The sequence below is a fragment of the Apium graveolens genome, chromosome 4, assembly GCF_009905375.1.
Source record: "Apium graveolens cultivar Ventura chromosome 4, ASM990537v1, whole genome shotgun sequence".
NCBI lineage: Eukaryota > Viridiplantae > Streptophyta > Magnoliopsida > Apiales > Apiaceae > Apium > Apium graveolens.
Genome location: NC_133650.1, coordinates 298470008 through 298542096, shown reverse-complemented (window position 1 = coordinate 298542096; position 72089 = coordinate 298470008). Strand labels below are relative to the sequence as shown.

The 72089-nt window shown below is 37.9% G+C and overlaps 6 protein-coding genes across 6 annotated transcripts; 4 read left to right on the top strand and 2 right to left on the bottom strand.

Annotated features, from left to right (window-relative positions):
- Window positions 1–20077: 20077 nt before the first annotated feature.
- Window positions 20078–20590, top strand: LOC141719893 (uncharacterized). Its single transcript, XM_074522257.1, has one exon. The coding sequence runs from the start codon at window positions 20078–20080 to the stop codon at window positions 20588–20590; it is 513 nt and encodes a 170-aa protein (XP_074378358.1).
- A 627-nt stretch (window positions 20591–21217) lies between these two features.
- LOC141719892 (uncharacterized) lies at window positions 21218–21901 on the top strand. The gene has a single exon (XM_074522256.1). It carries the CDS (start codon window positions 21218–21220, stop codon window positions 21899–21901), a length of 684 nt encoding a protein of 227 aa, XP_074378357.1.
- Window positions 21902–25221: 3320 nt separating this feature from the next.
- Window positions 25222–26782, bottom strand: LOC141717242 (uncharacterized). Its single transcript, XM_074519335.1, has 2 exons — window positions 26625–26782; window positions 25222–25650 (listed from the first exon to the last, which is right to left on the bottom strand). The coding sequence occupies exon 2, from the start codon at window positions 25645–25647 to the stop codon at window positions 25438–25440; it is 210 nt and encodes a 69-aa protein (XP_074375436.1). The 5' UTR covers window positions 25648–25650; window positions 26625–26782; the 3' UTR covers window positions 25222–25437.
- A 4636-nt stretch (window positions 26783–31418) lies between these two features.
- On the top strand, window positions 31419–32300 carry LOC141719891 (uncharacterized). Its single transcript, XM_074522255.1, has one exon. The coding sequence runs from the start codon at window positions 31419–31421 to the stop codon at window positions 32298–32300; it is 882 nt and encodes a 293-aa protein (XP_074378356.1).
- A 12436-nt stretch (window positions 32301–44736) lies between these two features.
- On the top strand, window positions 44737–46798 carry LOC141719890 (uncharacterized). The gene is made up of 4 exons (XM_074522254.1): window positions 44737–45387; window positions 45582–45730; window positions 45883–46419; window positions 46531–46798. The coding sequence occupies exons 1-4, from the start codon at window positions 44737–44739 to the stop codon at window positions 46796–46798; spliced, it is 1605 nt and encodes a 534-aa protein (XP_074378355.1).
- A 19986-nt stretch (window positions 46799–66784) lies between these two features.
- LOC141721328 (GDP-L-galactose phosphorylase 1) lies at window positions 66785–69624 on the bottom strand. The gene is made up of 7 exons (XM_074524225.1): window positions 68988–69624; window positions 68764–68891; window positions 68619–68678; window positions 68218–68460; window positions 67948–68133; window positions 67598–67843; window positions 66785–67467 (listed from the first exon to the last, which is right to left on the bottom strand). The coding sequence occupies exons 1-7, from the start codon at window positions 69109–69111 to the stop codon at window positions 67126–67128; spliced, it is 1329 nt and encodes a 442-aa protein (XP_074380326.1). The 5' UTR covers window positions 69112–69624; the 3' UTR covers window positions 66785–67125.
- Between the last annotated feature and the right edge of the window lie 2465 nt (window positions 69625–72089).

Below are 72089 nucleotides of genomic sequence, written 5' to 3'. Positions count from 1 at the left end.
ATGACATAGCATCAATTGCTAAGGATGCTAAGGTACGACACTTACTGCATAGTGCCATTGATAATGTAATGTCAAACAAGGTAATCAACTGTAAGACTGCTAAGGAGATATGGGATGCTCTGGAAACAAGGTGTCAGGGAACTGACACAATTAAGAAGAACAGGAAGACAATACTCACTCAAGAGTATGAACACTTTGACTCAAAGACTAATGAGTCATTGAATGATTTATATGATAGATTTGTCAAACTTTTGAATGATTTGTCATTGGTTGATAAAGAGTATGATCTTGAAGATTCAAACCTTAAGTTCCTGTTAGCTCTTCCTGAATGCTGGGATTTGAAGGCAACGACAATAAGAGACAACTACAATCTTGATGAAACAACTCTTGACGAAATCTATGGAATGCTCAAGACTCATGAGCTGGAGATGGAACAAAGAAGCAAGAGGAAAGGAGGAAAGTCAAGGACAGTTGCTCTTAAGGCTGAATAAGAATTCCCCAAAGCAGCTTCCTCAAAGAAAGACAAGGGTAAAGCTCTTTTCATAAAGTCTAATACTGAGTCATTAAGTTCTGAGAGTGATGATGATTCAGATTCTGAAAGCTTGCCTGAGACTGATGCTGATGAGGAGATGATGAAGCTGTGTGCTCTTATGGTGAAAGGAATCACCAAGATTGCATACAGGAAGTTCAGGAAGGGAAATAAGTTTTCCAGAAAAAGCATAAGTTCTGATAAGAAGAATTTCAGAAGATCTGAAGGCAGAGGAGGAAAGTCTGACAGAGGAGATTACACCAATGTTAAATGCTATAACTGTGGTGAGAAAGGCCACATATCTCCTGACTGCAAGAAGGTAAAGGGTGACAGAGGCAAGGCTCTTGTCACAAAGCAGAAAAGCTGGACAGACACTTCAGACTCTGAAAGTGAGGAGAACTATACATTGATGGCAAATGCTGATAAAGAAAGTGCTGAGAGCAGTTCTGAAGCTGCTGAAACAAAGGTACCTCAGACTACTTATGCTTTTCATACTGATGATATTAATGAGTTGAGAAGATATCTTAAAACCATGTTTGTCAGCTATAGAGACCAAACTTTAACATGTGAAAGATTAACTTCTGAAAATCTTGCATTTAAGAAAATGAATGATTTCTTAGAAAAAGAGTTAGTCATGTTCCATCAAACTCAGAAGGATAGAGATGATGCTTTTTATGTTAGGGATGAAGTGCTAAAAATGAATGAATCTCTAAAAACTGAGTTAGAAAAGGAAAGAGAGATAATCAGGACTTGGACTAACTCCGGCAGAACAACTCAAAATTTGCTAAGTAGTGAAAATTGGAAAGAGGGCTTAGGTTATGGAGAGAATAAGAATGATAAAGGAACTGAAGAAATTAAGCCTGTTGTTAAGCAAAAGCCAAAGTTAAAACCTGTTAAGTTTGTAACTGTAAAGTCTGATAATGAGAAATCAGAAGTTAAAGAGGAATTAACTTCTGACAAACTAAAACAGGAAAAGACAGCTGAAGTAAACATAAGCTTAATGACAAAGAAGCAGCTTAAGCATAAGCTGAAAGATGTCAAGAATGCAAATAAGGTAAAATCACCTAGGAAAAATAGGAATGTAAAGGAAGGTGTGAATAAAAGCAATGATTATAAACCTGTTCCTGATGCTCCTAGGAAAACATGTCATAAATGTGGAAGTTCTAACCATCTGGCTTCTTTTTGCAGGAAAAATAAGAATATTAACTCCTTACCTTCAAAATCAGGAGTTAAGAGTCAGTCTGTTAGATACAAACCACAAAATCCTTGTTTTCATTGTGGTAGTTTATGGCATTCCATTTATACTTGTAAGGAATATCATAGTTTGTACTATGATTATTATCAAATAAAACCTTCTTTGAAGAAAGTTTCCATTGTTCCTTCTAGTGTAAATTCTGATTCAAAGTCTGATAATGTAAATTCTGATAAGAAAAATGTTAACATAAACTCTGATGCTAAATCCGCTGCAAATGTTAACAAACTTAATAAGGCCAAAGGATCCAAGCAAGTCTGGGTCCTTAAAACTAATAATTAGTGGTCTTTGTGATTGCAGGGCAACAGGAAAAATATTCTAGTTCTGGACAGTGGATGTTCAGGACATATGACTGGAAATAAGGCCCTGCTATCAGACTTTGTGGAGAAAGCTGGCCCAAGTGTTTCTTATGGAGATGGCAACATTGGAAAAACATTGGGATATGGCAATATCAATCTTGGAAATGTCATAATTAAACAAGTAGCTCTGGTCTCAGGACTTAAACACAACCTACTGAGTATAAGTCAAATCTGTGACAGAGGTTATCATGTTGATTTCTTTGAAGAACACTGTGAAGTTGTGAGTAAATCTAAAGGCAAAGTTGTTCTGAAAGGATACAGATGTGGTAACATTTATAAAGCTAAGCTTTCAACAAGTACTGATGGCTCTGCAATCTGTCTGTTAAGTAGAGCATCAATTGAAGAAAGCTGGAATTGGCATAAGAAACTCTCTCATTTAAAGTACAGAGATCACAATGGTGATATTGTTGATATGAAGCCTAATACTGCACAGATCAGAACGTATCTTGGTATTAAAGGACTTGAATTCAATCTTGAGTCAGAAAAAGCTTATGTCATAAGACTAGATCAGGAGTTAAGAAAAGCAAAGATTAATGATCTCAGAGCTGCAATCTTTCAAACTGGTGAAGATACTGCAGAGCTTAAAGGTGTTAAAAGGAGAATGATTGATGAACTAAGATATGCTGAGAAATGTTTGTTGAAGAACTATCTCAGAACAACTCCTGACATCTGAGAGATCAGAAAATGAAGAAGCCAAGTCGAAGATCTACAACTGCTTAAATTCTGATATTTATACAGATTGAAGTTGTTATCAGAAGTTGAAATTGGTAAAAACTTTAAGGACTGTAAGTTGTAGTTATCTAGTCTATTTCTCATGCATTTGTACTTAATGTTTTTGACATCATCAAATATCTGTTAAACTTGTATATTTTGTTAATTTACAAGTTGGGGGAGATTGTTAGATATATTTGATAATGTCATGGCTAATATGTTTTATGTTTAGCTTTCAGATCTTACGTGAACAGGATAAATCAGTACTTAACTGTTGATCAGTACTTATACTGGAAGTCAGGACTTAAGGATATCAGTACTTATATTATCAGGAGATAATCATCAGAAGATAGATATCAGAACTTAAGTGCTGAAGGACAATCAGATAAGGACAGTAGCTGATTAAAGGAAAGAAGATTGAGATAAACATAAGAAGAGATATGCATGAAGAAGGAATTCCGTGAAGAATGGAATACTTGGAAGAAAAGATATCTGATTGATATATTTTAGGAAGCAGAATTATATTCCATATCAATTAGCGATTATCTTGTAACTGTGTAGTATATAAACACAGACATAGGGTTTACACTATAAGTGTTATCATTATTAGAAAAAATTATTCATTGTAACCCTAGAAGCTCTCGTGATATTTGTTCATCACTGAGAGGTAACAGTTCCATACTGTAACAGAGTTTATTGTTTCAATAAAGTTTGTTTTCTGTTACTTAAGTTCTTAAAGTTCGATTTGAGTGTACTATACACTGTATTCACCCCCTCTACAGTGTGTGTGTGTGTGATCTAACAATCTAAATGTATATGGTGGAAGTACTACCAATTCATCCTTACAACTTGTTATTACCACATTGAATACACTTCGAGGGATCTCCTCTCAGGTGTATTGGGTTCCCGCTGTTGATGAATTATGATGGGTTACCAGTCTCATCCCCAACCTCGACTTAAGGACTATAGCATGCTCAATCCCTTTAGTCAGCGGATCAGCTATATTATCCTGAGTTCCTATGAACTCTATAGCAATAATCCTATCAGACACAAGACCCCTTATAGACTTTAGTCGTTAACCATCTTGCTAATTAATATATAACACAGATAATCTCTTCAAGATTGTTGGGTATAATTATAACTACACAATAACAATGGGCAGTTATATATATAATAACAAGAACATGGCAAATAACCCAACTAACGAAACAAAACACGAAGGCAATAACAAATTATAAAGACTGTAATTGACAAAGAAAGTAAAGAAAACTTATCTCTTATCGCTTTCCAAATTCTAATAAGAAGAAGAACACAACAGCTGAGTCGCCAAACCCTTCAAGAGGACTTGACTGTTCTTGAAGAGATTATTGCCCCCCACTTAAACTGTGATGGAATGCAGCAATATCGCTTCCAGGATAAAACAACAACAGATCAATCTGGCCACAGAACCAACAATGATCAACGGCGACTCGCACCTCAGTTTGCCCAAAAAACCTATGCAACTCATATATGTTTGCGAGGTAGGCACCGAGACTTGTGTCATTTTTATCTCAAGTGTACCTCTCAATATATAGGTATCTCAAGTTACTCTTCTTCTATTTTACTCGATGTGGTACACCAAGTAACAAAATAGAAAAAGTAAACAAAATGGGTTTTCCTTATTATTTATATTATATCCAGATTACTTAATATTAATATTATAAAATATATTCAGAGTATGATTAAAATAATCCTTACTCAATATATTTTATATTAATAATTAAATAATCAATATAAATAATTAAACTTGTAATAGAAAAGAAAAATATAAGAGTTGCCACTAGCACTAGGCCACACAAGCATTCCACTTATGCTAGTAGTTGTAAACAACACTAACACAAGATGCTATATAAACTCAATATCTTTCTTTTACAATACCAATGTGGGACAAAATCCCCATAACCCATTTCAAACAAGCAACTTTGTCTCAATATATTCATGGATTCCACTAAGAAAATATCTTAGATCCAAATATGAAAGTTTAAGTCCTCATATCAATGAACAACCTCCAAGTGTTAGTTTCCAGAAATCATATCAAGAACATATATAAAATATGCCTCAAACTTTCCATTTTCTAACAATCCCCCATAAATACATAATTAAATTGCATACCAGATTTTATCATGACTTGCTTTTCAGAGTCAGTACCTTCCCTGGTTTGAACCCTCCTAAGTCCTCTACTTCGATGGCTACCGGATACAGATGGAATGTTTCACCTTAAATCTTTATCCGTTGGGTGTAACCACACTCCATAGACGACGACAAGTCAAAGGCTATGGTGCCAATCTACGACTTTGAGATGTTAATGGTCATGTCTCGATCCTGTTCGTCGAATGTTTCGAGGAATAACCCTTGTTAGGTCACACTTTCACTGTAGAGGGGGTGAATACAGTGTTTATTACAATCAAATCAAACTTCAAGAACTTATGTAACAGAAAACAAACTTTATTGAAACAATAAACTCTGTTACAATCTGGAACTGTTATCTCTCAGTGATGAACAAAATATCACGAGAGCTGCTAGGGTTACAGTAAATAATATTCTCGATAATGATAACACTTATAGTATAAACCCTATGTCTGTGTTTATATACTACACAGTTACAAGATAATCGCTAATTGATATGGAATATAATTCTGCTTCCTAATATATATCAATCAGATATCTTCTATTCCAAGTATTCCATTCTTCACAGAATTCCTTCTTCATGCATATCTCTTCTTATGTTTATCTTGATCTTCTTAACTTCAATCAGCTACTGTCCTTATCTGATCATCCTTCAGCACTTAAGTTCCGATATCTATCTCCTGATGCTTATCTCCTGATAACATAAGTACTGATATCCCTTAAGTTCTGACGTCCAGTATAAGTACTGATCAGTTAAGCACTGATTTGTTCTGTTCAAATAAGATCTGAAATCTAAACATAAAACATATTAGCCATGACATTATCAAATATATCTAACAATCTCCCCCAACTTGTAAATTAGCAAAATATACAAGTTCAACAGATATTTGATGATGTCAAAAACATTAAGTACAAATGCATGAGAAATAGAAAAGATAACTACAACTTACAGTCCTTAAAGCTTTTACCAATTCAACTTCTGATAACAACTTTGGTCTGTATACACATCAGAATTTAAGTAGTTGTAGATCTTTGACTTGGCTTCATCATTTTCTGATCTCTCTGATGTCAGGAGTTGTTCTGAGATAATTCTTCAACAAACATTTCTCAGCATATCTGAGTTCATCAATCATTCTCCGTTTGACATCTTTAAGCTCTGCAGTATCTTCACCAGTTTGAAATATTGCAGCTCTGAGATCATTAATCTTTGCTTTTCTCAACTCCCGATCTAGTCTTATGACATAAGCTTTGTTAGACTCTAGATTGAATTCAAGCCCCTTAATACCAAGATATGTTCTGATCTGTGCAGTATTAGGCTTCATATCAACAATATCACCATTGTGATTTCTGTACTTTGGAACATATCTGCTGTCAGACTTAACAGAATAAAGCCTTTTCTGTCTCTGAATCTGTTCTTTTAAGTAGTTTGCAGCAGTCTCTGTTATTCTGTCATCCACTTGAAGTAAGAAAAGTACATGCTCCAATTCTTCAAAATACTTCAAAGGAATGGCATTTTGTCTTATATGATAAACCCTACCATCTGTCATGAAATACAACATGATGTATTCTTTCAAGTAGGTATGGTAAACCATCTGTACAGATTCTAGTTGATTCAATCTCTCAGGAGTTGCTCCAATACCTGGTTCACTCAAGGAAGTTTGATCATCGGTAGTGTTGTGTACTCTTCTTTCATCAGCACTTCCCAATCCAGTTTTATCTCTAGCTTCCTTTCCAGTAACTACTCTTGCTTCAAAACCACTTGGAGTAGTCTTCAAAGATTGAGTCTGTTTTGCTTTAGTGAATCCTGGTAAAAGTGTTTTAGATTTATTTTCTGATATCAAGTTAACTTGAGCACTGTCAGAGGTTACTTGCTTCTTCTGAATATCAGAACTTACAATTTCTTGACTCTGAACAACTTGAGCCATGTCAGAGGTTGTTTTAAGAACTTTTCTTGAAGTCAGAGCAAGATCATCTTTTCCATCAATAATTTCTTCTTTCTCAGGAGGTACATAAGGCTTGATAGGTTCACCAACCTTTTCTTTACCCTTGGATCTTGGATCTATCTGTGGTTGTGATCTAGCCAAAGTTTCTTCAGTATGTATCCTTTCTTTGATCACAATGCCTTTAGGTTTTGGAAGTAACTTTTTACCAGAAGCTTCAGATTTAGATGCGACTTTCTCTGATTTAAGTCTGGCTTCTTCTTCCTTTAAACTTTCCAAGTCCATCCCTGGATTTTCTTGAAGAAATAACTGTCTTGACATTTCCTCATCAAGATCTAGAAGTTCATCAGAACTTATCCTTTTACCAGCAGCAGAACTTATTCTTTTCCCAGTATCAGAACTTGTTCTGTGACTAGCTTGTCTTGATGTAAACCTTCTACCTTGACTATGACCACTACCCATTCCAGAGTTTCCTTGGTCATCTTTTCCATCATCCTTTCCTTGCAGTGTCTTATTGGTTTTGCATTTGGACTTAATTACCTTCTCCCCCTTTTTGGCATCAGCAGGTAATAAAAGAGAGATAAGTAGTTCCACTGAGGTCTGGATTTCAGTAAGTTGCGATTGCTGAGAAGCTTGATTTGTCAGAATTTGATCAATCTGAGCTTGTTGATTCTCTTGAGTTTTCTCAATATAAGCAACCCTGTCAATGGTAGGTTGGAAGAACTTTTTCTTATCAATTTTCCAAACTTGTTCCTGTTTGATAAAGTTCTCCTGAATCTTGTGTAGCTCTGCATGAGTGTTGGAATGAAGACCTTGTAGATGTTTAGTACTCAATGCAGTGACTCTAAGCTGGGTTTTAAAATCATTAGAATGTAACATTTCATCAGCTTTAGTCAAGTGCTCAGCAAGATGTAAAGCATTTGGAACACATGAAACTGAGTTCCATTCCTTAGTCCACTCCTGACCTGCAGGAGTTTCACTCCAAGGTACTGGTGCATCCCTGATAACAAACTCCTTTACCAGTTCAGACTTAGGAAAAGTCAGTGGAGGAGTATGTCCTGAAGGACCTGCTTCATCAGCATCTACAGTTGTAGCAGCCTCACCAGTATCTCCAACATTTGCAGCATCAGAACTTAGAGAATCAGTATCTTCTGATAAGACAACTGTGTGAGTAGCAATGGAGGCTTCAACATCCTCTAATTGCTGATCTGATACTAAGTTCTGATCAACAGCCATATCCTGATGCTCACTCAAAATCTGATCATCAGCATCTTGATGCAGAGAAGGTGTTAGTGATAACTCAGGAGTTTGAACAGCATCAGTAACAGGTGTTGTGGAAGGATTATTTGCTGTTGGAGCTTCTAAGAAAAGTATTTCAGGCACAACCAGGTTCTGAATATCAATTTCAGCACTTGTGCCTGGATCAACAAGAGACATAGAAGGTGAATTAGCCTTGTCAGATACAGGTTCCTGAGATGGAGTTGATGGAGAAGAAGTGACTGGAGCAAATTCCTTGTCTTGTGAGATCAGAGATTCCTGATCCCCTTCCTTAGCTGCTTCCTCCTCATCATCTGAAACTGGCCTTTGTGCCCTCTGTTTCTTGTACTTCCTTGTTGATTTGGATTCCTTGGGAGTTTCAGGAACCGTCATACGTCTAAGCCTCTTGAGAAGCCTAGAACCCCCAATTGCAGAATCCTTCTGAGAAGTTGCCTTCTCAGCTTCATTTACCACAGGTTCTGAAGAAGGAATCGGTTCCTCAGAATCTGATTCATCTCTCAAAGTAATGCTTCTCCTCTTTTGAGGTGTTTGAGGAACAATCTTTGTTCTCTTTGGCTTAGAGGATGTAGGCTTCACAGTAGGTGCTGAAGAAGAAGGTTGAGCAGTCTGTGAAGTGGAGAGATAGGATTTGAGATAAGTTCTGAGGGTAGGTTGAGTAGAATGAGAGGTAGGTACTGAGGTTGATGGATTTTGGTTATGGTGAGTTGGTTGAACATTTGAGTAAACAGATTTGTAAGTAGCAGGATCAGCATTTACCAGAATCTGTTTCACAGACTGAGGAATCTGTAATTGTCTCACCATTGATTTCTTTGTGTCAGCATTTATCAGGTCGTTAAAGTACCTTTTTGCAACCTTAAAAGGTGGGGTTTGAGTGCTGACTAACTGGGGTTCAGCAGTACAATACGTATAAATAAGTTGACAGAATCTAGCAAAATAAACAACATCTCGATCCTCTGTCATCCTATCCCCAATAAAACCAATTATTCTAGTTGCAAAATCAAAATGAGTTTGATGGATAATAGCATACCCGATGTGCTGACTCAGAATTGGGATGACATCAAAATTTGAACACTTGTTGCCAAAAGCCTTGGTGATGCAATCGAAGAAGAAACTCCATTCTCTTCTGATATTGGCCCGTTTCAACTGTCCAAGTTTCGTCAGACTCTTTTCATATCCCAAATCAGTCATTAACCCCCGAAGTTCTGATTCCTCTGGTATAGAGAAGGTACAATCTTCTGGAAGATGTAATGCTCTTCGTACTGTACCAGGAGTGACTACATAGGAAGAATCACCCACTTGGAAGATAATACTGGGAGTTCCTCGTTTACCACCATCATCAAAAACTCCAGTCCTCCAGAACCGCAGAACTTGTTGACTTGAAAATAATTCAGGCTGAGTTAAGGCATACCCAACCTCACTATGTGCAAGAAGATCTTGCACAAAATGCAATTCAGATGGAGCTTCAGCATGATCAAAAATTGCAGCATAGTTATTTGGAACAAACTTTGCTCCATCAATGATTAAATCCTTTGGTGCCATGTGAAAAAATATTGAAATTGAAGTATGCCTGTTAGGTGTTTGAGATAATGTCTGTATGAAAAACCAACGTGAGAAAGAATGAGAAAGAGAGTAAAAGTAAGGAGAGAGATAAAGGATAAAGAAAATAAAAGATTAAAGAAATCTTCTCTCTGTTGTTCTTATACTCTGAAAAAAAATGTTACCGTTGGACACCTGTCAGACATGCAGTAATAACGGATAGTTACTGGGCTCGAGAATACAAGAATGATTACTTACCCAGTTGCCTTGTTTCAAGGAAAAACCATTTCATTTATCAAGAGACACAGTTTTAATTCAAAATTTAAACCGTTAGCACTGATTGAATTATTTTTCACTGCAACATTAATATTCTAAAAATGAATCATTTTAAAAATGACCGAGATAATTTCGATGAATAAGTGCTGACAAAGAATCAGAACTTAAATAAAGACAAAATTTAAATGGTCATCAGAATATCAAGCAGGATTTAACAACACAAGATAAAATAACTCAGAGACAAAATCTTGAAGTAAAACAGTTTTCATTAATATATCAAGTCAATACATATATGAAATAGAAATTACATCAATACAAGATTTTCCCTAAGCTTCTAATCCTAACGTCAACAGCTTTAGTCCTAGCTAAGAAGCCTGACAACGTTGAGGATGAAGAAGAACAGGAAGAAGACGAGATTAAGTCATCTTCCTCTTCCTATCTTCGAAAAACAAGATAGCGAGTCGAATGATTCGCTCTTGCTGACGGATACGACGAAGGTGAAGGTCTCTTCGAACGGCCACCAGATCACGTTTGATAACCTCTGGAAATTGAATCCAGAGATTGTGAGGGATGTTGGTGATAGGGTAGGGAGTTGGAATTCCATTCAAAAAGACATGCACAGTCTCATCACCGTAATTGTAGAACCAGCCAAATTCAGCCATTTGTGATAGTAAATGAAAAACAAGACTGAATTTGTGATACAAGTGTGATGAGAAGACTAATGTGAAGTGGCTGTGTATATAGGCAAGAGAATGCCAAGAGACGCAAAGATATTTAATGCTGACAGGTAGAATTAATTCTACCTCGTCTCCCTAGACTTTGAAAAAGAATAACAGTCATTGGAAAGAGGAATCATGGTCTAGACCGCACAAGACACAAGAAACAGTGGACTGTTCAAGTACAAAACCATTAATCCTAATCATAGTGACTATTAAGCTTCCACTTCAACATATGCGAGTACAAACTGAGACTGTTATTAAATTTCATTCAAAGATAAGCCAAGTAAAGGATTAGACTGAGAAATCAGAACTTAGACCTATACCAGAACTTAACAGTCATCAGAACATAATTTCTTAACTCGAAAAAGGAATGCTCATCTTAGTAAATACTCATACAAGTTCTTAGTTATGAACGTCAGAACTTAATCATCAGAACGTGTAACTAGAACTTGTCCTCAGAATTTGTGCAAAAATGACACAATGACTGTTTATCTAAAATAACATAGACCACCACAGAAATTTTCATCATTCAGATGGAGTGATTAGTGTGTGCATTAAGCTAAATAACAGACAAAGAGTAAAGTCTGATCTACTTCAGTACATCTTAGAAATAAGTCATAATTAAAATTTTGCTAAAGAGCTGTCATTATCCTGAAACCTACTGATAAATGAGTTCATGCATGAGTCCACCTCAACTGTTTTTGTGCTAATTTTATGCATCTTTAAAATTCTCTTTTACAGTGGCTTCTCAGTGTAAGTGAGTCACGACTGCTTATCAGAATTTATGCTATTATCAGAGTATTTCTCCAGTAATCATAGAGTGTGAAAAGTCACCAAGAAAATATTTTGCTTTTCTAATGCATATTTACTTAATACCAGCAATGCACTTGGGTCGTCCCTTTCACATTTTTACTCTAGATCTCAAAGGAGTACCTGATTTTTTTTTTTTTTTAATAAGAGAGGTCTATCAGCACTTAGTACATTCAGCAGTTTACTAGTATCAGAACTTAACAGATGAGTAGCATTATTCTAATTTGTGACTTAGTAATAAGATATACAAAGTAAACTTAACTAAGCTCAGTTATCAGAATTTGCTAGTGTCATAAGATTTCCACTGAAACAATTACTTCTTCCATGGAATCATTTGTTTATTGAAGATTACTAGATCAGTATCTAGCACAGCTATCCTCATAGGATTGAATAGTTACTGAAACAGACATATCACTTATCAGAGTTTAGAAACATATATCAGACAACAGTCAGTACTTAAAGACATTTATCAATTAATGCACAGAATATACAAAGAGATTAATTCTGTAAATACTGATCATAAAGTCTGATAACATAGAACAAGTTTAAGCAGATTTAGAGAAAGAACCTGAAATCATTCCAAGTTCATTTACCAATTTTGAAAAGGTAGCTTCACACAGTGGTTTTGTGAAGATATCTGCTACTTGTTGATCTGTGGGAACAAAATGCAATTCCACTGTACCTTCATCCATATGTTCCCTGATGAAATGGTACCTGATGCTGATGTGCTTTTTCATAGAGTGTTGAACTGGATTACCTGTCATAGCAATAGCACTTTGATTATCACAGTAAATAGGGATTTTGAAATATGTTAACCCATAATCCAGTAACTGATTCTTCATTCAGAGAATCTGTGCACAGCAGCTTCCTGCAGCAATATACTCTGCTTCTGCAGTTGATGTGGAAATTGACTTTTGTTTCTTGCTATACCAAGAAACCAACCTGCCTCCAAGAAATTGGCAGCTACCACTTGTGCTTTTCCTGTCAATTTTGCAACCTGCAAAATCTGCATCTGAGTAACCTATTAATTTAAAATCTGATTCTCTAGGATACCATAATCCTAGATCAGCTGTTCCTTTAAGATACTTAAAGATTCTTTTTACAGCTGTTAAGTGAGGTTCTCTTGGATCTGCTTGAAATCTTGCACAAAGACAGGTAGCAAACATGATATCTGGTCTACTAGCAGTTAGATAGAGAAGTGAGCCAATCATACCTCTATAATCAGTAATATCTACTGAATTACCAGTATCCTTATCCAGTTTTGTTGCAGTGGCCATGGGAGTGGATGCACTTGAACAGTCTTGCATTCCAAATTTCTTCAGCAAGTTTCTGGTGTACTTAGATTGACAAATAAAAGTTCCTTCTTCACTCTTCTTGACTTGAAGGCCCAGAAAATAACTAAGTTCTCCCATCATACTCATCTGATATCTTGACTGCATTAGGTTGGCAAACTTTTTGCAAAGTTTGTCATTTGGAGACCCAAAAATAATATCATCAACATAAATCTGGATCAAAAGTAAGTCCTTTCCATGGTTGAGATAGAACAGTGTTTTGTCAATAGTTCCTCTGTTGAATCCACTTTCCAGAAGAAACTGAGCTAAAGTCTCATACCATGCTCTAGGAGCTTGCTTAAGTCCATAAAGTGCTTTATCAAGCCTGTAGACATAATCTGGATGTTTGGAATCTACAAAGCCTGGAGGTTGTTCAACATATACTTCCTCTTCCAATTCTCCATTGAGAAAAGCACTTTTCACATCCATTTGAAAGACAGTAAACTTTTTGTGAGCAGCATAAGCCATGAATATCCTTATGGCTTCTAACCTAGCAACTGGCGCAAATGTTTCATCATAGTCAATTCCCTCCTGTTGAGAATATCCTTTTGCAACCAGCCTTGCCTTGTTCCTTACAATTATGCCATCACTGTCAGTTTTGTTTCTGAATACCCACTTTGTACCAACAACCGATCTATTCTTAGGTCTTGGCACTAAGGTCCAGACTTTGTTTCTTTCAAATTCATTCAACTCTTCCTGCATTGCTTGCACCCAATCAGCATCTTGAAGAGCTTCTTCCACTTTTTTTGGCTCAGACTGAGAGAGAAAAGAATTGTAAAGACATTCATTCGAAGTACCTGTTCTAGTTCTGACACCTGCCTCAGGATTTCCAATTATCAAATCAGGTGTATGTGATTTTGTCCACTTCCTTGCAGATGGAAGATTTTCTCTAGAACTGGATGCTCCCCCATGATTCATGCTGTCTTCGGTTTCATTTTCTGATACTCCCCCTGAAACTATGCTCTCTGAGTTGGATCCTTCAGTATTTAGATTTTCAGTACTGTCAGTACTTGGCTTATCAGAACTTGACGAATCAGAATTTGAAGAGCCAGATGTATGTTCTGATGCTTCTTGAGATGTGATAATATCTTGAGTATGCTCCCCCTGCATTGGTGCATCTTCCTTTGACGTAGTCACCACAGTTTCAATAACATCAGAGTTTAATCCATCAGAATTTACAGTATCAGGACTTAGACTGTCAGGACTTGAGGTATCAGAATATGAATCTTCATTTTCAAATCTCAGCTGATCATGATCAATGCAATCTTCAAGTCCAGTGATCTTCTTGTCATCAAAAGAGACATTGATAGATTCCATGACCACTTTTGTTCTCAAATTATAGACTTTGAAGGCTTTTGTAGAAAGTGGATATCCAACAAAGATTCCCTCATCGGCTTTTAGATCAAACTTGGATAACTGTTCAGGATGAGTCTTGAGAACAAAACACTTACATCCAAATACATGAAAGTATTTGAGATTTGGCTTCTTGTTCTTCACCATCTCATATGGTGTTTTTCCATGCTTGTTAATGAGTGTTGCATTTTGAGTAAAACAAGCAGTCTGCACAGCTTCAGCCCAGAAATAGGTTGGAAGCTTTGCTTCTTCAAGCATTGTTCGTGCAGCTTCAATGAGAGTTCTATTCTTCCTTTCAACAACTCCATTTTGCTGTGGAGTTCCAGGAGCAGAAAATTCCTGCTTTATTCCATGATTTTTGCAGAACTCTTCCATTATCAGATTCTTGAATTCAGTGCCATTATCACTCCTCAAAATTTTCACAGAATCTTTGATCAATTTATCCAGATGTTTGACATGATCAATCAGGATAGATGAAGTTTCACTTTTTGTGTGCAAGAAATACACCCATGTGTATCTGGTGAACTCATCTACTATGACCAACGCATATTTCTTCTTTGCAATAGACATGACATTCACTGGACCAAATAGATCAACATGAAGCAGATAATAAGGCTCAAGAATTGATGATTCAGTCTTGCTCTTGAACGAAGATTTTCTTTGTTTAGCCTTCTGACATGAGTCACAAAGACCATCAGGAACAAACACTGATTTTGGCAGTCCTCTTACAAGATCTTTCTTGATCAGTTCATTTATCTTGTTGAAGTTTAAATGAGAGAGTTTCTTGTGCCAATTCCAGCTTTCTTCAGTTGAGGCTCTACTTACTAAACAGATTGCAGAACCATCAGAACTTGTTGAAAGCTTAGCTTCATAAATGTTACCACGCCTGAATCCCTTCAGAACAATTTTTTCTTTAGATTTACTAACTATTTCACAATGTTCTGCAAAGAAATCAACATGATAACCTCTGTCACAGATTTGACTTATACTCAGTAAGTTGTGTTTAAGTCCTGAGACCAGAGCTACATCTTTAATGATGACATTCCCAAGATTGATATTGCCATATCCCAAAGTTTTTCCAATGTTGCCATCTCCATAAGAAACACTTGGGCCAGCTTTCTCCACAAAGTCTGATAGCAGGGCCTTATTTCCAGTCATATGTCCTGAACATCCACTGTCCAGAACTAAAATATTTTTCCTGTTGCCCTGCAATCAAAAAGACCACTAATTATTAGTTTTAAGGACCCAGACTTGCTTGGATCCTTTGGCCTTTTTAGGTTTGTTAACATTTGCAGCGGATTTAGCATCAGATTTTATGTTAACAGTTTTCTTATCAGAACTTATACTACCAGACTTTGAATCAGAACCTATACTAGAAGGAACAACAGAAACTTTCTTTAAAGAAGGTTTTATTTGATAATAATCATAGTACAAACTATGATATTCCTTACAAGTATAAATGGAATGCCATAAACTACCACAATGAAAACAAGGATTTTGTGGTTTGTATCTAACAGACTGACTCTTAACTCCTGATTTTGAAGATAAGGAGTTAATATTCTTATTTTTCCTGCAAAAAGAAGCCAGATGGTTAGAACTTCCACAGTTATAACACGCTTTCCTAGGAGCATCAGGAACAGATTTATAGTTATTGCTTTTATTCACACCTTCCTTTCCATTCCTGTTTTTCCTAGGTGATTTTACCTTGTTTGCATTCTTAACATCTTTCAGCTTATGCTTAAGCTGCTTCTTTGTCATTAAGCCTATGTTAACTTCAGCTGTCTTTTCCTGTTTTAGTTTGTCAGAAGCTAATTTCTTTTTAACTTCTGATTTCTCATTTTCAGATTTTTCAGTTACAAACTTAACAGGTTTTAACTTCAGCTTTTGCTTATCAACATGCTTAATTTCTACAGTTCCTTTTTCATTTTTATTTTCTCCATAACCTAAGCCCTCTTTCCAATTTCCACTGCTTAGCAAATTTTGAGTTGTTTTGCCAGAGTTAGTCCAAGTTCTGATAATCTCTCTCTCATTTTCTAACTCAGTTTTTAGAGATTCATTCATTTTTAGCACTTCATCCCTAACATAAAAAGCATCATCTCTATCCTGTTGAGTTTGATGGAACATGACTAACTCTTTTTCTAAGAAATCATTTCTTTTCCTAAAAGCAAGATTTTCAGAAGTTAATCTTTCACATGTTAAAGTTTGATCTCTATAACTAACAAACATGGTTTTAAGATATCTTCTCAACTCATTAATATCATCAGTATGAAAAGCATAAGTAGTCTGAGGTACCTTTGTTTCAGCAGCTTCAGAACTGCTCTCAGAACTGCTCTCAGAACTTGATTTATCAGCATTTGCCATCAATGCATAGTTCTCCTCACTTTCAGAGTCTGAGGTGTCTGTCCAGCTTTTCTGCTTTGTGACAAGAGCTTTGCCTTTGTCACTCTTGGTCTTCTTGCAATCAGGAGATATGTGGCCTTTCTCACCACAATTATAACATTTAACATTAGCGTAATCTCCTCTGTCATACTTTCCTCCTCTTCCTTCAGATTTTCTGAAATTCTTCTTATCAGAACTTATGCCTTTTCTGGAAAACTTCTTTCCCTTCCTGAACTTCCTGTATGCAATCTTTGTGATTCCTTTAACCATAAGAGCACACAGCTTCATTATCTCCTCATCAGCATCAGTTTCAGGCAAGCTTTCAGAATCTGAGTCATCATCACTCTCAGAACTTGATGACTCAGTATCAGACTTTATGATAAGAGCTTTACCCTTGTCTTTCTTTGAGGAAGGTGGTTTGGGGGATTCCTCTTCAGCCTTGAGAGCAACTGTCCTTGACTTTCCTCCTTTCCTCTTGCTTCTTTGTTCCATCTCAAGTTCATGAGTCTTGAGCATTCCATAGATTTCATCAAGAGTTGTTTCATCAAGATTGTAGTTGTCTCTTATTGTTGTTGCCTTCAAATCCCAACATTCAGGAAGAGCTAACAGGAATTTAAGGTTTGTATCTTCAAGATCATACTCCTTATTAACCAATGACAAGTCATTCAAGAGTTTGACAAATCTATCATATACATCAGTCAATGACTCATTAGTCCTAGAGTCAAAGTGTTCATACTCTTGAGTGAGTATTGTCTTCCTGTTCTTCTTAACTGTTTCAGTTCCTTGACACCTTGTCTCCAGTGCATCCCATATCTCCTTAGTAGTCTTGCAGTTGATTACCCTGTTTGACATTACATTATCAATGGCACTATGCAATAAGTGTCGTACCTTGGCATCCTTAGCAATAGATGCTATATCTTCAGCAGTGTAATCACTCTTTTCCTTTGGTACGGTCTTTGCTGCTTCACCTGCAACTACAACAGCGAGCTTGGTAGGTTTGTGAGGCCCTTCCTTGATTCTATCAAGGTATTCTGGATCTGTTGCTTCCAGAAACATGGTCATCCTTACCTTCCATATGGGATATTCAGATGGTCTCAATATGGGAACTCTGATAGTCTCATATCGACTCTGAGTTGATGTCTTTGATGATTCCTCAGTTTTGGTAGGCTTAGTTGGAGTTTCTGTGTCAGACATGATTGTGTTTGGATCTTTAACTATATGTGTGTTAACAGAAGGCTCTGATACCACTTGTTAGGTCACACTTTCACTGTAGAGGGGGTGAATACAGTATTTATTACAATCAAATCAAACTTCAAGAACTTATGTAACAGAAAACAAACTTTATTGAAACAATAAACTCTGTTACAATCTGGAACTGTTATCTCTCAGTGATGAACAAAATATCACGAGAGCTGCTAGGGTTACAGTAAATAATATTCTCGATAATGATAACACTTATAGTGTAAACCCTATGTCTGTGTTTATATACTACACAGTTACAAGATAATCGCTAATTGATATGGAATATAATTCTGCTTCCTAATATATATCAATCAGATATCTTCTATTCCAAGTATTCCATTCTTCACGGAATTCCTTCTTCATGCATATCTCTTCTTATGTTTATCTTGATCTTCTTAACTTCAATCAGCTACTGTCCTTATCTGATCATCCTTCAGCACTTAAGTTCCGATATCTATCTCCTGATGCTTATCTCCTGATAACATAAGTACTGATATCCCTTAAGTTCTGACGTCCAGTATAAGTACTGATCAGTTAAGCACTGATTTATTCTGTTCAAATAAGATCTGAAATCTAAACATAAAACATATTAGCCATGACATTATCAAATATATCTAACAACCCTTTCCTCTAATTGCGACCACACAATTACATTCGCTTAGCTGGGCATCTCCAGAGATGCACTGCTATCATCTCGTCAAATGACTTGACCCCATTCAGAGTTCAAATAACTCTTGCTAACTAGCAGTTCAAGTACCTCTTAAGGTTTATAGGGAATAGACTCAGATACATAAGTATCTAAATGTATATGGTAGAGGTACTACCAATTCATCCTTACAACTTGTTATTACCACATTGAATACACTTCGAGGGATCTCCTCTCAGGTGTATTGGGTTCCCGTTGTTGATGAATTATGATGGGTTACCAGTCTCATCCCCAACCTCGACTTAAGGACTATAGCATGCTCAATCCCTTTAGTCAGCGGATCAGCTATAATATCCTGAGTTCCTATGAACTCTATAGCAATAATCCTATCAGACACAAGACCCCTTATAGACTTTAGTCGTTAACCATCTTGCTAATTAATATATAACACAGATAATCTCTTCAAGATTGTTGGGTATAATTCTAACTACACAGCAACAATGGGCAGTTATATATATAATAACAAGAACATGGCAAATAACCCAACTAACGAAACAAAACACGAAGGCAATAACAAACTATAAAGACTGTAATTGACAAAGAAAGTAAAGAAAACTTATCTCTTATCGCTTTCCAAATTCTGATAAGAAGAAGAACACAATAGCTGAGTCGCCAAACCCTTCAAGAGGACTTGACTGTTCTTGAAGAGATTATTTCCCCCCACTTAAACAGTGATGGAATGCAACAATATCGCTTCCAGGATAAAACAACAACAGATCAATCTGGCCACAGAACCAACAATGATCAACGGCGACTCGCACCTCAGTTTGCCTAAAAAACCTATGCAACTCATATATGTTTGCGAGGTAGGCACCGAGACTTGTGTCATTTTTATCTCAAGTGTACCTCTTAATATATAGGCATCTCAAGTTACTCTTCTTCTATTTTACTCGATGTAGTACACCAAGTAACAAAATAGAAAAAGTAAACAAAATGGGTTTTCCTTATTATTTATATTATATCCAGATTACTTAATATTATAAAATATATTCAGAGTATGATTAAAATAATCCTTACTCAATATATTTTATATTAATAATTAAATAATCAATATAAATAATTAAACTTGTAATAGAAAAGAAAAATATAAGAGTTCCCACTAGCACTAGGCCACACAAGCATTCCACTTATGCTAGTAGTTGCAAACAACACTAACACAAGATGCTATATAAACTCAATATCTTTCTTTTACAATACCAATGTGGGACAAAATCTCCATAATCCATTTCAAACAAGCAACTTTGTCTCAATATATTCATGGATTCCACTAAGAAAATATCTTGGATCCAAATATGAAAGTTTAAGTCCTCATATCAAGGAACAACCTCCAATTGTTAGTTTTCGGAAATCATATCAAGAACATATATAAAATATGCCTCAAACTTTCCATTTTCTAACAAATCCTAGATGGAGGGATCGATACTCGTTGGTGCCTGATAGGGAGGTTTCTAACTGAGAGAGCCATTGATTTCAAGAAGATGCAACATTGTATGGCTACATTATGGAAGCCAGGAAAAGGCGTTTACATTAAAAGTCTGGAGCCAAACCGATTTCTCTTTCAGTTTTATCATGAGGTGGATATCTCCAGGGTAATTGAAGGCAGTCCCTGGACATTTGACAGGATGCAATTTATATTTGAACGACTGAAGGAGGGGGACAACCCACGCTTGGTTCGACTAAACAAATTGGATTTTTGGGTTCAACTCCATGACATTCAACCAGGATTTATGTCTGAAAGAGTTTGTAAGGATGTTGGCAATTACATTGGGCAATTCATTGAATCTGATAGGAATAATTTTGTAGGAGTGTGGCGCGAGTATTTGCGTATTCGGGTAAGAATAGATCTGGATGTTCCGTTGAAAAGGCGAATGAAGATTAAGAAAGCAGGTGGCGAGTGGTTCTGGATAAATTTTAAATATGAACATGTTCCCACATTTTGTTTTATTTGCAGTATTCTTGGTCATGCTGAAAATTCTGTTCAAAGGTGTTTGACATACCGATGAAAGAGTTTGTAAGGAGATTGTGAAGCTATGCCAAGAAGACAGTCATTTCTTACTGGGTCTAAATGGTTGCGAACGGGAGTTTCAAGTCAGCCTATGGTGGCCGACGGCGATCGGAACAGAAATGTCGCAGAGATGGACAGAAACGGATTTTCAAGAAGAGATGGATACGATCCTATAATCAAGGAACGGGTTAACGCAAATGAAGGAAGGAATGCTGAAAATCAGGAACCTGATGATATGGAGGAAGATAAGAGGAGGGAAACTCGAAATTCAAAAAGCGTGAATAATGCTAACTCATCGAACATCGAACGAGGAAACTGTGTATGTGTTTAATGATCCAAAAAGGAAGCGGCCCAATGATTGTTCTAGGGTCAACCCAATTAGTGCTACTGGACTTCCAAAAAACGTATAAGAGGCAGGCCTGAAAGCTGGGGTCTGCCTAGACCAATGAGTACTTTATCTTGGAACTGCCGTGGGCTTGGGAACCCACGGGCTGTTCAGTTCCTTATGGATGCCGTTGTCCAAAAGCAACCCAGATTAATTTTTCTTTGAGAAACTCTTTGCAACAAAGATACGGTAGATAGATGCAGAAGAATGATTGGTTTCGAAGGTTCAATTACAGTCGAGATGGAAGGGAGAAGTGGTGGTCTAGCATTACTTTGGAAAAATGTAGGTGATTTTAATCTCAGTAGCCTCTCGAAAAATCATATCGATGGTGTAGTTAGTATTGAAGGGAGGGAGGATTGGAGGTTGACGGGGTTTTATGGGGAGCCAAACAGAAGACTTAGGTGGAATACTTGGAATTTGTTGAGGCTTCTTAATCATCAGTCTAGCTTACCCTGGTGCATAATCGGGGATATGAATAATATTACGTCTCAGGAAGACAAGAAAGGAGGGAGGAGATATCCGGAATGGCTGATCAAAGGCTTTTGTGAGGTAATCTCAGAGTGTAATCTCATCGATCTTGATTTGTTGGGTAACCCTTTTACTTGGGAAAAATCCAGGGGAACGAGTTCTTGGGTTGAGATTAGACTAGATCGTGCTCTAGTCACTCAGAGATGGCTGGGTTGCTACAGTGAAGCAACTCTATCTAATATAGAGATCTCAACGTTGGATCATTCACCAATATATTTAGATATTGACAAAAACAAAGAGAACTCAGGTTGCAGGAGGTTCCGGTTTGAGAACACATGGTTCAGGGAGCCCATGTGCAGGGACATCGTGTTGGACTGCGGGGAATCAAATTCAGATTTGGGGTACAAGCAGAAAATAATGAGGTGTCAAGCTAAGTTGGGCGTGTGGCGAAAATAAGTGACTGGGAATTTTTCTAGCAGAATCCGTGAATGCAAGTATCGTCTGAAACAGCTTAAAAATCGTAGGGATAGCACTTCTGTTCGTCTATATGCGGATGAACAAAATAAGCTAAACGAAGTTTTGACTCAAAAAGAAATTTTCTAGCGCCAACGTTCAAAACAATTGTGGTTGCAGTATGGAGATCAAAATAATAAGTTTTTTCATGCTTCGGCAAGTGAACGAAAGAAAAATAATCAAGTCCATAGGCTGCATAATGATTATGGGGTGTGGTGTGACTGGTCCAACGGGTTAAATAATTTGATTATTGATTATTTTACCCAAATTTTCTTAGCGTCTAGTAACCAGTGGGATGAAATTTTGATGCATATTCAACCTTCAATCACTACAGAGTTAAATGAGGAGCTGCTCAGACCAGTGAATGAAGAGGAAAAGAAGCATGCACTCTTTCAAATGAATCCGGATAAGGCTCCAGGGCCTGACGGAATGACTCCGGGTTTCTTTCAAAAGTATTAGAGTATAGTAGGTACATATGTGATTAAAATTGTTTGAGATTTCATTGATACTGGCCAGATGGCAGAAGAGTTAAATGAGACAAATATTGTTTTAATTCCAAAAAAGAAGTCGCCAGTGAATATGGGAGATCTGAGACCAATTGCTCTATGTAATGTCGCCTACAAAATAGTTTCAAAGGTCTTGGCAAACAGGATGAAACCTCTTTTTGATAAGGTAATTTCCCCGAACCAGAGTGCTTTTATTCCAGGTTGTCTCATCTCGGATAATATTATGGTGTCTTTTGAAATGATTCATTATTTAAAACGAAAGCGCGTTGGAAAGGAAGGGTATATGGCAGTAAAGCTTGATATGAGTAAGGCCTATGATCGTGTAGAATGGAATTTTGTGGAAGCTATGATGAGGAAGATGGGTTTTGACTCAAGATGGACTAGGTTGCTCTTCTTATGTCTCTCTACAGTTAAGTATAATGTGATTCACGAAGGGAGGGAGATGGGTCCAATTATCCCGACGAGGGGGATTCGCCAGGAAGATCCGATTTCCCCTTACTTATTTATCATTTGTCATGAGGGATTCACAGCTCTTATAAATGGTTATATTCAAAAAGGGTGGATTCATGGATGTAGGGTAGCTAATGGTGCTCCTTCAATTTCTCACATGCTTTTTGCTGATGACAGCTATTTGTATTGTAAAACAACGACTAGTGAAGCATCTAAAGTCAGTCAACTGCTTCAAGTGTATGAGTCTGCTTCAGGACAGAAGGTCAACTATCAGAAGTCCTCTATATTTTTTAGCAGAAACACAAATGACAGGACTCGAGGGGAGGTCTGTAGTCTGATGAGAATGTCGGAAGCAACGGATAATTGCTTGTACTTGGGCCTTCCAAATACGATGGGACGAAACAAGAATGTTATTCTGGGCTTTCTAAAGGAAAGAGTACGGAAAAAGCTGGCTTCTTGGTATGGGCAGATCATTTCAAAACCTGGAAAAGAGATTTTGTTAAAAACAGTTGTTCAACCATTGTCTACCGATGAACGTGTTTCTCTTACCAATGGATATGTGCAGAGAAATAGAACAGCTCATGTGTAACTTCTGGTGGCAGACAAGCAATAAGGCAGACAAAGGCATTCATTGGGCTAGTTGGGACAATTTGTGTAAGCCAAAATGTTTGGGAGGTATGGGGTTCAGGAAGCTGCATGATTTCAATTTGGCTTTGTTGGGTAAACAAGCTTGGAGGTTTCTTAATAATGAGACGTCCCTGGTTGTAAGGGTATTTAAGGCTCGCTACCATCCTTCAAGCAATTTTCTAGAAGCAGGCTTGGGAAGCAATCAGAGTTTTATATGGCGAAGCATATGGGCTACGCAAAGTTTACTCAAAGCGGGTCTAAGGTGGAGAATAGGGTCTAGGGAGAAAGTTAGAATTTTAGGAGATCCTTGACTTAATGATGATGTTCATCCGTATGTCGTTAGTAATCATCCAGCCCTTGATAATCAATATGTTAGTAGTCTGATGAAAGTGGAAGTTAAAGAATGGGACACTGAAGTGTTAGAGGATATATTTTCGGAGAGAGATCAATTTCTCATTCTTGGTATTCCTCTTAGTTGCAGATGGGAAGAGGATAGAAGATATTGGGCTAAGGAGGAGTCTGGAGCTTATTCAGTCAAAAGTGTGTTCAAGTTAGTTCAAGAATTGAAAGGAGGTTGGAATTTGAATGCAAATTCAGGTTTTTGGAGAAACTTGTGGAATTTGAAAATTCCATCGAAGGTGAAAAACTTTCTATGGAGGGCCTGCAATGGTTTTTTACCAACGAAAATCGCATTACAACTGAAGTATGTTCCTATTTCAAGTGAGTGTCCAATGTGTAATATTAAAGAGGAAACTGCGGTGCATTGTTTGGTTTCATGTGATTTTGCTAAAGCCTGCTATCAGGTAATAGGTGATGTAACCGATGCAGATGATGATCAACTTCTTAGTGACTGGTTGATTTCCGTTATGGACAGGTATGGCAAATCAAAAGTAGTAGAGGTGGGAATGATTATGTGGTCCATATGGAAAGCTCGGAATTTGGTAGTCTGGCAAAACACCTATACTCATGTCGACGAGGTAGACGAGGTAGCTCGTGTAGCACATCTTACTCTTGATCAATGGCTTGTTGCTCAATCAAAGAATTTTACTCCGTCTACGGCAGAAATGCACTCGATAGATGGCAAAGAGTAATGGAAGATACCAGATCGGGATACAATCAAGATAAATGTGGACGCAACTATTTTCAAGAATGAGAACAAGTTTGGTCATGGTTTTGCTGCTAGAGATTATACAGGGAAGTTGATTGAAGCTAGGTCCGTGTCGATTCGGGAGGGTAAAAGCTGATCTTGCAGAAGCTTTGGCGTTTAAGGAGGTTTTAAGTTGGGTCAAAACAAAGCAGTGGAATAAAGTTATTATAGAGACAGACTGCATCAAAGTAGTCCAAGCTCTAAGATCCTCAGTGTCTCTAGTTTCTACATCTGGTTTGGTCATATCTGATTGTAAACAGCTATTGCATGATATTGCAGATGCTGAGTTTTGTTTTATTAAACGGTCAGCAAATAGGGTGGCTCATTGTTTAGCAAGGCAATCCTGTTTATTTCCTGATCGTAGCTTTACTGAGATGGATGCCTCGTCTGAGGTAGTGTCTTTGTGTAGCATTGATTTATTAATGGAATGAAAGATCTCTTTTCCAGTGTCCAAAAAAAAGTAATGGGAAGGCGAGCAGAAGGAAAAACTAAAGAAAAACTAAAAAAAAAGAGATTAGTTTCTTAAATAGATATGATATGTAAGATACTGACAAGCTACATATATTTAAAACATCAGAATCCCTTTTAATCTGACCAAATGAAGATACAGTTCTGGCAATACAACAGTGTTTTTCTGTCAAGTGAAATTTGAAAACACAATAGTTGAAACATAATAAAGACATAAAATGGAGTCTACTTGAACTTATTGTGTAGTCTCAGAAAATCAACTTAAAGAGAAATTTGGACGTTTACTTTGACGATTTCTTTTCCTCTTCCACTATCCCATAGCGACGCTTAAACCTGGCAATCTGACCCACACTTTCCGCCATCTGACGCCTTGCCCTAATGTGGTACACTTTACCAACATGGGAAATCCTAGTCATCATTACTGGAATCAGTCGGCCAGTCTGTGTTACGTAAGATATCCATTGCATCTGGGGGTGAATTCCTTTCTTCATCTCCTACAAAAATCATAAGCTTAAGTATCAAGCCTACAAAAAAATTGAAATATCGGAACAAGAACATGATCTGATTCCAGAGAGAGATAGAATAACATGTAATGTTATGTATCACATTAAATATATCCTAGAGATTCAAAAAACTTAAAAAACATTAATTTACCTAAACACTACATAGAGTATCAATTGCAAAACAAAAGGTAATCATTAACCTCAATTTTTTTAAAAAAATCAGACTTTATGATGAGAAAATGAAACGTAGATCCATCATGTACTTGATACATAGACCTCAACTAACGAATCACAAATTCATAAAAGGAAGTGAACTGAAGAATAATGTCATCATGTACTTGATACGTTGACCTCAACTAAAGAACCACCCGAATGTAACCTCCTGAAAAGTACAAGAGTTTAATTTATACTTACGACAAAACATACCTAGTACACTAATAGTGGTTCTTAAAAATGTAGCTTCCGTAGCCAGGAAAATCTTTACAGGTGATAGATGGGTTGGTACAACAGGGGTACACATCTAAGCAACTAAACCCCCATACGATACATTCCCTTCGTGTTCCTCGGAACCACTAGTAAAATGACTAGTAAAAAAGAAGAAGCAAAAACTAGTAAACAAGTCGAACAAACAAGAAAAAAGGAACCGCATCAATGCGTATTATGAACAAGATTGACAATACATAGGTGCCACACAACCTTACGGGCAGCCAGCCTCTATGAGGAAAATAATCAAACAGTTTGGAGGCACAAGTGAGTAGCACTAAAATTTAAGAAAACAAATTAGAATACAAGCTTAAAAATCATGAATTTGTGCACAGTAAGTATTTTTCTCAAACTAATCATCAAAGGATCACAAGAGGTTTTAAAAATTTACAGGACAAAATGAATCAAAAATTGGTATGATAAAAGAGTAAATATATGAAAAATGAAAATAAAAAATAAAAAATGTAAATGAGAAGACTGACTTGTCGTAGAGTAGAAGCAGAATTAAGACAAGCTTGATCTGAAGTAGTAGCTGAAACTGAGCTTGCAGTTGGAGGACCAAATAAACTGTTGGTTTGTTTCTCTGCTTTTAAGTTCTAAACCCTAACCTCAGAATTCTTTTACAAAACACAGCATTTATTTAGTTAAAATTTGACTAAACTAACCTGAAATTTGTTTCATTTGAATTAAAATTTTTTACATTATATTTTTAATTTTAGTTGAATTGATAGGGTATTTTATTTAAAAAGCTAAATAAGTTGGTTATTAATAATTATAACTATTTACTTTATTAAATAGAATTTCTCATATTATGTTAAGAAAATAAGGTGGTTTCGTTAAAAATAAAAATAATAATATGTTTTAGTCGAAAATATAAATAGCTGATATTAATAATTATAGTATATTTTATTTTATTAAGGGACTGTTGGGTAAAATTGAGAAAGAGAAAGAAGGATAAAAAAAGGAATGATCTAGATTGTTTATATTTAAATTTGATTTTGATAATATTATGCAATTTCATAAAAGTCAAATATATTTATATTTAAAATAATATAATATATTTGTATTATAATAAACTAATTTATTTAATTATTTTGATTGTATCACTAATTTTATAATAAATTATGATAAAAATAATGTCAAAATAACAAATTTAATTTATAAAAACTAAATAATCAATTATTTAATATGAGACATAATTTTCAGCAACGCAATAGTAACAAAGATCAGCAAAGAGCATTTTCAAAGTCTTGTTTTCCGAGTTAGTCATTTATTTTCTCTCGTTTAGACTATCAATCTATTATACAATCATTGGAATCATGGATCAAGCAAACGGTATAACAGCAGCGATGAACAATATATCATTGGATGATGAGGAAGATGGAGATATTGAAATAGAAGCAGGGAGTTAGAATCAGGAACTTTGCAAGACCAAGGGTTTGATATAAAATTATGCATAGTTGGACGTTTCATTCAAGAAGGAAAATTCGACTTTGTAACTATGCAACAAACGTTAGCAGCTCTCTGGAAACCAGGGAAAAGAGTTTATATGAAGGAGCTGGATTCAAACCTCTTTTTATTTCAATTCTATCACGAGTTAGATGTCAAACGTGTTATGAAAGGGAGTCCTTGGTCATTTAACAGGAAAGCTATAGTCATGTCGAGGTAGCAACCAGGACAGAACCCCAGGTGCGTAGATCTTAATCATATGAAATTATGGGGGCGAGTTCATGATTTGAAAGTAGGTTTTATGTCGGAGAAGGTTCCAGTAGGGGTTGACAATTATCTAGGAGGCTTTGTTAGCTCCTGTCCTAGCAACTTTGTTTGTGTGGAGGGAATACATGAGAATTTGAGTGTTAGTAAATTTGGCCACACCTCTGAAGCGAAGGATGAAGATCAAAATGGCAGGAAATGATTGGTTCTGGGTTACTTTCAAATATGAAAATATCCCGAGTTTCCGCTTCATTTGTGGAATCATAGGACACTCGGAAAAGTTTTGTGGACAATTGTTTGAGAAGCCTGAAGCTGAAATTTCGAAACCGTATGGAGCTTGGATGAGTGCTCCATTTAAAAAACAGGTTAAACCTATTGGATCCAAATGATTAAGGAACAGAGACGGCAACAATAGCTTCAATTCACAGGCTCAGAGTCATGGTAGGTCAGCTGAGGAAGACGATGAAAATATGGATCCAAAAATCACTCCTGAAAAAATGATGGTTGTTACACAGGGAGGGAATCAAGGGATTAGGACAATTCAAAATGAGGTTATTAGCGAAGGACAACATGGCACTAATCAAGCTAACACAACCGATTCAACAAACTTTCAGGAAACTAATGATACGATCATTATTAAGACTAAAAAGCGCAGAACGGGGGATGGGCTTGACAATAATAGTATGGGCCTAGAACAGGTAGTGCAGATGGACTCAGATGCAGTTAGTGAGTTGGGCTATGAGAAAGCAAATAATAATCCAAAAAACGTATATGGGGCGGGTACTCAAGTGGGTGCTCTCCTACCATTATGGGTCTTTTAAGTTGGAATTGCCATGGGCTTGGGATCTCTTGGGTCTTTCAATTCCTAAAGGAGATAACACTCCAAAAGAGACCCGACTTCGTTTTCTTGTGTGAGATTATTTATAAGCGTAGGACTGTTGAGCGGTTACAACAAGCTATAGGGTTTGAAGGTATGGTTGTCGCGAAGTCTCAAGGTCACAGTGGAGGCGTAGCTTTTTTATGGAGACATAAAGATGAGGTGGTTTTAAGTTCTTATAGTAAAAACCATATTGATATTGTTGTATATATGAATAATAGTTCTCCTTTCAGAGTTACAGGAGTGTATGGTGAACCTGACAGAAGCAAACGACATGAAACTTGGCAACTTATTCAAAATTTATCATCAACTAATATTTTCTCGTGGGTGCTTATTGGTGATATGAATAATGTTTGCACGCAAAAATTATAAAAAATGTGGGAGATCGTACCCTCAAAGTCTTATCACAAGCTTTCTTGACGTATTGGAAGATTGTAGGCTCGCTGATCTGGACCTGCAGGGTTATCAGTATACGTTGGAGAGAGGATTAGGTACTTATGATTGGATAGAAGTTCGACTTGATCGAGCCTTGATCAATTCAGAATTCATGTATCTGTTTCAAGACGCAACTCTATCAAACTTAGAGGTTTCTACCTCGGATCACACCCCTCTTCTTCTTGAGTTTTTTAAAGTTCATCAGGTACCTCCTTCAAGAAGATTCCGGTTCGAGAATGCCTGGCTACGGGAGCCAATGTGTAAGCACTTAGTAGAGGATATTTGGTTTAGATGTCAAGGGCGTTCTTTTTACGAGAAGCTAACCGAATGCACATAAGTCTTGTCTGAATGGGGCAAGGAAATTACCGGAAGCTTCAAATAGCGCATTCATGATCTTAAAAAGAAGCTTAAAATGTTAAAAGGGAGACGAGATGAATATTCTGTAGCATGTATTAAGGAGAACCAGAAAAAGCTAACTGAGGTTTATGCTCAGCAAGAAGCATTTTGGAGGCAACGCTCCAAACAACACTGGTTAAAAGCAGGTGATCAGAACTCCAAGTTTTTCCACGTTGCTGCAAAAAATTGAAGAAGTCTAAATCGAATCACAAGGCTAAAAGATAAAGATGGACAAATGGTTGATTGGGACTCAGGCCTTCAAACCGTAATGATCGACTACTTTGATAGTTTGTTCACAGCCTCTAATGTAGAATGAGACCAGGTTATTGAGTGTGTGCAGCCCAGAATCACAGACGAGCAAAATAATGGATTATTAAAGGAGGTTACCAAAATATAAGTTAAAGATACATTATTATATATGTACCCTGATAAATCTCCGAACCCAGACGGGATAAGCCCGGGATTTTATCAAAAACATTGGCAAACTGTGGGGGAGGATATAGTCACAATTGTCAAGAAATTTTTCATTTCCTCAAGTATTGAACAAGATTTATAAAGCACTAATATAGTGTTGATCCCCAAGAAAAATAATCCCTTGTTGATGACGGAGTTAAGACCCATCTCATTGTGTAATATGGTGTATAAGATCATTTCGAAGGTTCTGGCGAATCGTTTGAAATAAATGATAGACTTGATCATTGCGGATACTCAAAGTGCATTCATTCCCGGAAGATTAATAACAGATAATATTATGGTGGCGTATGAAGTCATGCACTTCATGAAGCGAAAAACTTCTAGTAAGCAAGCTTAGATGGCCCTCAAACTCGACATGAGCAAAGCTTATGATCGAGTGGAATGGACATTTTTTGAGGCAGTTCTGAAAAAATGGGCTTTCCAAGAAAGGTAATCCAATTATTTACGGCTTGTGTTTTTTCAGTAAATTATCAGATTAGTCATGCAGGCAGAATTTTTGGTAATATTGCTACCTCTCGGGGTCTTCGTCAAGGGTATCCTTTATCTTCATATTTATTCCTCATTTGTAGCTCAGACCTTGACAAATTATTCTATGAGCGTGTTCCTACTCCCAGCTGATATTTGCCATGATTTGGAAATGGCCATGTCAAAGTTTTGGTGGCGATCAGATAGTTCGAAGGAGAAAGGGATTCACTGGATGTGCTGGAGGCGTCTGACTGATTCCAAGTTTAAAGGGGGTATGGGTTTTCGAAATCTTCGTGATTTCAATATAGCATTGTTAGGTAGCCAAGTTTGGAGACTCGTTACTTACCCGGATAAACTTGTCAGCCGTATTTTTAAAGCAAGGTACTATTACTATCCATCTGGTACTCTTTTATCAGCCAAACTTGGTTCTAATCCTAGTTACATATTGCGAAGCTTCTTGGAAGCTCAGAATTTTGTAGTCCAGGGTATGTCATGTCATATTGGAGATGGCAAGGAGATTGACATTTTAAATTCTCCATGGCTCCCATCAATGGAAGACATTTTCATTCACACATTCAATGAAACCATAGCTAATCAGAAGGTAGTCTCTTTGCTCAAACCTGGAGAAAGAGTGTGGGATACAGACCTGGTTTTGGATGTTTTTGATACTAGAGATGCAGAGTTGATACTTTCCATTCCCTTACAAGAGAATGCTAAGGATACCTGGTATTGGCGTCCCGAGAAAATGGGACATTGTTCAGTTAAAAGCGGATATAATCTCATTCAAGCTTCCAAGGATCAAGCCAACACAACAGACAATTCGGGATTTTGGAGACATCTCTGAAACTTAAAAATACCAAACAAGATTAAAATCTTTTTGTGGTGTGCGACCACTAATTGTTTGCCCACAAAGGATATGTTGCTTTGCAAGCGTATTTCGGTTAATCCTAAATGTTCAATTTGCAATTCAGATGATGAGTCAGTCATTCACTCTCTGGTCACTTGTTCCTTTGTAAAAGAATGTCACCAACTCACATTGATTACCCAGGTAGCAGGTGACTTTCATAATTTTCCTGATCGGCTCCAGTTAGTTTTTGATCAGAATAACAAACAAGAAATATGCAACAAGGTAACAGTGTGCTGGTTTTTATGGAAAAATCGTAATGATGTAGTTTGGAAGCAGCGAGGTAGCGGTGCCTCTGATATAGTTTATGCAGCGTTGTCTTTCCTTAACCAATGGAAGGCTGCTCAGGATAATAATTTTAATCTCTCCCTGAGTTTAATAACTTCAGAAGACGGTCTAGAGCAGTGGTGCCCCCCACCGGTAAACAGTGTTAAGGTGAACGTTGATGTAGCTTTATTTGAGGTACCATCTCGACACAGCCATGCTATCGTTGTTCGAAATCACTCAGCCCAGCTTGTGCAAGCGTTGTCAAAATGTTCTTTCGGAAAAACATCACCAGAGTTGGCAGAAAGCTTAGGCATTAGAGAAGCTCTCAGCTGGATAAAAAATAATGTTGTTGTGAATGTTACAGTTGAATCAGATTGTCTCCAAGTAATACAATTAGTCTGCAGCTCTTTCTCGAGTTACTCTTACTGGAGAGTTGTGGATGAATGCAGGTACCTATTGGAGTCATTGAAAAACCAGAACGTAGTGCTTAGATTTGTTAAGCGTCCAGCGAACAATGTAGCTTACTACCTCGCGAGATATAGTTGTTCATTAGCTGAGCGTAAGTGGGATATGTGGAATGTCCACCCTGCTTTTTATCATATGCTTTGTAAAGATTTTCAAGAGTAATAAATTTTTACATTCAGTGGCAAAAAAAAAATCAATTATTTTAAACATCGACAATATCAGTTATATATTAATATTTTTTTATGGGGTAAGATTTTAATTATGATTGAACTTAGAAGCTAAAAAAGACCAATTACCTATTTTAAACCTAAAAAGTAGGAAGAACGTTTGATAAGGGGTAATCAAAAAAGAAAAAAAAAAGAAAATAATTGAAGTTATTTTCTTTGTTGATGTTTATTTAGTGAAAAAGTCATTACTTTTCCCCATTTTAGTTTTAGATATACACCAACAAACCTCATTTTCCACCCCCGACTGGGTATTTGGATCCCTTTCTCATTTTTGTTTTCTTATTTAAATTATAACTTAAATTTTTTTTATCACAAAAGATATATCAATCTGCATTTTTTTAAAAATTAAAATGATTTATAATTTAGATTTTATAAATTAAAATAATTTTGATATAATTTATATGTTAATTTATTGAAAACATTATGATGCTAATAAATAATTATTTATATTATTTTATCATAATGCTAAAATATCACGTTATTATAAATTTATTTATAGGATTAAATATCAAAGTGGTCACTCAACTGAAGGTCATATATCAGTTTAATAATTAAATTTAACGAGTATCATTTGAATCACTAAAATCAAAATAAATATTAAACAAGTACCTCAAAAAATGTGCTCGAGAATTAAAATTTATTTTATGAAATTCTAAACATGTTTCTTAAATCCTATTACAAAGAAATGAAAAGTAATGAATTCATAGTATTTTAGATGATTTTGTGAGATTTATAAATTTATCAAAAAATTATTTTTATTTAAATAAAAAAATATTATTTTTATTTAAATAAAAAAATGACAATAAAATTAAAAATAAATAGTAGATAAATTTTTAAAAATCTTACTATATTATATAAATTACCAAAATTCATACATTTTCATTTGGTTATAATATGATTTAAAAAAATATAGAACTCCATAAAATAATTTTTATTTCTCGAACACATATTTTGAGTTATATGTTTGATATTTATTCTGACTTTAGTAATTCAAACAATATCGTGTTAAGTTTGATAATTAAACTGATATATAGGTTTGAGTTGAATGACCAATTTGATATTTAATCCTAAATATATTTGACTATTTTTTTATCGTAGGGAACACACATCCGTTAGCATTCGAGTGCGTCCTATATACACCCCACAGGCTCATGCAATAGCCTGCGTGAACAAGCTAAACCGTATTTAAGCGACAGACTCTAGCTCATGAAGCATAATCATAAATTCTCCTCCCGTGAGATTTGAACCTATGACCAAGAGTATAGTTATCCTCTCTTCAATCAATTAAGCCAACTTTGAGATTGCTTAATATTAATAAAGTAAAAAATAAATATAATCATGTAAGTTCTCATTCCGTTTCAGATCTGAATCAAACAACTAAGAGGTCGTTTTATTCAAGACGTGGTATCGGGTTGGAATTAGGAATCGAGTTAATGTGGTATTGGGTTGAGGTATCATAACTCAAATCATGTGCTTGGTTGAGTACCGGAATGAACATCTTTAATTTACAATATTTTAAGTGAATAATTTTAATTTAATTAAATATATAATTTTATTATTATTTTAATATATTTTTTATTAATATATTTATTTTGGTATTAAACAATTAAATTTAAATGCTTAAATCAAAAATTAAAATAGTAATTATAAAGTTGATCTCATGCCTTTCTCTCATATCATCTTCCCACTTAATATGAAAAACCAATACCTTAAAATTTAAGAAATGAATATTAAATTTCTTTTTTCTAAACCAAGATTTGAATGACATAAACCCATATCTGATTTTAAAATTTTGGTAACGAAACGAGCTCTAAAATAATTTAGGTCATTCATTTCCTTTCAATTTTTTCCGTTTCTTAATTTCATTTACATTTTTCCCGCCAAACGCCCCTAAACAAATATTAACATATAATTAGTTCAATGTTACAATTTTCTTCGTTGACCCCTAACCAAACCCTCCTAAATAGATTTATCGGTGATTATTTTGGAAAAAAGAGATATTTCACAAAAGATAGATTTTTAGTTTTTCATGACATATCTGAAAAAGTAGTCCAAATTTTTAGAAAAAGAAGTGCTTTAGCTGGAAAAAGTAAAAAATATCACGTTTTTGTTAAAAAAATAATTGTTGTTTTATAGTAGCACAGATTTTGCAAAATGATATCCTATCTCAATGTAATTGGTAACTATATTTATTTTTGAAAAGATTAGTACACACCGTCTCTTTGTAAATGTTTTTCATCTAAAGAACCATGTGTTAAGTAGTTTTTTTTACCTTCGAGATTTTAATTTAATAAAGGATATATAAAAATTATACCTTAAAACTGATAATAAAACTGATTGTTGTATTGGAAAACTAGAATTGGAGATGCTCATACTAGGGTATTTGAATTTTTTTTTCTGCATTTTAATTTAGTCCATCTCGAAAAAATATATGTTCGATGTTATACCCAAAATTTGGAATTGGATTGATTCGGGTCAAATGCGGATTAAGTACGGCCAAACCCGGTATTGTATTGTAGAAGGTGAGGACGAGTCCAGGCACAGAGGACACGCCCAATCTAGAGGAGATGTTTTATGGAGAATGGTCTGATAATGAGGAAGCCTGGGAGCGCATGATTAGGGTAGAAAGCGCCCAAGCGTTGTGGACGCGTCCACCATGGTGAAAGTATTTGGCGATTGTGGTCTTTTGGCAATGGAAGTTGCAGGACGCGCTCGTCCTGCTTAGGACGCGTCCTGTCATTGTGGCATGCTTTGAGAAGTAGAGGTGGTCAAACGGTCGGGCCGTCCGGGCCGTGCCAAATTTACGGCGAGTCGATTCAATTACCCAGTAACTCGTGAACGGCACGTAGAAGTGAACGAGCCGAGGCGAGTCATGCCGGTTTGATAAAATGATAACCTGGGATCGGCTCGTGAATTAGGCGAGTTTCCCGAGTTACGCGAGTTACGCGAATACGAGCCGATTAACCGTTCGTTTGGCGAATTCAGGCGAGTTAGCCGGTAATTATGTAATGCTTACAAGCTGGAAAGTGAGTGAGGATGGAAACTTCGAAAGTGGAAAGTGGAAACAAATGATATGAATATTATATAACCATTTTATTTATGTATAACAAAATTGCAACAAGTGGCAAGCAAAGCAATGCTTTTGGTCCACTACTCCACTCAGTTGTTTTTTTTAATTTTTTATCAGGAATGTACATGTCTGTGAATACCAACCATAAACTGTTATGAATTGTGATTCAATCAGATATTGAAAAATTGATAAATATATATTTATATTTATGTAAACTTGTAGAACTAGAATCAAATATTTAGATAATATTTAGATGGCTACGAATTATGATGAAAACAAATTTGTTATTTTTAAAAAGCAAATAAGTGACTATAGTACTGAAGGTGCAGAAAGAAATAAACTATTTTTTTTAACTTCAATTTTTATTTTCAAAATTGTGTTTTTTTTGAATTTATAAAACTAACATGTTTATAAGGAAAAGAGGACGGTACCTCTATAATTTTTATTAATTAAAAAAAATATTACAATTGATTTGAGAGGACTCCTCTCTAAAAAAATGAAACAAACCGTGTTTACATTTTAAATAAGATACAAAATATAACAAATTTTAAAATACAAGGCAAACAAATATTATCAACTATTCAAATTCTTCTTCTTCTTGTGGATCATTCGCTGACAAACCCGATTTCGATGAAGTGTCCATCGTCATCCAAGTATCCTCTTCGTCGTCCGAATCATCTTTTTTCATCCCTTGGTGTCTCTTTGCCGCTTGATCCCAATCCTTTTTGCAAACACATATCTTGACCACATCTGTTGTAAGACTTGATCTTTTCTCGTCCAATACTCTTCTACCGGCACTAAAAGCAGACTCAGAAGCAATGGTAGAGGCGGGATCTACTAAATTGTCCCTTGAAATTTTAGCTAATACCGGAAATTGGTTCTCGTGATTCTTCCACCATGTTAGTATTGAAAAATCCTCATCGAACTCATAGTTATATGAAAAAACTCTCTAAGTATTCTAAATGAAGTTTGAGGTGTAGATGCATTTTCGGAAATTCTACACTTTTGTTTTTTAGTTAGGATACCAAGCAATGTGGGATTAAACCTACTAGACTGACTAGTCTTAGGTGGTATAATATTTTGAGTTATAGGAGTATGTAGATCTATATGACAGTGTAACAAGTCTAAACAATGTTGCACATAAAGCACGTGATTATATGAAACTCCTAATACCGAGTAATAATATTCTAACATATTTTCTAAACCTTCTTTTCTAATACCGGGATCAATAAGACATGCAATACCATAAATAAAAGGAAATTCTGGAAAACATTATATCCACTTTTTTTCATATCAACAATAATTGCACCAAAACAATTATCTTTTTCATATGCTTTTAAAGTAGTAATAATATTAACACACTCAATAATAACAAGATGTATATTTGGCTCATAAACGTAAGAAAATATCTTAGTACCACGTGCATAACAATCAAGCAAATCACATACCCTATTTGCCAAGTCCCAATCATTTTCGGTAATAAGTCTATCCTCCACTTGATTTCTTGGATCAGAATTATATAACTCGGTGATAACTATCTTATATTTAATTACCTCGTATAGTAATTTATAAGTCGAACTCCATCTCGTGGGACAATCAATTCCCCACTTTTTGGGTATTAATCCACTTTCTCTACATAATTTTTTATATTGTCTCTTTAATGTGTGTGCGATACGTAAATTATTTTTCTAATAGGTGCTAAAAATTCGGTTATTTGTTGAATACCCTTTTGAGCCGATAAATTGACAATGTGTGCACAACATCTAACATGCAAAAAAATACCGTCTAAAGTAGTAGGAATATCTTGTGCAATATAGTAAATAACTTTATCATTTGCCGAAGCATTATCCAAGAAATAGTAAACACCTTGTGTTGCAAATTAAATTTGTTAATAGTTTCGACAATTCTCGTCTTTATATTATAACCCGTGTGTGACTCGTCCATAACATCAAAGGCAATTATTCATTTTTTGTAAAAAATAATCAGAATCAATCCAATGCACGGTAACACAAATATATGGCTCACCGCAACTCAAACTCCAACAATCACTAGTTAAAGAAACCATGCCATCATAATCACGAAAAAATTTAATTAATTGCGCACGTTGACTATAATATTTTTTTTTGTGTGACGTTTAAGCGTTTTCCTAGGAATTCTTTTAAAAGCCGGGTTTATTGATTCTTTCATCATGTGCTCTAAATTAGGACTCTCACCGTGAGAAAAAGGTAACTAGTCTAGTGTAACATAAGTAGCAAAAGATTCGATCATTTTATCTCGACTATAGTGGAAAGGCATACCTCCACTGGGAGACGATGTCAGAAAACGACCAATTTGTGTTTGTTGCGGTGATTCTCCGCGTGCTTCTCCACTTTCGTGACTTTGTTTCAAAATTCCGTGATGCGTTTTCAAGTGTCGATCAAGTGTACCTGTGCCGGCACCTTTAGAGTGAAGAAACGGGGATTGATTTCGGCCGCTTTGAATACAAAGTAAACAAAAGTATTTAAATTTGTTGGGATCCTCCGGTGTTACTTTTCTCGAAAAATAATTCTAAACGTGCGAGGAATGTCTCGAAGAAGTACCAGAAATCCCTGTAATTTTTTAATATAAAAAGATTAGCTAAATATTCGAACATAAAATTAAAAAATTCGAACATAAAAATTCAGTTATTTTGTTTCAAAATAACACACACAGTCGATTTTAACATATCAAATGGAATATACATGTTACAATTTTTATAATCATAAATGGACATAATAAAATAGAATAACAATTTTTAGCATACATAATTATAAAAATTCGAACATAATTCAATAGCTTTTTGGCAATAATAAACTGTTGCATTAAAAAAACTGCTCAAACAGTCAGCTAGTCAGCAAACATAACACATTTTTATTACTACAATGAACATATAACATACAAACTGCTCAAACAGAAGAAATGGAGGTTAAGAACAAGAAAAATGAGCAGCCTGAAAACATGAGCAAATTCAGAATTTTTGCCGGGTTCAATATTGGGTCGAGGGGGTCGCATCGTATTTGCTTGAGACGATCCTTGAGATGACTGTGTGCCCCTCCCTTCTTCCATTTGCTTAAAATGCCTGTCTGAAATTGTCTGAAAAACTGTAAGATTCTCCAAAAACTTGCCGGAAAATAATTAACCTTGCCGGAAAAAAACTGTATTTGCTTTGTTTGCTTGTTTAAATCGTGAGTATTTCTGAGATATAAGCTTATCAGTGTGTGAATATTTGCGAAGAATTGAAGTAAGAATTAAATAGAGAGATTGAGAGAGAGATCGAGAGTGAAGAGAGATCTAGAGTGAAGAGAGATTTAAAGGTGGAAGAAATAAGAACGTTGGAAAGCAGCTGTTGCAAATGTGTGGTGACTGGTGACTGGAGTGGTGGTGGCAGCCGCAGGGTAACCGTTCTGGCAGGTTACCGTTCTGGCAGGTGTGGGTGGCAGGTGCAATGCAGACATTGGAACGTTGGAACTTGGAAGAACAGGCATGTGGCAGGGACTCGCGGGCCGAGCCGGTTAACCGCGGTCCGAGCCGTGCCGGTTCGTGCCTGTGAGTTCGGGATGAATTCAGGCGTGTCGGGCCGGTCCGGTTCCGGGCCGATTACGGTTTTCAGGTTTCCTATTCATGTTCGGTTCGCTGTATTTACCGGTTCGAGCCGAATATTGATTCAGCACGTGGCTGGGCGACTTTTACAATTTTCTGGCGAGCCGAGTAGCGAATGGGCCGAGCCAAACCGCTCATTTGGTCGGCTCTAGTGAGAAGTGGTTGTTGAGGAAACAATACAGGTTTTATAGAAGTTAGGGCGCGCCCAATGTCTTAGGACACGTCCTGTGTTTGGTCTATACACTTTCAATGGTGACCTCAGGACAAAAGTATGCATGGAAAGGAGGAATGGATGGCTATCTTTACTAACGTATTTGTTGCAGGTACTCTTTGAAGAATTCCCTCCTTGAGACGGTCAAGGAAGAGGATGTCCGTGAAAAGCTTGAAGGCCTCCAGGGGTATGCCTGATGATTGAAGGCCTCCTCCTGTATTCAACGGGTGTCCTCGTTGGGGATGCGGGGTTAATATTGGTGTGTGCTTTGGGAACTCTGTTCTTGTATTCAACGGGTGTCCTCGTTGGAGAACTTTGGAGTCATCCTGCACTTTGCACCCAAGAGCTTGGGATCACCTGTCCTGTTATCTGGTGGGTTATCCTCATTCAGGGGACAAGGATGCGTCCGACACTTGGGGTGAACCGTGGCTATACCTGCATCCGTAAATCAAGGGAGATAGCTGTAGCGGAGTGTTATCCTTGTGCAGGGAGATGCACTATCCGTGAAGTCCTACGATTACGAACGAGCATTGGGCCTTTGCGGTTGGGTCTCATAGTTGGACATTCATAAAGCTAGCGGAAGACGGACTCTGGATGGGCTTTTACCGGGCCTAGGAATAAGAAGTCTAAGCCCATTAGATTTCTAGTTTCACAAGAACTACGTCAGGCTTGATCCCTAAATAAAGGGTACGTAGGCACATTGAGAGGGGTAAGAAATTGAGAGTTGATAAGGGAGCCACCACTTATTCTGATCAATCTCAGCCTAAAACAACCACAAACCACCACACACCGCTTGATTTTCCGGTGAAGAACCACCATCATAGATCTTAATTCCGGCGAGAAACCTCAAACTTTGTTATTACCAGATTCCTCCGTCAACAAATTGGCGCTAGAAGGAGAGGTGTTAATTAAGATCATAATCTTGGGAGGAAAAGATGTCTTACAATCATGATGGAAGTTCTCATGATGGAAGTGATAGCAGATCTGAAGGAGAAGACGAGGGAGGCTACACTCGTCACGAACCCTACATGCCCAGGAACATGGCAGATCCACCGAGAGCTCCGGATGTGGGAGGAACACCTCCAGTTCTCATCAGCAACGCTGATATCTTGGAGCAGTTGTACCGCATGGGGGATAGTCTTAACAGTTTTCATTCAAGGTTGAATGCGGTGGAGCATCGCAGGACGAGGAGGGGTCATCATTTTCCCCGTCGCGGCCACACCGTGGGGAAGACGCCCGTAGTCGAAGCAGATGCTCAGGCCAGCGGGGAAAACCCGCAAATCACTTCGCGGTGCTTGGAATATTCTGATGATGTAGAACCTATTGTGGATCTTGTTGAGAAGGACACTGAAGGTAGAGAAAGGCCTCGTCTAGTCAATTGGGTCGTGCCACACCCCCATAGGTCTGGGCGTACGATGGACGAGCGTCGTCGTGCGGAAAATACTCAGAATCAAGATGGGAAAGGAAGAGATTTTTCAACCTTAAAAAGAAGGCTTGGCATAAGGTTGGAGGATGATGACTTGAGAATGCTGCTGGTAGAATGGAAAAAGGAAGGAAACACTGGAGAAGCGAGGCCACATGACACAACGCATGTGCCCCCTACATACCAAAGGGATGATAGGGTGCGGCACCGCGAGCACGAGCGTGCCCCTCCGCGAGGAAGGTTCGCGAATTTTTACTGAGGCTATCAAAGGAATGGGCGAGGAAGGATGGGATACCAACATGGAAGGGCACCCTACAATGGTAGGAGGGATGGCGCACTCTCCACTGAAGAAGCTCCTGTCGTTGTTCCTATAGTTTCCCACAGTGCTACGGGCAATGGTTCCAGGACGCGTCCTCATGACCGGGACGGTAAGCGAATTCAAGAAAGGTTGCAGGATAATGAGGAAGTACCGCGACGCGGCCAGGAGGAACCTCGCGTGCGGGATAATGTTCAAAATCAAGATGGTAACATACTACAGCCGCAGCCTCAGGACGAGGGGCGACGAGATCCACCGCTACACCTGGGGGTAATCAAGGAGAATATCAATAAATCGCGGAGCAACCCCAACAACCTAATGTTCAAAACATTCCTGGAGTAGGGATGTATAATATGAACGATCTTAAGAGGTTGCTCAACCATCTTGAAGGAGGAAGAGTAACGGCGACTGCGCAAGCTCCTTCTCCTTTTGCTGCTGTTATGAGGGAGGTGCAATTGCCGGCAGGATACAGGAACACAACCAATGACTTGCGTTTTTATGGGAACTCTAACCCTGTAGAATTTCTGGGGAGTTTCAACATTGAGATGGATGTATATCAAGTACCTGACTTGGCTCGATGCCGTCTCCTGACGGCTACTTTTAGAGAGGGCGCTCAACAATGGTTTCAGAAACTTGGTCCAGGGATGATCACATCTTGGGAACAGATGGAAACCTTATTTCTAACTCAATTTCAAGCTGCAGTGAAGTATACACCGCCAGTTACCACGCTGGCCAATATGAAACAGAAAGAGGAGGAAAGCTTGACCTCATACTTTAAAAGGTTCAATGTAGAGTCTACTTTGGTGAGGGGCGCAACTGATGAAACACTGAAAATACTTCTTATAGCTGGTCTGCGTGTGGGACCAGATTTCTGGAAGCACCTGCAAGGGAAGGACCCTGTGTCGTTAGCTGATGTACTTGCGCAGGCGAAATTATTCAAAGTGATTGAGCAGTCGCTTACAGAAACAAAAAAGAATGATAACACCCACAACTCCAAGGGGCGAGCCAAGAGAAGAGATAGATCCGTGAGCCCGGATTATCGGCAGAATGCCAGAAGCCCCAATCCATTGATCTATGAAATGAGAGAATGAAGCCCGCCATCGAACTATGAAAGGAGAGTAAGCAACTACACTCCACTGGTAACATCCATTGATCATATCTTCGAGGTGAATAAGGATAGAGGAATCTTTAAGAAACCAGACCATCTGACTTCATGGCATAGTAGAGATAAGAAGAAGTATTGTGATTACCATGAGTCTACCGGTCATGACACCCATGAGTGTCATCACCTGAAAGATGAAATTGAAGAATTGTTCAAAGCGGGATACCTGGGATAATGGATTGACAAGGTGAAATGAGGCAGGGGGAATGATGACAAGGGGAAAGATGAAAGGCAGCCCCCGCGGGAAGAAGACGCTGAAAAGACAACGGAGGTTAAGTTCCAAAGAGCTGGCAGTATCAGGGTAATTTTTGGAGGAAACCCCTTTATCGGTGATAGTAATTGGGCGTTGGAAAGAAATGCAAGAGAAGTACGACACCCGCCACTCACCAACATTCATAGTTTGGAAGATAGACCTCCAAAATTATTCAAAGGGGAATCAGCTGATATTACGTTCAGGGAGAGAGAGTCAAGATGGGTACATCATCCCCATAATGATGCACTGGTAATAACTATGCTTATTGGGGTAATGAACGTCCATCGGGTCTTCTTGGATAACGGGAGATCTGTGAACAACCTGTATTATAGCACGTACAAAAAATTGGGTTTCCCGGGTAGCGACATGTATTTTGAAGATGCACACGTCTATGGATTTACTGGAGAAGCAGTGAGAGTTATGGGTTCGGTTAGGCTTCTCGTCATACTTGGGGAAGGAGCTCTGTCTGTCACTCAAATGATAGATTTCAAAGTGCTGGATCAGGACTCTGCGCACAACGTGTTGGTGGGTAGACCTTGATTGCGGGCGTTCAGGGTGATAACCTCGATACATCATTTGATGATAAAGTTCCCAACACCTAACGGAGTAGGCAGTCTGAGAGGGTCGCAATACGAGTCACGCGACTGCTATCACAAGGATGTTAAGAAATTCCGCAGGAGAAGATACGGGGGAAAAGGTCTTCCATTTGAGGGTGCAGAGGACATTCATACAAAACTAAGTGGAGAAGTTCATGCCCACTATTTTGTGGAAGGCCCAAAGGAGGAAGAAACCCATACTACCGAGACCCTGTTTTGACGTTGGGGAATGTTTCGAGGATCCCTAGTGTGGAAGAAGTTGTGGTGAACCATATAGAAGAGATCATGCAAAAGGAGGTTAACGGAGAAAAGTTGGAAGGAAGAAGTGAGATTTTACAAAGTCTCGAAAGTAGCCTCAAGGTGGATGCTCCTGAAAAAGAGGACGCGCCCTTGAAGAGTGAAAATGGAATTGAGGTTGATGCTCTTCAAAATGAGGACGCGCTCTCCACACCTGCGTTGCACAAGGCCACGCCTTGTCCTGAGGTAGATGATCCCAAACATGGGGACACGCCCCCGTATGCAAAAATGGGCATCGAGGACCCCCGTGACTTTGATTTTGATCTGGATCCCAGGATCCCTATGCCCGCTGAGAAGACGTGGTCGGTCGAAGACACAATATCTGTTCCGGTCGACAAGGGTGACCCGAGCAAGGTTTTGAAAGTGGGATCTCCGCTAAGTGATGAAATGAGAGAAAGACTTACTCATTTTCTGATTAAAAATCTCGATGTCTTTGCATGGAGTGATTCAGACATGGTGGGAATCGACCCCGGAGTAATGTGTCATTGGCTAAACATTTTCCCTAATTACACGGGCGTACGACAAAAGCGTCGCCCAGTGAGCGGGGAAAGGGTGATAGCATTAAAAGAAGAGGTGGACCGACTGTTGGAAGTGGGGTTGATCAAAGAATCTTACTACCTCGAGTGGCTTGCAAATCCAGTGCTCGTAAAAAAGCCGAACGGAAAGTGGAGGACGTGTGTAGATTTCACAGATCTCAACAAGGCCTGTCCAAAGGATAGTTTTACGCTCCCACGAATTGATCAGTTGGTTGACGCGACGGCAGGGCATGCCTTGCTAAGTTTCATGGATGTATACTCTAGTTACAATCAGATTCTCATGTATGGTCCCGATCAAGAGCATACATCCTTCATCACCGACATGGGGCTATACTGCTACATAGGAATGTCGTTTGGATTGATTAACGCTGGTGTAACTTATCAGTGGTTGGTGAATATGATGTTCAAAAACCAGATTGGGTGAACCATGGAGGTGTATGTGGATGATATGTTGGTAAAATCCAAGGAGGCTAATGACCATATCGAGCACTTGATGGAAATGTTTAACATTCTAAGGAGATTTCACATGAAGTTGAATCCACAAAAGTGCGTGTTCGGCATGGAGTCGGGCAAGTTTCTTGGATTCATTGTCAACCATAGGGGAATTGAAGTTAACCCCGCAAAGATCAAGGCATTATTGGATATGAAATCACCCACCAATGTAAAACAGGTACAGAGCTTAACTGGAAGGATCGCCGTGCTAAATCGATTTATTTCCAAGTCGTCTGACAGATGCAAGGAATTCTTTAAGGCGATTAAATTGGCAGGGAAAGATTTTGTATGGACGTCATAATGTGAAGAGGCTTTTAGAAGGATCAAGGAACAATTGGGAAACCCTCCCATATTGTCAAAACTGTTAGATGGAGAATCTCTAATACTGTACCTTGCAATGTCGGAGTATTCAATCAGCGGTGTTCTAGTAAGGGAGGAAGATGGGCAACAGTCACCAGTGTATTATGTGAGCAAGCGAATACACGACGCTGAGACTCGCTACACAAGCATGGAGAAACTGGTTTATGCCTTGATCCTCGTGTCAAGGAGGTTACGGTCGTACTTCCAGGCCCATAGAATTGAAGTCCACACAACATATCCGCTACGACAAGTCCTTCACAAGCCAGAATTATCGGGGAGGATGTTGAAATGGGCCGTAGAGTTGGGACAGTTTGACTTGGAATTCATGCCCCGTACAGCAATTAAAGGACAAGTCTTAGCCAATTTTTTGTTGGAATTTAATTCTGCCGTTGATGATAAGGTTTTGGTAGTGCTCCAGCCCCCTCGTAATGAAGAATCTTTAGAAGAGTTCCCACATCCCTGGTGGACCTTACATGTAGATGGGGCAGTTAACAATAGAGGAGCAGGTGCAGGCATAGTACTCGTGTCTCCAGAAGGCCATCATCTGATGAGCACAATTCACTTCAAATTTTATGCAGCGAATAATGATGCGGAGTATGAAGCATTGATTAATGGATTAAAGATCGCTTTGGAAATGGGGGTGCGAAATCTAATTGCGAGGAGTGACTCGGAGCTGGTGGTGAATCAGGTGAATGAGGGGTTTCAAGCGCGAGCCCGCGAACGGAATTGTACTTGAGATGTACGCAGCGCCTGATCGGAAAGTTCAAAGAGGTTAGGTTGGAATGTGTATCGCGGGAAAAGAACAGCAACGCAGATGCTTTAGTGAAAATGGGGTCGCAGCAAGAGGCTGTGTTATTGTGATCCATACCTTTAGAGATTCAGGAAATTCCTAGCATCCCGGAGATAGAGGCAATGCAAGTAGATGCGGCTCCCAAGGAAATATGGATGACACCCATTCTTGCCTACATTCACAAGGGAACGCTACCGGAAGATAAGTTCAAGGCTCGTCGGCTCCGCTACCAGGCTACAAGGTATGTGGTGTGCGATGAAGTTCTGTACAAGAGAGGCTTCAATAAACCGTTGCTCGGATGTGTTGATGAATAAGAAGGAAATTATATATTAAGGGAGGTGCATGAAGGAATTTGTGGTAATCACTCGGGGGGTAGTTCTTTGGAAATGAAAGTTTTACTTCAGGGGTATCATTGGCATACCCGATGAAAGAAGATGCTGCAAATTTTGTCAAAGTATGTGATCGCTGCCAGCACTTTGCAAACTATTCATCTATGCCAGCGACGCTCTTGACGTCTATGGTAAGCCCGTGGCCATTTGCCATGTGGGGAATAGATCTTATTGGGGAACTGCCCAAGGTTAAAGGGGATGTTAAGTATGCGGTGGTCGCGGTGGATTACTTTACTAAATGGGCAGAAGCAATGTCGTTGACGACTATCACCGTAAAGAAAATCAGAGACATTATTTTCAACTCCATCGTGTGCAGATTTGGAATCCCTTACAAGCTTGTGTCGGACAACAGAAAGCAGTTTGACAGTAAGGAGTTGCGACAACTGTGTGAGGATTTGAAAATAAAAAAGGAGTTTGCAGCGGTCTATCATCCTAAAAGCAATGGGCAGACAGAGGTTGTGAATAAAATAATAAAGCATACCCTCAAAGCCAAACTGGAAGAGCGCAAAGGGAATTGGCCTGAAGAACTCTCAAAAGTGATGTGGTCTTACAACACTACTCCACGATCTACTACGGGAGAAACTCCATTTATGCTGACTTACGGCTATGAAGCTATGGTCCCCGTGGAAGTTGGTTCGGGATCGCTTCGCAGAGATCGTTACACGGAAGAAGATGCAGAGATTAATCAAAGGCTGCATTTGGATCTCTTGGAAGAAACAAGGGAAAATTATCAGCTGAGGCTTGTGGCGTATCAACAGCGTGTTGTAAGGTATTATAACAAGAAAGTAAAGGGACAGCTGCTGAAGGTAGGAGATTTGGTGTTTAGGAAAGTGATGTCAAACACAAAGAATACCCATCATGGAGTGTTTGGAGCTAATTGGGAAGGACCATACAAGATAAAAGCAATCTTATGGAAATGAACTTATCACCTTGAGGATATGGAAGGAAAGCTGGTTCCGCGAGCTTGGAACGCGAAACATCTCCGAAAGTATTATCAGTAAGGCGCGGTTTTGGCCCCTTACATATCTTTTTTATTACTGATGTGAATATGTTGAGTACTTGATGATTTACTATACAAAACATCTAAGTAGATTTTACTTAGTAAAATAATGTAGCACTCGAAGGATAAGAATTATAGTCCCGACGGATAACTCATTATAGTCCCGACGGATGATTAACTTATTATCCATCGAGTGAGTAGCTTATGTAATAAGTTTGTAGCACAGTATTGTATGCACCTTTGTATAAAATCTGTAGTGGCATATAAGTCATGTTGACTTTAACTAGATATGCAGAATATGTTGATTAACTGTACATAAGCAATGTCTTGTAATTCTGTATAAGTGAAATGAAGTCAAGTGCCAAAATAGCTACCAACGGATGATTAACAAAGCTTCGACGGATGACCAAAATAGCTATCAACGGATGTTTAACATAGCAGTCGACGGATGATCAATTAAGTCATCGACGGATGATCTGAAAGTCGACAGATGATCAAGATTCAAACATCAGTTGAACAGTGAAAGCTGACACACAGCCGTTGAGTTGGATACAAGTACACTGTGGAAGCTCATTAACTGGGTAATAGAGGACAAAAAGCAGCAAAAATCAAGACTGTTAGATTTTATATTTGTTCAGTTCTTTTGACTTTGTAATCTTGGTATTATATAAACCAAGAGAGTAGCAAATAGAAAAATAACTGAGAGAGCTAAGAAACAACAACAGAGAAATCTTTGTAAGCACTATCTTTAGCATTTCCTGTGTTCTTAGCATTTCTATTTGTGTAAGCAGCTGTGGGCATTTCTGCACACAGAGTCCTCTCGATATATTAAATATATCTCTGGTGGAATTGTTTAAATCCACCAGAAAGTTTTTAAAGACTCTTGTTTTTAATTACTTATGTTTTGATTCATTCAAGTTTACATTCCGCATTGTGCTAATCAAAACAAATCTATCCATAATCGAGTTGAACATTTTTATTTTAAGAAAAAGGTTCAAGAATTCCATTCAACCCCCCTTCTGTAATTCTTGCTATATTGTTAAGGGACTAACAATTGGTATCAGAGCGAGCTCTTAATCTACAAAGAGTTTAAAGATCAAAACAATTCAGCAAGATGAACAAGAAAGATGTTGGAGTCAAGATTCCTTTTCTTGATAAAGACAATTACCATCATTGGAAGGTAAAGATGCATCTTCATATGCTTTCTCAAGATGAGGCCTATGTGGACTGCATAGAAAGAGGCCCTCATGTTCCAATGAGAGCTACAACATGAAATGAACCATCTGTTCCAAAGCCAAGGCATGAATGGTCTGATCCTGATATTGAACAAGTCAGGAAATATAAAAAGGCCATGAACATTCTGTTCAATGGTGTTGATGCAGACATGTTTGATAACATCATCAACTGCAAGACTGCCAAGAAAGTTTGGGACACAATACAGATAATCTGTGATGGTACTGAGCAAGTAAGAGAAAATAAAATGCAGCTCCTGATTCAGCAATATGAGCATTTTCACAATGAAGAAAGTGAGTCACTCACTGACATTTTTAGTAGATTCCAAAAGCTACTAAATGCTATTAAATTGCATGGAAGAGTCTATCAGACTAAAGACTCCAATCTGAAATTTCTCAGATCTCTTCCAAAGGAATGGAAACCAATGACAGTCTCATTGAGAAACTCACAAGATTATAAGGAGTTTACTTTGGAGAGACTGTATGGCATTCTGAAGACCTATGAGCTTGAGATAGAGCAGGATGAAAGAATGGAGAGAGGAAAGAAGAAAGGAGGATCCATTGCACTAGTGGCTGAACTGGAAAAGGAGAAGGAAGTGAAGATGGAAGCTGTGGAATCAACTTCAAAGGCCTGTGAAAGCAAAGGTAAAGGGCTAGCTGCAGAAAGTGAAGATTCATTGAGCCAAGATGACATGGAGGACATTGATGAGCACCTAGCATTCCTTTCAAAAAGATTTTCCAAGCTCAAGTTCAAGAAGAACTTTGGAGCTGCCAAGCTAAATAGAAACATGGTGGATAAATCAAAATTCAAGTGTTTCAAATGTGGCTTGGCGGGGCATTTTGCAAATGAGTGTAGAAAGTCAGATTCCAGTAAGAAAAGATTCCAGTAAAAATACTTTGATCTACTCAAACAGAAGGAAAGGGCTTTTATTACACAAGAGAATGACTGGGCAGCTGATGGTTTGGATGAAGATGAGGATGTTAGCTATGTCAATCTAGCCCTTATGGCCAAGTTTGATGAAACAGAGACAAGTTCCTCAAGTAATCAGGTAATCACTACAAACCTTGCACATTTATCTAAAGCTGAGTGTAATGATGCAATAAATGACATGTCTACAGAATTGTATCATTTGCGTGTTACACTTAAGTCCCTCACTAAAGAAAATGCTAAAATCAAAGAAAACAACTTGTTTTTGAGTGAGAGGAATAATGTGCTTGAGTCTCAGGTTGTTGAGTTTGAGAAACTAAAAATTGAGTGTAGAATTGCCAAGGAGGAATTAACTGAGTCCTTGAAAAAGGAAGAAATTTTAAAGAAGCAGCTCGATCGTGAACAGGAGGTGATTAAAGCATGGAAAACATCCAGAGATGTTCATGCTCAAATCACCAAGGTTCAAGGAATTGAGTCTTTTTGTGATGAAGCCTGGAAAAAAAATAAAGAGAAACTAGAACCTATTTTGGTAGATGGATTGCTGACAGATGTAGACTCGACGGATGATGAGATCTATCCGTTGGATAACAAAAAGTGTTATCCGTCGAATGATAAAAATCCTCATCCGTCGGCTGTGAGCAAACCCATTAGCAAAGCCAAATTAACCAAGCTAAATGAAAAGTATGGGTCTATTTCCAAGAACTTTGTTTCAGGAGAGTCAAGTCAAGCCAAGAAAGGGAAGAAGGCTAATGTTGGTCACATGACTGTCAAACAGTTAAGTGACAGACTTGAGAAGATAGAGGTAAAAACGGAGACTAAAAGGAAAAACGATAGGAATGGTAAAGTAGGGATTAACAAACATAATAACTACACACCTGACAAATATGCTCCTAGAAAAATCTGTGTCAAATGTGGTAGTGTAAATTATTTGTCTGTTAATTGCAAATCTGCCATGCCTACTCCCATGTCTGTTCAGCCTCAATTCTCTAACATGAATGCCATGCCTCCCATGCCTGTTAATGCTATGCCTACACAGAACATGAATGCACAGTTTGCTAATATGCCATTTGCACCTAATCCATATTATGCTGCATACAATATGCCTCAAATGCCATTTAGCATGCCTTACTGGAATAACATGTTTGCACCAAGCATGTCATTTCCTGTTAGCCATAACATGCATGATAATTCTGTTGCATCTAGTGGTTTCAAAGGCCCAACCCAAATGACTAAGGAAGAATCTGAAATTCCTAAGTCAAATGAGTTAAGACCTAAGAAACAGAAGAAGAAAGCTAACAAGGCAGGACCCAAGGAAACTTGGGTACCAAAATCAACTTGATTTGATTTTGATGTGTACAGGGAAATAGAAGGAATATTTGGTACTTGGATAGTGGTTGTTCAAGACACATGACTGGTGATTCTACCCTACTCACAGAGTTTGAAGAGAGAGCTGGCCCAAGTATCACTTTTGGAGATGACAGCAAAGGTTATACTATGGGATATGGCTTGATTTCAAAGGACAATGTCATCATTGAAGAGGTTGCCTTAGTGGATGGTCTCAAACACAATCTGTTGAGTATCAGCCAGCTCTGTGATAAAGGCAACTCAGTAACCTTCAACAAAGAAACCTGTGTTGTGATTAATAATCTAAACAACAAAGTGGTTCTCACTGGTGTGAGAAGAGCAAATGTGTATCTTGCTGACTTCAACTCAACTAAAGCAGAATCTGTAACTTGTCTTCTCAGTAAAGCAAGTCAAGATGAAAGTTGGCTATGGCACAAGAAACTATCTCATTTGAACTTCAAGACCATGAATGAGCTGGTAAAGAAAGAGCTAGTTAGAGGCATTCCTATGGTGGAGTTTACAAAGGATGGACTGTGTGATGCCTGCGAAAAAGGGAAGCAGATTAAAACATCATTCAGGAAGAAACTTGATTCAGCAATTGAAGAGCCTCTACAACTGCTTCACATGGATTTGTTTGGACCAGTCAATATATTGTCAATCTCAAAGAAAAGATTTTGCCTAGTAATTGTAGATGATTTCTCAAAGTTCTCTTGGACCTATTTCCTAAAGTCCAAAGATGAGGCTAGTGAAATCATTATCAATCACATAAGGCAAGTTAACAATCATCCTGATTTTAAAGTTAGAAGAATCAGGAGTGATAATGGAACTGAGTTCAAGAACTATGTCATGAGAGCATTTTGTGAGGAAAATGGAATCTTGCATGAGGTTTCAACAGCAAGGACTCCACAACAGAATGGAGTAGTGGAAAGAAAGAATAGATCTCTTATTGAAGCTGCAAGGACAATGCTTGAAGAATCAAAACTACCAACATACTTCTGGGATGAAGCTGTAAACACTGCATGCTACACTCAGAACATCTCTCTGATTAATCAAGCAAGATGCATGACACCTTATCAATTGTTCAAGAACAAGAAGCCGACTCTGAACTTTCTTCATGTCTTTGGCTGTAAATGCTATATTCTGAGAAATCAAACTGATCAAAATGGGAAGTTTGATGCTAAAGCAGATGAAGGAATTTTTGTTGGATATGTTGTTGGTAAAGCATATAGAGTCTACAATCTAAGAACCAACATTGTTGTTGAATCTATACATGTTGTGTTTGATGATAAAAAGATTAAAGGACTAAAAGATGGAGATTACCATGAGAGCCTCAAATTCGACAATGTTGAGATGGTCAGTGATGAAAGTGATGATGAGAGTGATCAAGAAACAGTGTCTAAGGATAATGCAGACAAATCTACCACAAATGAAGCACAAAACTCAACATCCGTCGAGTTACATAACGCTTCATCCGTCGAAAGGAAATCTGTATTATCCGTCAGAAGACAACCTGCCTCATCCGTCGGTACTCAAAATTCATCATCCGTCGGGTTATCAAAAGGAGCAGGAAGTCAAGGCAAATCACCCATAGAAAGCACCCCAATCTCAAATCAAAGATCCACAAACTCAGGGGGGAGTTTCTAGCAATCAAAACTCAATCACACATCAAGACAACATTGAGGTATCTTCATCTAGGGCTAATCTACCTCAACCAAGAAAATGGACAAAAGATCACCCCTTTGAACTGATTATTGGTGATGTTTCTTCCAGAGTTCAAACCAGGAGAGCAACTCAAGAAGAATGTCTATATAGCAGCTTCCTGTCTAAGGAAGAACCAAAGAAGGTAGAAGAAGCCTTGTTAGATCCTGATTGGATTGTAGCTATGCAGGAGGAGCTAAACCAATTTGAAAGGAATAAAGTATGGAAGCTGGTACCCAAGCCTACAGGAAAGAATCCAATAGACACCAAATGGGTATTCAGAAACAAGATGGATGAAAATGGCATAGTAGTAAGGAACAAAGCAAGATTGGTTGCTAAAGGCTATTGTCAGCAAGAAGGAATAGATTTTGATGAAACATTTGCTCATGTTGCAAGACTTGAAGCCATCAGAATCTTCTTAGCCTATGCAGCCCATGCCAATTTTAAGGTCTATCAAATGGATGTCAAAAGTGCCTTTCTGAATGGAGATTTGGAGGAAGAAGTGTATGTAAGTCAACCTCCTAGCTTTGAAGATCCAAATTTCCCAGAGTATGTCTATTATCTACTGAAAGCACTTTATGGACTGAAGCAAGCACCTAGAGCCTGGTATGACACTTTATCAAAGTTCCTTTTGGAAAATCACTTCACAAGAGGTACTGTAGATAAAACTTTATTTTTCATAAATGTGAATGGCTCTAGCATACTTGTTCAAATTTATGTAGATGATATTATTTTTGGCTCTACAGATGAGAAACTTTGTAAAAAGTTTGCCAAACTGATGCAAAGCAAGTATGAAATGAGTATGATGGGAGAACCAACTTACTTTCTTGGTTTACAAGTTAAGCAAGTTAGTGATGGAATATTCATTAGTCAAACTAAATATATTTTTGATCTTTTAAAGAAGTTTGATCTAATGGACTGCACATCTGCAAAAACTCTCATGGCCACTGCAACTAAGCTTGAACTAAACACTACTGAAAAGTCTGTGGATATTTCAAGTTATAGAGGCATGGTTAGCTCACTTCTGTACTTAACAGGTAGTAGGCCAGATATAATGTTTGCTACATGTTTGTGTGCTAGATTTCAGGCTGATCCTAGAGAGTCTCATTTGATAGCTATTAAGAGAATTTTCAGATATCTCAAAGGAACACCAAACCTTGGCATTTGGTATCCTAGAGATTCTGGTTTTGATCTAACTAGTTATTCAGATGCAGATTATACAGGTTGCAGAATTGATAGAAAAAGCACAACAGGAACCTGTCAATTTTTAGGAGACAAGCTTGTGTCCTGGTTCAGTAAAAAGCAAAATTCAGTTTCTACTTCTACAGCTGAAGCTGAATATATTGCTGCTGGCAGTTGCTGTGCACAGATTTTATGGATGAAAAATCAATTGCTAGACTATGGTTTGCAAGTTGACAGGATTCCTATTTTCTGTGACAACACAAGTGCAATTGCCATCACTGAAAATCCAGTGCAACATTCAAGGACAAAACATACAGACATCAAGTACCATTTCATAAGGGAACATGTAATGAATGGTACTGTAGAATACATTTTGTTCCAAGTGAGAAGCAACTTGCAGATATTTTTACCAAACCACTGGATGAGTCCACCTTTTCTAGGTTGGTAAGTGAGTTAGGTATGCTTTATTACTCTTGAATTTATCTGAATTATTTTGCAAGTTGAAAGGTAGCCAGAAATTTAACTGATTTTTAGTCTTGGATGAAAATTTTGGCTAAGTCAAAATTTGCATCTCGACGGATGACCGTTATCCATCGAGTTGAGTCATCTGTCGATATACAAATTGTAAATAAAAATCAATTACTTTTTTGGAATATTTTAAAGCTCGACGGATATCAACTTATCCTCATCCGTCGAAGTGTCTAAATCTTAACCGTTAATTCCCTGAACATTATCCATCGAGTATACTTACAATTTGTAAGCATTACACGACGGATAATGTGTAGAATTTTTACAGTTTATTTTAAAATGGCTATTTTAGACAATTTCTATTGGGTAATTTACTTCTCTTTATTATTTTTATCAGTTGATTTTGAGAAAAGTATAAAAGCTTATTTCATTCTAATCATTTTCTTTTATCATTCTCAAATTCAACTGTGTTACTTCATTCTCTCTCAAGCAAAAATCCTCTTTCTCTTCAAGCTTTTCTTCTCTAATAATGGCACCCGTAGTTAAGATCATGTCACAGACTGGGTTCATCTATGAGAAGAACAACTTCACTGCCTTGGTCAATAAGGGGATTCAGCAATCTGAAGACTATCATAAGATGATGGACTTCGTGCACAACTGCAAGTTAAGTTTTGCCATGCTGGAATCACCCACAATTTATTGTGAAGTTGTTGAGGAGATGTGGACAACAGCAATCTACAACTCTATTGACAAAACCATCACTCTAACCATCAAAGGTAATGATTTATGTATCAATAGTGATGTAATAAAAGCATGTTTCAAGATTCCTGATGATAATATAACTGCACCACACACTGACACTGATATTGTCAATATGCTCAATTCCATTCACTATGCACTTCCTACTACAAAACTAAGTGAAATTAGAAGACTAGTTCTTAGGAAGGAATGGAGTTACTTGTGTGATGTAGTAACTAAAGTCTTTTCTGGAAAAATCAGTAATTTTGATTCTGTGAACATTTCCATGCTTAACATGCTATACATGCTAATTACAGACAAATATTACAATTTCAGTGACCTTGTTGTGTATGAGTTAGGTTTTAAACTAGGTGACTTAGCCAAAAGAGGAAAGAATAATTACTATGCTAGATTTTTTATGCTTTTGGCTAACCATCTTTGTCAAGAGATTGAACTTGAGAACCCAAACAACAAATTAGCTTGTTGGGTTCAAGAGAGGAGAATTATTGCAGACTTGAACAGAGCCAACCATCACAAGGATGTGCCAATGTTCTATTTCCCTATAATGCTGACACCTCAGGTAAGTGAGGTAAGTTCATCTACACCCTCAACTATTCCAATCCCTTCTATTTCTTTGACATCAGGCATAGTTATGGCAACTGTGACAATGACCAAACAGTTGTCTACCAAAGCTTCCAAAACAACTGCAATTCTTAAATCCAAATCAAAAAAAACCCCCTCTGGTATCTCTCAAAAGGTACCAGTTGAAAAATCTACCAAAGACAAAGAGGGGAGTGTGAAGGAGGGTAAGATAGGTGAGGGAAGGGGTGAACATCAAAGAAACCCCAAGGATAAGGTTGGAGAGATGAGTGAATCCCAGCCTAGCCACACTGCAGTTTCCCAACAAACTGTAGTGCTTAAAAAGGACAAAAGCTCACTTCTAGCTGCATCCTCCCAAAAGGATGTGGCTATTGAACAAAGCTCTCATCCAAGAGCACGGGCCAAGAGGGTTAGGGACACAAGCTCACACCAAACCTACACTAGAAAGAAGAAATTCAAAACAACTGGGGATGCACAGAGCACACACTTAGTGCAAACTGGTGCTAAAGACACAGTCCCTGCACCTTCTCAAATTCAGATTGATGTGGCTCCAATAAATATGGAGTCACAGCCAAAATCTCTCATAATAGAAGCCACAGAAACACAATACTCACCAACTAACTCACTGGAAGTGGACATGATAAACACTTCAATTCCTGATTCCCCTTCTTTAACTCTGTCGGGGAAGCCAAAATCTAGTGCAAGTGAGCATCATCTTTTAGATGATTTGTTGGATCACTTGCCAATTCTTTCTGATTCTATTGTGACATATGTGCCTCCAATAACTTCAATCAACACAGAGTCAACAATCGTTTCTCTTCCCACCTCATTCATTTCTACTCTCTCGATGGATATTGCTCATCTGTTGAGCAGTGATTGTATCCCGACGGATAAGCTTAACAGCAGTTATCCGCCGGATAGCTTTACCACTCACCCGACGGATATCACTTATCCGTCGAGTGTCTCTACACAACTTCAAAATTCAATAATTTCAAGTGCAGAAGATTTGGTGGTAATACAATCACTCTTAGGACTGAGAGAGTAGAGTGCATTGAGTGAGAGGCTGGGTTGCTCCCAGGCAAAAGGAGAGGAAAATAGTGAATCTCAGCAATCCATTCATTCAGGATTGGCAAAAGTGAGTGAGAGGAGTCCCACCTTAGTAGGTGAAGGTGAGGGTGTGAGGGTGGGGAGCCAGGGTGAGACCCTGATGCAACAAAAGAGAGAATATGAGAGAAAGGCGGGTACTGGAGAAATAAGGATGGAACCAGCCATTGCTAGTGAGTCAATGATTGTGGATGATGCTAAAAAGGAAAGACAATTTCAGCAACATTACAAAGCTGTAATTGATAACATTTCCTTGGATGCTGACACTTTTACTCACCCTGTTTCAGCCTATCAACTGTTGGCTGCTCAGGGCAATGTGGAGGCAGAGCAGACTTTGAATCTAGTGCACACCACAGAATCTCTTCAAAGAGATAAAGCTGCTGTGAACAGAATGCCTTCTCAAGCTGGAGAGCCATCTAAAGAATTTAGAGTAAATTCTGATGATGATGACTCTGGTTCTTTGGATGGAAGCATGAACTTAGGGGGAGCTGAAGGCCCAAGTTCTGCTTTCAGTTTACCTGAATGTGCATGGGCAAAGGAATTTACACCAGGGCAATTTGAGGTGTCATTGGTAAAACAAGTGATAGCTATTCAGCAGGCCCTTCAGGAAGCTTCAGATGCTGGTACCAAGGTTGTTCTTCAAGTTCACCTAGACTCTTTACATTTAATGAAAATCCAACACTCAAGACAGAATCTCAGTGTGGATGAATTGAAAAAGGATATAGCTGACTTAAAGACATACAACTCTGAGAAGCTGGATTCAATAATGCCATATGGTACCATGCATGATCTATTACTAAGATTAAGGAGAGAATCAGATTCTGACAAGAAGATAGCCAAGCTGGAGAACAGAGTTCAGGTTATTGAGAATTCAGTGGCTCTACTTCTTCAAAATCAACAGACTCAGACAAATCTTCTTATGCAACTGGCTAAAGCACAAGGCATAACTCCTCCACTTGATGATAACAAAAAGGGGGAGAGAGAAACAAGTAAGGGGGAGAAAGGACCAACTGAGGGGGAGAAACTTCTAGTTCAAATCAGCAAAGTAATTGTACCTTCAATTACTATCTCCAAGCCACCAGTTGCAGATGGTATAGATCTTATAAATGCAGCAGCAGCAAATTTGAAAGATGCTGATAAAGGAGAGTTGACTCTGATCAACTGGAAAAAGATTGATGAGGAAATATAGCAAAAGTTTCAATTAGTCAAGGAACCAGATCAATCAGCCATCCATCACTCTCATGTCAAGCCAATCAATGTGAATGAGATGAGCATGATCTATCTGGAGAAAGGACAATCTTCCTGCATCAAGACTACAAAGGCTGAGATAATTCTTAAACCAAGGGCAAACTATCCAAAGTTATCTTTGAAGAACCCTATGTATTCTGTGTATGAGACACCCAAGCCTGATGAAAAGAAGCTTCTGTCAAGATCTATTCTCCTCTACAAAAATCCAGCTGATTCAGCCTCAAGAAAGAGAATTGCAAAGATATTCAGAAATGGGAAGGAAATTTGTGTGGTAGCTGGACATCCACAATTTGCTCATGCAAAGGAAGAAGAAAAAGCCAGATTGAAGCAGGAAATGAGGCAAGCTGCTCTAGATGCAAAGAAGTCTAAACAAAAGAAAGAACAGTTTGCTATCTTGGCCAAGCTACAGGCTGTGAATTCTTCTCAACAAATTCCCTCTCAACCATCTCAAGCTACTGAATCAGAGAAGAAGATTGAAGAACAGAAGAAATCCTCAAGAAAGAAAGAACTGGCTAAAAGAACAAAAAGAAAGTTGGATGTCGTTGACAAGGAATTGGAAGATCAATTTCTAAAGGAATCCACTCAAGCTGAAAGTCAAGCATCAAAGCCCTCTGTGGTGTTTGAAGACATAAGGGTGGTGGACCCCTACAGGAACATACATGGAGAGCCTATTGTGCCAAAGGATGAGCCAATAGAGTGGGATAAATTACCAATTCCTGACTTCAACTTGCCAATTCTTACTAAGCCAAGAAGGAAAAAATCAAGGGCAGTCAAGAAAGTGAAGCTGTCACCTCTCAAATCCAAGTCAGTAGTCAAAGCTCAACCCAAGGTCAACAGGGGAGACTACCTGTACTTGTGTGACATCAAAGAATTCTCAGATCTAAACCTTTATCTGGAGGAGCTGGATGAGGTAAGGGCAATTGATGCATACAGAAAGCTACCTGAAAGGTTGGTGTTCAAGTACAAAGGGGGAGGGAGATTTAGTGGCCTCTTCATAGGATACTTCAAGAAAGCCAAGTTGTGTTGATCAAAATCTATTCATCCTTCAAGAAAAACTTTGGATTCAATATAACTGCAAGAAGATTAGTATTGAAGAAGATTGAAAAACTAAGGAGTGTTAGAGCCAAAGATGCACCACCCAAAACTCTTATCATCCCATACACAGGGAGAAGAGTGCATCTAAGGCCCTACTGGCTGATGGAATTCATGGATGACAAGGGTGTGAGAAGATTCTTCGGATTAGAAGACCAATTGAGTATCTCTAGCAATGAGACTCTCTTGGAAATGCAAGAAATGTTAGATCTCTCAGAATCTGATGAATTAGAATTCCACAGACAGCTCCAGAATCAAATTGAAGAAAATAACAGAAAGCTTGGAAGAAGATCCAGACCTTCAAGGAACTAGAAAAATCTGCTCAGACTAGAGGAGCATCTTGAACTGACTGTGACCCAAACCTTGTACATTTTTGTTTAAATTGAAGCACTTTCAATTTTATCTACTTATCTTTAAAGATATATGTTTAGGATGTTTTGTCATCATCAAGTATCTCTTAATTTATGGCTACAATTCCAGTAGACATAAATTGGGGGAGATTGTTGTGAATATGTTGAGTACTCGATGATTTCCTAAACAAAACATCTAAGTAGATTTTACTTAGTGAAATAATGTAGCACTCGACGGATAAGAATTATAGTCCCGACGGATAACTCATTATAGTCTCGACGGATGATTAACTTATTATCCATCGAGTGAGTAGCTTATGTAATAAGTTTGTAGCACAGTGTTGTATGCACCTTTGTATAGAATCTGTAGTGGCATATAAGTCATGTTGACTTTAACTAGATATGCAGAATAGGTTGATTATCTGTACATAAGCAATGTCTTGTAATTCTGTATAAGTGAAATGAAGTCAAGTGCCAAAATAGCTACCAACGAATGATTAACAAAGCTTTGACGGATGACCAAAATAGCTATCAACGGATGTTTAACATAGCAGTCGACGGATGATCAATTAAGTCATCGACGGATGATATGAAAGTCGACAGATGATCAAGATTCAAACATCAGTTGAACAGTGAAAGCTGACACACAGCCGTTGAGTTGGATACAAGTACACTGTGGAAGCTCATTAACTGGGTAATAGAGGACAAAAAGCAGCAAAGATCAAGACTGTTAGATTTTATATTTGTTCAGTTCTTTTGACTTTGTAATCTTGGTATTATATAAACCAAGAGAGTAGCAAATAGAAAAATAACTGAGAGAGCTAAGAAATAACAACAGAGAAATCTTTGTAAGCACTATCTTTAGCATTTCATGTGTTCATAGCAGTTCTATTTGTGTAAGCAGCTGTGGGCATTTCTGCACACAGAGTCCTCTCGATATATTAAATATATCTCTGGTGGAATTGTTTAAATCCACCAGAAAGTTTTTAAAGACTCTTGTTTTTAATTACTTATGTTTTGATTCATTCAAGTTTACATTCCGTATTGTGCTAATCAAAACAAATATATCCATAATCGAGTTGAACATTTTTATTTTAAGAAAAAGGTTCAAGAATTCCATTCAACCCCCCTTCTGTAATTCTTGCTATATTGTTAAGGGACTAACAATTACATACTTAGGGTTATGCCCAGGTTATAAACTAGAAGTAAAATAAATTCCTCCTAGCCTGGGGGGTAGTGCATGTACTACTTACCTTAGAACTGGTTGAAGGATCATTTTTTCGAATAAATTCCTCACAGAGCATAGTAGTCGTGGGACTGGTGTAATTTTGACACTAGAGCGCATTATTAATAAAAAAACTTTGAAACTTTCCAGAGGGCTGTTTATTTATTGATTTGCTTGGCTTTATGACGCGTCCTGATCACAGGACGCTCCCTGAGTAGTAGTTCTATACAGATTTTAATAGAAGCAGTAATTGTTAAAGGGAACAACAAAATCCAAGGACGCGCCCAAGTTATCTTGGTTGATGCTCCTTCAGTTTTATATTTTTTTGATTTTGACATTTCATAACTAAAAAGGAAGACACGTCCATACTAAGGACGCTTCCAGTATGAGGGATTAAATATATATTTAAAATAAAGGGTAGACGCGTCAAAATATTAGGATGCGCCCCTCATGCTTTGTGCCTTATCTAAATACGCAAGTACAGCATGATATCATGCTCGTTAAGAATATATTATCCAGATGATTCAAGGACGCGCCCAATTAAAGTGGACGCGCCCATTAAGAACAATTACTTAACATATGACAGTAGAGGGAATAATAATAAGATTCCAATATTGACGCGTCTTCATCATAGGACGCGCCCATATCTATGACAAAACAAGATTAAGAAAGTAAAACGATATGCATAAAGTAATTAAAGAGAAATATTATAAAAAGTGCAAGCAAAAGGAGTTCAAAGATAATCATTATAAGTTGCAAGGCTTGAAGGGGCCCGCACCCTTAAAGTAGTTCAGATAAAATGGGGAAAATAGACATAAGACGCGTCCTAGGCAGGAGGCGCGTCCTGAGGCTTGTCTTGGTTGTCTGGAGGAGGAGGTTGAACTTTAAGTTGAGAAGGCGTTCGGGACGCGTCATCTTCCTCCAAGCCTAAAAAAACCCTCTTGCTTTTGATGGAATCCGCAGCTCTGATTCTGAAATCACTTACCCATTTCTGGGTGTCTTCATCAAACTTGGAGAAAGAATACTCTGGGTCATTTGCAATAAGCCCAGAGCACCATTCCTCGAAACCAGTTGCGAAACCATTCTGATAGACTAGCTTCTTCTCCTCTTTCCATCCATGCAGTCTGTCATCGTTCAGAGTGTCAAGCTCCAGCTGCATGGTGGAATTTAAAGTCATTACACTCTCCATCACTTTCTCCATAGAGGAGACATTACCTTCTAGTACAGCTTTCTCCCCCTCAAGACGTGTCATGTCCTCCTGCAGGCGCTTAATCTCGGCATCTTTCTCTTGGCCAAGCAAGTTGATGTAATTTTCCAATAATTTGATCTTTTCTTCAGCCTGGCTTTTAGCAGTGTCAGTAACAACAAGACGTGCCATGAGTCTAGCAGCCATGTTGGCACTTTGTCTGGCGTGCAAATGAAGCTCAGTTGCAGCCCTCACCATGGCTTGTTTTGTTTGTTCCTCGGTCCCGAACGTCCAGCCTCGAACTTCATCTTCAGTGAAGTAGCCAGCTGAGGACGTGCCCAGATGTCGGACAACAAAGGATTGTTCATCTGGCACTATTTTATGACGTTTTGAGGGCGCGTCCTCCTTTTCAGGAATGTCCAGCACCGTAGTGTCAATAATTTTTGATGGAGGGGAATGAGTCACAGCAGGAGTAGGGTTTTTAACCTTTGGATCAGGCTTCACAGGGGCCTATTTCTTGGCTCTCAGCTTCTTGGAAGCCCCAATGGCAAATCCCTTGGGAAGGGAAGTCATATCTGTGACATGAACAAAATGAAAAAGTATTAGTCATGGATAGCAGAACGCGTCCTAATAACAAGACGCGTCAAAAGCATAATATAAAGACATATAAAAGTATGAAGATATGCCAAGGAAAATGTATGCAAAGATATGAGGAACGCATATATATATGTCAAATGAAGCAAAGATGACGCGTCCTAAACCTACGACGCGTCCTACCTAAGAACACATTGACTATAACGTGGATTATGGAAAAAATATAACAGGCAAATAACATAAGTTCCAAATGTTAGAATAAGACGCGTCCCGGGACTAAGGCGCGTCCAAACCCAAAAACAAGGGTGTGGGAAACGTCTACGAATCATATGTACGGCAAAGACATATGACGTGTCCTCCAAATTTTTGGTGAATTGGTACTTTTGGAAATGAGAAGCTAAATTATAGCTTTGGGCGCGTCCAAAGATGCATGACGTATCCTCTCTCATATGTACTTACCTCGTTCTAAATCAAATTGCTTACTGGTATTAATCTCAATCACTTATGCGGCACTGAGGCCCCTAGCCTTTTCTGAGTCTGTAAGTGCAGGTTTTCCGTTGTGAAACTCGCGGAACTTGCAGACAGAACCAACCCGGGCAGACAACGCGCCTACTAGTTTGAGATTGTCTTCTGTGATCATATTCTTGATATTGAAATGCTCCTCAGTATATTTTAAGACTTTCTCTGCTCTTTTCTTCTTTTTTTCCTTTTAGTTCTTTTTGGGTTCTTTTGTCTAGAAAAAAAGAGAGGAAAAGTAAGTAATACAACGATATGTGGAAAAGAAAGAAGACGCGTCATAACTACAGGACGCCTCCAAAGAGTAAAACTTATTGGGCTCAAGGTTAAAACGGAAACGGGCTCGCTTTACATCAAATATGTAGAAAAAAGGCTCCTCGTTTGTGGCTGATTTTTCCCTCGTTGAAACCTTTATTATTCAACCACTTGTTGACTACAAGGAAATGATAACCTTGGATGGATTTTCCGATATTATAAAAGATGCTGAATTCCTTCATAGAGGGCGCGCCCAGACCAAGGTTGTGATACATCATATACAAAGCCCAAGCTATTTTGTAAGAGTTAGGGGATAGTTGCACAGGGGCTACATTGTACCATCTCAGGATCTTCTTGATAAACGGGTGTAAGGGCGCGCCCACGCCTAGAGATCAATTTTGGTGTGAGCACCATTCTGGGGATCCTTTGATTCCCAATGTTGAAAATGTGTGGTCTCATTGTACGAAGAGGGCGCGCCCTGATGCCCTCCATGTCGTAGTATTTCATGTGCCACTGGATCCCCAAGTCAGTTGCAGTGGAGTCAAGGGCTACACAAGCTAGCTTGTTTTTTTTTCCTTCGAGCATTTTTCTCTAATTCTGTTAGAGCACCAAGCTTTGTCCAATCACAATCCACTTCAACATCTGAAGGTTCCCAATATTCTAGGGGAGGATCGGATTTCTGAGGGGATACATGATATACATCAGGGTCGGGAACCCTCTCGCGTCCTGAGAAGCAGACGCGTCCTGTGAAGATGTGGGTACAATCTCATCATCAGACCAATCTTCGATGGCTGCCCTAGTGTTGAGGATTGAGGTTCTTTTTCATTTATTTCTAAGTCTTGCGCTAAGGGGAACATGATCCATCGATTCGGAGTCTGAGCTTTCCATGAACGAGGTTCTGCTTCAAGAAAAGAGTTTGTCCTGTGAAATTCAGGGAGTTCAGGTTTGAAAGAGATCGAATGCGGGGAGTAAATCCCAAGGCGTTTGTTGAGAACCTTAAATGGATGGAAAGGTGACGAAGAAGACACGTCCTCCAGCTGCAAAAGAAGGAAGAATAACTTGAGGACGCATCCATGTAAAAAAAAGAAAAAGAAAAAAGAGAAAAAAAGGGAAGATACTGGAAACGTATGAGGACGCGTCCTAGGAATCTATCGTAGGAGACGTGTTACGGTGACGCGTCCTAGTAAGGCAATGCCTCTATATGACCTTTGGTTGAAACAACTTAAAAACATGTCTTAAACGAAGAAATATGAGACGCGCCCTTTGAGGATGACGCGCCCTAAACTAGCAAAATACGTGGGAATTCTAATCGACTATGAGCAATTTGGGGAAAATATAATAAAACCCTAGAAACATATAATCAGAATCAAAGAAGCTAAATATGGTATATTTACATATACATACACATATACATACAAGAGAACGAAGAACGGTTCATAGAAGCATGAGGTATACGAACAGTTTTTTGCTCATTAAAGTCGATTTGCTCGGTGAAATTAAGAGATAATGGAAGATTTACATTCCTCGTAAGTCGGGGGTTGGATTAAGCTAGAGAAATCGAGTAATGGGTGGCTGAATCGTCGGAGCTTTGAACCTAAAGCTTAGAAGTGGCGACGATGGCGGTTTCTTGAGAGAGAAAAAATGAAAGTGACAATGATGTGATATGATTAGGGTATTTATAGAAAAGTAGGTGGATGACGTGTGCACCAGCTGTCACGCAATGGTCAGTTGTGAATGAAAACCTTGGGCGCGTCTAGGTGTTTAGACGCGTCCTGATGTTTTGCATTGGGGCGATCTAAATTTTGCTTATGGTTTTAAGTAAAATTCCAATTTTGTTTTCAACTGCAAATGAAATTTGGGGGGTAGTTGTTATACCCAAAATTTGGAATTGGATTGACTCGGTTCAAATGCGGATTAAGTACGGTCAAACCCGGTATTGCATTGTAGAAGGTGAGGACGCGTCCAGACACAGAGGACGCGCCCAATCTAGAGGAAATGTTTTATGGAGGATGGTATGATAATAAGAAAGTTTGGGAGCGCATGATTAGGGTAGAACGCGCCCAAGCGTTGTGGACGCGTCCACCATGGTGAAAGTATTTGGCGAATGTGGTCTTTTGACAATGGAAGCTGCAAGACGCGCTCGTCCTGCTTAGGACGCGTCCTGTCATTGTGGCTTGTTGTGAGAAGTGGTTGTTGAGGAAACAATACAGGTTTTATAGAAGTTAAGGCGTGCCCAATGTCTTAGGACGCGTCCTGTGTTTGGTCTATACACTCTCAATAGTGACCTCATGACAAAAGTATGCATGGAAAGGAGGAATGGATGGTTATCTTTACTAACGTACTTGTTGCAGGTACTCTTTGAAAAATTCCCTCCTTGAGACGGTCAAGGAGGGGGATGTCTGTGAAAAGCTTGAAGGCCTCCAGGGGTATGCCTGATGATTGAAGGCCTCCTCCTGTATTCAACAGGTGTCCTCGTCGGGGATGCGGGGTTAATATTGGTGTGTGCTTTGGGAACTCTGTTCTTGTATTCAACGGGTGTCCTCGTTAGAGAACTTTGGAGTCATCCTGCACTTTGCACCCAAGAGTTTGGGATCACCTGTCTTGTTATCTAATGGGTTATCCTCATTCGGGGGACAGGGATGCGTCCGGCACTTAGGGTGAACCGTGGTTATACCTGCGTCTGTAAATCAAGGGAGATAGTTGTACCGGAGTGTTATCCTTGGGCAGGGAGATGCCCTATCCGTGAAGTCCTACGATTACGGACGAGCCTTGGGCCTTTACGGTTGTACCTCATAGTTGGACATTCCTAAAACTAGCGGAAGACGGACTCTGGATGGGCTCTTACCGGGCCTAGGAATAAGAAGTCTAAGCCCATTAGATTTCTTGTTCCACAAGAACTACGTCAGGCTTGATCCCTAAATAAAGGGTACGTAGGCACATTGAGAGGGGTAGGAAGTTGAGAGCTGATAAGGGAGCCAACACTTATTCTGATCAATCTCAGCCTGAAACAACCACAAACCACCACACACCGCTTTATTTTCCGGCGAAAAACCACCGTCATAGATCTTAATTCCGGCGAGAAAGCTCAAACTTTGTTGTTACCTCCGTCAACATTCGATAAATGAATAATTTTGGCTAATTAATAATTTTTTGATATCGACTCCGACAAATGAGACATGCTTAACGAATAAATTTTTAAATATTTATAGGCCCAATGTAAATTATAATTGAACAATCACTCTATATTTATATAAAAAATTTCATAAACATTATGAGTCGTATATTTTCGAGAAAAACTAATAAAATTAATTTTTAAATCACTGCGCAAAATGTATCAAGTACTCAATTTTGTGCAATGCATCAGCCATTTAAAATCGAGCAATCAATATATGGCAAAAATGTACTAATTGAACGTTACATAAAAATATGATCGTGGTAAATTTACAGTGTTTTTAAACATAAAATGTATAAAATATTAAAAAAATAAATAATAAATAATTTTTTTAAATGAATATATATTTTTTATCTCGAGATTATTCATTCACGTAGATTCTGCTCTACTCACACTCCTCGTTGCTTTTTGTCAAACAGTACTTGCTTGATCTGATTGTAAACACAGAGGTTATTGCTTGATCTGATTGTAAATAGTATTTACAATGTGGTTGAGCGGTTAAATATAGTTGGTCTGTAAATGACAACTCCCCTCTTCCCCTACTCAGTAATATTATAATATATATAGTATTTCTCTACGATTTATATCAAAGTTCGATAGTCAGATACTCCATCTGTCTTTTTCATTTTTTGACACTTTCATTTTTTAAATATCTCATTCATTTTTTTACATTTCAAAACTTATCAAAAATAGTCAATAAATTCCCTTATTTCCCCACTTTTTCTTCATTTTCACACTACTTTTACCCCACTATCTCTCTTTTATATATTAAAAATCAATAGGTTCCGCCACTTCAACCACTTTTCAATCTCTTTTTCACTACTTTATACATATTTTTTAATCAACATGTCAAATCCTTTTGATAACAAATCAAAAGGACGGAGGGAGTACTTGATATCCACTGGTACATTTCTGTTCAAGGTTAATTAGAACGAAGGTAAGCACAACAACTTGCTAAATATTAAATACCAATGGAGACTTCAAAGAAGCTAATATTTAATACCCAGGGGAGACTGCAAGTCTGCAACAAGTGATTACAATGCTAAACCACTTAAATTGACAGGCCGCTCATGAGAGCAATACCGCATGTACTAGATAGCACACATTACCATACTATCTTACAATATCAACCATGGAAAAACCAGATCAAACATATTCAATATTACAGGTAGTGGGCAGCAGCCACACAGCAATTATGTTTTTGCTTTATTTTTATCTTGAGGATAATCTCACCGAGAAAGAAACTCACTGAAACTCCCATCACATGTACCTTGAATTCATAAAATACTACTGATATTTTCTTTAATGCCATTTCTTAATTCTGCACAAGGCATTCTGGCTTCCCTGGCACGATAGCATGGTTCACAGTGTTTTCATGAGATCGACCCTCAATGTCCTGGTCTTCATCAGTGATAACCACACTTTCATCAACAGCACAAGTGATTGCCTCGAAGATAATTTCTTTTACTTCCTGGAATCTCTCTTCCGAGAGAGAGACCTCAGCAAGAAGCCTCCATGCATTTTCCTCAGATGCCCCCTCATAGTCCTCCTTCCTTTTCAATACCATGTGTCCGCTAATTTCCCAAACTGCAGGATTCACTTGGGTGTCCAGAAGTTCAGAACTCACTTCCCCAAGAGCTTGTTTCTCTGCATAACACTGTTTATTCATTTTGACAAAGATTCAGATGTCAGCACAGCTGGCTCTAACCAAACAATCATTGGAAGTACATTAAAAAGTGATTTAAGGGACAAAAAAGACATGAATTAGTATGAACTGATTCTTCTACCTGTGGAAGGAGGAAGATGCGCCTTCCAGAGTCGGAGATTAGGACATTGTAAGGTATGTTATTGATCTGAAGGCAGATACAAGCGTCTCCAACTGCAGCTGACAAATTCTCCAGACTCGAACCCTCAAACACAAGACCTCTGACAGGATAATTTAACAGCTGGGAGATTTCAATCCCGCCGGTTAAAGTAGTGATTTTTCTGGTGCTCGTCTTCTCTATGGGAAAGGGGACAGCCAGATAATATGCCTGTTCCAACAAAACCAGACTCTGCACTTTAGCATCAACTAAGAACAAACTTATTAAGTAAATGACATCATAATTAATCAGTCAAAAAAGTATGAGTGTCGGACCTGGAAGTGAAGGTGATTAATGGTAGCAAATGCCCCCAGGCTATTGTATCCCAAACGGAAGTATGGACTGCCTGCTTCTGCTGCCATGTAAAGCGCAAGCAAGAGACTTTCATGGTCAATCCTTTGTGGTAAGCACTCAAGAACACGAGGGATCAGAAGTACATGCCCGTACTCGATAGGACTGACCTGTATGTAGAGTCAAAAACAAAGTTGAGTATACAAATTTCAATCAGATGCACAACTTATCAAGTTAAAGCAATAAAAACATACATTAATGGCAACAACACTAGGGGAGTTGGCAGCATCAATTGGAGCATTTGGAAAGAACTGAATTTCACCATCCTCACTAGCTTCAAACTGGAAGATCACCTCTTCCTGCCCAACTTTAGTAAAGTTGAATTTTGATCCATCAAAAGGCTGCAGCACCTTGTCAACTCTAAACTCAGTCGGCCTCTTCTTGAGGTGGCGGCCCTCGTTCAGCTGAGCAATAAAACCATGGTTTCCAGGAATCACCTATACGCAACAAAATAGGAACAAATGAATCGGGTCCTCAAAGGTTCATAGCACTCACTTTGTTTACAAAACAATCTCCTTCAAATTAATACAACTACGAGATAAAGAGAAGCATATAATTCATCATTACATAAATTCGGTAAAGGCAAAAAAAGGACCTTAGTTTGGCAGGCAGTGACATCATAGCGAAAAAGTCCCTTCTGCATCCGATCCTCCCACTGGCAATCAAGAATTTAAAAAACTTTAGCCTAATGACAGTGGGTTAAATTTAAAAAATAATCAAAAATTCAAAAAATGGTGTACCTCTCCCAGCACGAGGGATTCGAGGAAAGCAACAGGAGGCTCCTGCTGCTTAATTTCATCAGCAGCCAATTCATTTCCATCAACGACTTTGGTCTCCTTCTTAAAAGCATACAAAGGTAACTTTGACCCTAATTTTCGATATCGTAGTCAGCATTACAATAATTTTAAATTCAATTACATTACTGACAAAAGAATTAAAGGAGGAGCAAATGAATATTGTATACCTGGAAGGCAACACTTGTTAAGACAATTGCGGCCACAACCACCGGCGGTTTGGCGGGAAGCCTCTTCCCCATCTTCCTTTTGGTAATTCGAAACAACGGTAGGAACCCTCTTAATCCTCAACATCTTTTTTTTCCTTGTTGAATTAACAATATCGAAAATACGACAACGAAAGGGCAGATCTAAAGAAAGATATATGTGGTTTCGTAGAATACGATAAATCGAAGAATTAAAAGACTAAAAAAGACTAAGAGAAAGAAAAGAAAGGGGAAGTAGAACCACCGCCGGCGAGAAAGAGGAGGTCGGAGGGACTGCCGCCTTCAGAAGGCAAAGCACCACGACCACCGTGCGGCAAAGGGTTAGTTTCAATAGTAGTTACGACGGAAACACCCTTGTGTCGCACGGAATGGACATGTACAAGTCCCCCGGATATCCTGTGCTTAGCCGTGATGTCTACAACTTGATCTCCCTGGGCTTTTTACCCCCTTTCTGAATTATTATTTTCTAAGAGACAATTCGTCGAACACTTGGCCTGCGGGTAAGGAAGGGAAGGAGACAGAGAGATATTATAATTGAATTGAGTAATATCGAGAGAGAGAGCTGAGGGTGTGTTATATTTTTTTGTGGTGGGAGAAGAATGGGGATTGTGGGGTTATATATATAATAAAGAGGACTCTGACTCTGAAGAGGCCAGGCCAAGGCTGGTACATGTGGTGGAGTTTGAGCGCTGATTGGTTGAGTGGTTGATATACTATATCTACGTTCTAACCTACGTGTGTACGTACTTTTACTTGACCCCAAATCCCCCCCTTTCGTGGTCCAATCCCTTCCCCTCCCTTCATTTCCCCAACATTACTAAAATATTATTATTTTCTATAGAAAAAGAACAATAATATTCAATTATGAAAATCCATGCTAAAATATAATATTACTAAATTATTATTTCTCTTATCCATTTTTCTCAAGATCCTTATTTTTAACGATTAATTCGCTGTGAAAAACATGATCAATTCGATTTTGTTGAAATCTGATTATCGCTTATATGTTTTTTTTGTTATGTATATTGCAAATAAATTATAACATATATTATATAATTTCAATTAAATTTAAATAGTTATAAATTATATAATATGATAATATATATTTATTTTTAAGTTATTAGTAAAATAAGGATATTATAAGTTAAATACAATTTGAAATATAATATACATCCAATTTTTTCCGATTAATACCTGATTATCCGATTAATCCTAAATCGGTATCTCAATCAATGTCTTCCGAATTCGAGTGTAAATATTTTTTTACTTTTTTTTTCAATATTACATTAATTGTAAAATTATTTTCTTTTGGTTTTGTTAAGGAAGTGTATAAAAACACTAGCGGGTGTATTCAATTGGGATTTTGAATAATTTTTATGGATTTTAGAAATCATGGAGTATTTAATTTGAATTTTAAATAATCATTTAAAATCTGAAGGTATTCAACAACAACAAGATTGGAAAAAATCTTTTAAAATCTGAGTGTATTCAATTTAGATTTTGAAAAGTCAATTAAAATTTGGTGGTATTAAATTTGGATTTTAAAAAATCCATCAAAATCGTATAATATTCAAAAGTCCATGGATTTTTTTTTATTTAAAAAAGTTGTGGATTTTGATGGATTTGTTTGTATATTTTTAATATTTTGAAATCTCTTCAAAATAATGAGATTTTAATGTATTTCTAAAAAACTCCACAAAATCTGCAAGACTTTATCAATTTCATCAAAATTCACGAAAATTTAAAATCAACGAAATTTTTTTAAAATTTATAAATTATAAAAAATTCTTTTAAAATCTCAAATGAATACACTCATAAATCAGATCAAAATTAATTACGGTATGAATAATAGCTTGAGCATATCCGAACACACAGGTTCAGAGTCGATATTAGTATCACATCTAGCAATTATACGAGCTTTCTGTATTACCATTTCGCTTAATATGGACAAACCTAAACGAACTAAAAGTTACACACACAAAATAATATCATCAAATAATAAGAATTACAAGTTATTTCGTCTTCGTCTTGTTTATTGTAAATGGCATGAACAATTTTCAACGATCACGCTACAGAATCACTCATATTATAGTACCCCATTCACCGTGCGAGCTTAATTTCATACTTGTTGTGCCCTATATTCTAACATATCAGCATTTCACTTAACACAATCTCTTTTCAATGTAGCCACCAAGAGCTTTATATTCTCATTTCGTACATCAATTCCAAAACTAATGCCATTATCATTAGAGATAGAGGCATCTAATATAATTTGCAGGTAGATAAGATCATCTATCAGTGAAGGCACACGGCTATTTAATATGTAAATAAGCTTTTTGTTGGACCTTGGACCAGAAAAGAAGGTTAGGTAAGACTTATTTGTACTCCCTCAGTCCCACTGAATTGTTTACGTTACTTTTCGGCACGTTTTTCAATACTCATTTAAAGTATACTTCCATAATATTTTTAAAAATAAAAAAAATTCTGAAAAAAAGTTTGATGTTTAAACTTTTATTCAAAAAAAAAAAATTAAAAAACATTATGAAATTATACCTTATTGAAATCTCGAAATACGTGCAAACAGTGACCAGCGGGACGGAGGGAGTAATAAATTATTTAACATTTTATGTAAAGACCCAAGAGCCCATTTGTAAAAAAGGGCCCATTTGGGACTCCTTATAAATAAAATGTCACAACCTCATTTTAGGGGGTTGGAAAATTGAATAAAGGAAGGATCCCCAAAAGACTAGTCTTAAATATTAAATAATATTCGAAGCTTATCATTTTGCGCTAGAAGGAGTGGCCTTTATTCTAAAATCCAACGAAATCATGGAGGAAATCAATCCAAACGAAACAAGGGAAACAACAGCAGAGATCCCCACTACTAGGTGTCGCGACGATCAAGGGCCGCCGCAACAACCACCGCTAAAACCAAGATGTTTGTTCCCGCCATCTGAACAAACTGATCACGATCAACAGCTTGATATCGTGGTCACGGATTCACAGGCGAGAAAACGCAAGTGTAAGACAGATCAACGTCAGAGAATTCAGACCTTGACAGGCAAA

Excerpts from the sequence above, each read along its gene's own strand:
- LOC141719891 (XM_074522255.1), top strand. The coding sequence starts at position 31,419 with ATGTTGCTTTGCAAGCGTATTTCGGTTAATCCTAAATGTTCAATTTGC.
- LOC141717242 (XM_074519335.1), bottom strand. The coding sequence starts at position 25,647 with ATGAAGAAAGGAATTCACCCCCAGATGCAATGGATATCTTACGTAACA.
- LOC141719892 (XM_074522256.1), top strand. The coding sequence starts at position 21,218 with ATGGAAGGGAGAAGTGGTGGTCTAGCATTACTTTGGAAAAATGTAGGT.
- LOC141719890 (XM_074522254.1), top strand. The coding sequence starts at position 44,737 with ATGTCGGAGTATTCAATCAGCGGTGTTCTAGTAAGGGAGGAAGATGGG. Across the intron at positions 45,731-45,882 it reads CTCCGCTACCAGGCTACAAG|TTTTACTTCAGGGGTATCAT; the intron begins GTATGTGGTGTG and ends TGGAAATGAAAG. Across the intron at positions 46,420-46,530 it reads GAAGAACTCTCAAAAGTGAT|AGATCGTTACACGGAAGAAG; the intron begins GTGGTCTTACAA and ends ATCGCTTCGCAG.
- LOC141721328 (XM_074524225.1), bottom strand. The coding sequence starts at position 69,111 with ATGTTGAGGATTAAGAGGGTTCCTACCGTTGTTTCGAATTACCAAAAG. Across the intron at positions 68,134-68,217 it reads CTAGTGTTGTTGCCATTAAT|GTCAGTCCTATCGAGTACGG; the intron begins GTATGTTTTTAT and ends CTCTACATACAG. Across the intron at positions 67,844-67,947 it reads TTAATCACCTTCACTTCCAG|GCATATTATCTGGCTGTCCC; the intron begins GTCCGACACTCA and ends TTGTTGGAACAG.
- LOC141719893 (XM_074522257.1), top strand. The coding sequence starts at position 20,078 with ATGGCTACATTATGGAAGCCAGGAAAAGGCGTTTACATTAAAAGTCTG.